General features: G+C 37.8%; 4 protein-coding genes across 5 annotated transcripts in view; 1 reads left to right on the top strand and 3 right to left on the bottom strand.

Moving 5' to 3' along the window:
- Nucleotides 1-4600: 4600 nt before the first annotated feature.
- On the top strand, nt 4601-14015 carry LOC140137991 (surfeit locus protein 1-like). The gene is made up of 9 exons (XM_072159820.1): nt 4601-4704; nt 7137-7246; nt 8077-8345; nt 9548-9745; nt 10106-10178; nt 10597-10644; nt 11142-11256; nt 12667-12748; nt 13664-14015. Exons 2-9 carry the CDS (start codon nt 7160-7162, stop codon nt 13758-13760), a joined length of 969 nt encoding a protein of 322 aa, XP_072015921.1. The 5' UTR covers nt 4601-4704; nt 7137-7159; the 3' UTR covers nt 13761-14015.
- A 9469-nt stretch (nt 14016-23484) lies between these two features.
- On the bottom strand, nt 23485-28697 carry LOC140137997 (uncharacterized). Its single transcript, XM_072159827.1, has 3 exons — nt 28448-28697; nt 25938-26085; nt 23485-25417 (listed from the first exon to the last, which is right to left on the bottom strand). Exons 1-3 carry the CDS (start codon nt 28568-28570, stop codon nt 25227-25229), a joined length of 462 nt encoding a protein of 153 aa, XP_072015928.1. The 5' UTR covers nt 28571-28697; the 3' UTR covers nt 23485-25226.
- A 3090-nt stretch (nt 28698-31787) lies between these two features.
- LOC140138473 (uncharacterized) lies at nt 31788-34373 on the bottom strand. The gene is made up of 2 exons (XM_072160358.1): nt 34121-34373; nt 31788-33627 (listed from the first exon to the last, which is right to left on the bottom strand). The coding sequence occupies exons 1-2, from the start codon at nt 34220-34222 to the stop codon at nt 33199-33201; spliced, it is 531 nt and encodes a 176-aa protein (XP_072016459.1). The 5' UTR covers nt 34223-34373; the 3' UTR covers nt 31788-33198.
- A 35661-nt stretch (nt 34374-70034) lies between these two features.
- The window catches only part of LOC140137992 (uncharacterized), an 18371-nt gene continuing 16316 nt past the window's right edge, over nt 70035-72089 (bottom strand). For both annotated transcript variants that reach the window (XM_072159821.1, XM_072159822.1), the window contains exon 15: nt 70035-70599. In XM_072159821.1, the coding sequence (XP_072015922.1) occupies nt 70586-70599 (14 nt within the window). In that variant the 3' untranslated portion in view covers nt 70035-70585. The remainder of the gene's footprint in view (nt 70600-72089) is intronic.

Here is a 72089-nt window from a genome sequence, read left to right on the forward strand (position 1 = left end):
CTTCTAATCACGTTTTGGCTGAAATAAAATTTCATTCATGAAGTTTTTTTTTAGTTTTTTTTTTATGGGAGGCTGTTCCTCTCAGAGTCGAGTTATTATGCTTACATAATAACAATTTCAAATGAAAACAATTTTATATACAGGGTCTACATGTCGAGTAGACAATCCGCTATAAAACATGTTTATATGATGATGATGATGTCGGCAAGGCCTATACCTGACTTCAACTTCATAAAACAGTAATCTTATATTTTAGCGGCAAGGAGTTATCAGTATGCAGTGTAAGACGTCGGTGAGCCCTTTTCCGGACTTCATACACCACAAGGATCAATGACTATTTTATACGGCAAGGGCTTTTCCGCATCTCATTATCCCATAAACACGATAACTTCCGTCTCCTTGAATCTTCCTCGTAAAGCTATTTACAAATTATATACAATCAGACATTATCACTGCCTGTGTGCATGATAACTGGCCACTCTTCCAGACTCATTCTGATGATGGCAAGTCTCCTGGTGCCAATGAGTTGGTGCATAGGCCTGATCGTGTGCCTATACCATCATGACCGTCATCAAGTAGCATAGCTGACTTCTTCCAAAGACTCATCTGAGATGACAACTTTCTCAGAGTGTCGGCGTATTGACCAGATGAATTCCATTCACCTACGCCTATACTGTCAACTAATACCGTCTGATTACCACTCGGGGTACCTGCTGGTTGGCAGTCTTCCCCATTTATCAAGGGAGTGTCCTGACCACCAGTTAACTGTCTCCTTACAGCTAATCGTCTCCTGGCTCGCCTTCTAGATGATGGAGACTTTCGTGTCTTTCTCCTTTCTTCTTGAAACTGCTTGAGCATGCCATTTGGCAGGGTAGATCATCACAGTCTTTCCCAATTAAGGGAGCATGCGGCCTGGTTAACTTTTTCTGGATCTTTAAGAAAGCTAACCTTCTCCTGGCTCGCATTTGTGATGAGGGAGACTTCCGGTTCTTTCTGGATGATCGCCCAGTCTTCTTTTCCACGTCTATAAATTGCCCTTCAGCAATTCCATCTGCACCATCTGCAGATACATCATATTGATGCTTTCTGTACTTCTCAGCTTTGTAAACAGCTTCTGTTTCCACTGCAAACTTGATTGCATCATCAAAAGTAGCAGGTTTTGCACGCAGGATGTTTATCCGCAACTCGCTTTCTCTGATAGCACTTATGAAGTATTTCTTTGCTATCTCCTGTGAGAAAGGACTTGGTATTGTTGGTAAAGCTAGCTTGACTAACTTCCTGATGTTGTGAGCTAGGTCAGGCAATGACTCTTTTGGGTGCCTTACTCTGTTATTGAGTTTCACCCAGAATAGCTCTTCCTGATTTTCGGTTCCAAACCTCAGGTTCAAACAGGCAACAAGTGAGTGGTAATCATGCCGTTCAGTCGAATCCAAATATCCCAGTACACTCTGAGCAACCCCTCTTAGACTAGTTGCTAAACAAATGGCTTTGGTATAATCATTCCATTTATTCCATTCAGCAACAATTTCGAATTGTATCAAATAGTCTGACCAGGAAGTGGTCCCATCGTAAGTTTGAGGCTTTATTTTTACTCCAGGCTGAGTGTCATTGCTAGAAAGTTTAGGCCTACTTCTCACTGACTCATCACTTTCATGAACATTAAATTCATCACCAGCTAATATTTCTGAGCTGGTATCGGTTGCAGAAGTATCAACACTATCTTCAGTCGCTGCCATAATAAATTGTGAGCCAAAATTTGTTAAAATTTTGATTTATCCTACCGCCAGACACCAGTTGTAACGGGACCGAGCTTGCCCCTAATACTTATGTAAACGACTGGTGGAGAAGACTAGCCTTCTAAACATACAAGTGGTAGCGTAGTATCAAAGACTAGAATTCTCCCCAAGATATGTGGAATCAGTGATGCAAGAAAGGAGTAGGCTAACAGGTAAAAATGAGACTTGACAATTCTGTTTTATATTTGCTTCTTTTGTTATATCTTGTATTGTTATTTTGCTTTCATATTTGTCTTATCACATATCACATTTCATAAATAGGGGCCTACAAGTAGGGCCCCTAAAACATTGGTAAATACACAATCTCTGTTGATGATCATGACGATATTTCCTTATTTCTCTCTTTTAACTCCAAATAAATTACCAATAAATGCTGCCGAACAGTACATACTATCTGTTTGAATAATCGAGAAACATAAAAATACAATTTAATCAAGAATCTCTCATCACATGATATAGTCATAGGCTAGGCCAAGGCCTAGTAGGCCGACTACAGAGTACAGTATCCATTTCTGTACACCTATACGAACTTGCCATGCAACAATGAATGCACACAAAATACAGTGCATAATTTTCCATTGGACTTGTGCATGTGTGCGGCAAGTCACTTGCACAATAGGCATAGGCGCTAGGCCAAAACACCGGAGTGCATAACCACCGGCCGGGTGTTGCCACTATTGTGGTAGCCAAGCTGCCCCTAGCTCAATCTGAGCTCCAGAGTAGGGCGTATTTGCTTTGGTTGGCAGTGCTTACCTTCAAACTGAGTGAAGGTTTGGGTGGACTATTGTCCACCAAGCAATCTGATTAAATTTGCGTCGTGCACGGGCTTTTATGCTCTCCTGAACGCGTTCATGGAACCTTTTGGCGGCTGCGTTCAAAGCGTAAGCTCCGTTACTATGGATATCGCGCAGTCACTCCGCGTCAGGCGCTCACTTTCGAAAAGATTTTGAACATGACGAAATTTAATAACTAGAACTGCTAGTGTTTTTAAATCAGGAATCAAACTGATGACCCCCTTTTTGACCATGTAAAACATTAAAATACTCAAAAACATCTTAAAATTCTACATCCTTAAACAATTACATCTTAAATAATCCAAAGTTTGATCAACAAAAGTCGTTTTGAAGAAATTTACAATTTTAGGAAAACTTGTTTACGTAAACCAGACGATGATGGCCGGGGAATTTCAAAATGACAAATCCAAAATTCTGTGAAACAACACATGAAAAACCTGAATTTTGTCCTCAATATTTACTCGTAGACGGTATGTAATACCTTATTTTGTTCCTGACAAAATTATTTACACAATATTATAAGATCTCTGTACAATACTAGCGGAAATAGTGAAATTTGAAGCCAATTTCGCACGTACGACATGACAAATTTTCTCTGCCGTATTTTCAACACTCGACATAAACTGACGATCGGCAGGTAAACAAATCCAAATATTTACAAAAATATACCTTGTGCAGAGCCATGCAATCATTTTTAAATGCATAATAACAATCAAAACATTGTAAACTTATTGTCCATTTTCCTATACTAGCCACACAGTGTGTCCGTAATTGACGCGTGACCTCTGCACACAGCTCTGTGTTGAAGGTATAGGACACTTTCTTTCTAACGTCGTGGTGGTGTTATTTTTAATTCAAAGTCTTAGCAATTCAGATCATCATTTGCAGAAATTTGTTGTGATTACTAATATCTTTTCAAAAAAAATAATAGAGCATGTTTTCAACGTAGTTGTAGGGTTTATATGACACGTTGTGCAGGAAAATGGCACCACAATCCGTGTACTAATTGAATGGAGATTCATGCCTTCCACTGCCTGAAATTTGGTCCAACTTTACAACAGCGCCACGAGCGAACCATAAATTCGTTTCCTTAGCAACGCACATGTCAATCATCCTCATTTTCTTCCCTATCATGAGTCCAAAAACCAATCCCATTGGACAATGAACTCAACGTAGTCGCCCCCTTTGTATGAGTGAGTTTTTCCTAGGTTATTGGACATCAACATCAATTTCTACCAAGTTAGCAGACCAGTGCATAACCAGTTATTGATTTTTTGACGTCATAATTGGCTAGTGCCTTTGTGATAGGCAAACTGTTATTGATTGGCCTGAGTCAGTGATAGGCTGAGTGTTTTTAACTGGGATTAGGGTGATAAAAGGTCGAATTTTATTTTTACACAGGGATAAGTTTATGATGAACTACCACGAACACGTGAGCATCGTGACTTTTCTCTAAATATGAATTTGACAAGAGCTAAATTTTCGTATTTCTGCAATGGACAAACACACAGGAGGTAAGCTTAAAACAGGCCAAAAATCTGAAATCGCATTTTGGCTCTCCGTTTCAATATACCCCCTGCCTAACGAAATTCAACAATATTCAATATCCAAAGCAATATCATCACTACAATATGCCCCAAAATTGAACTCCCCCACCCCACATAATCGCAAATTGACACGACAGCTTCTTGATTCAATTTATTTCATCCAAAACTGTCCTGTGATACACCTTCCCCAATCAAACACATTTCTCTTGCATTTGATCATCTTCTACTCTTCCCTAGAAAAAATCATTATGATACCAAATCCCCGGGACCAAATCTAAGCCATGGAATTCACCATATCACGTCCAAGCTCACATAATTTGGGCGCCCCATTCCTTTTTTAAAGGAATTTTTATTTGTTCACGCATGTGTACACCATTATAGCTGAGTGGCCCCCCGGGTAACCACCCACGTTTGATTTATGTCGAGCTGAGGCTATCTGGTAAAATTTTGAAGCGACTGTAAATTAGACTAGTCCACGACTAACTGGTGCGCCCTGTGAGTTTTGGTTTGTCGGCTGCTACGCGTGATAACTTGTGTAAACAGACCTATTTGCGGATTTTTAGTCAGGTATAAACTTGTAAATTAAGATGTAACGATCTTTGTAATATTTGCAATAAATAAGTGAGGGGGAGACCAGTTTGCTGTGCACACTAGCATGTTAAATAAACCCCGGTAGTGGTAACGTTCATGATGTTTAAGCTTACGTATGCCGGGCCTGTTGAGTGTTCAATGTGCAGGGATGATGTGGGTAAGCTTAACTTAATAATTACAGTGGACTAGTGTCAGCTAAGTGATTCATGGATTATGGTGATTGGCGACAGCGTACAGTAGAAGAGGTGAGGTCTCCTCCCCCTTCTACACGCCGACGACCAATGGGTCAAACCGTCTTGTTGTCAAGAGCATCGATTAGCCAATTCAATTGATCATTGATTGTGTGTGGTTGTTTATCTTCAAATTTGCCATCAAACTGCATCATTTTACATATCAAATTAAAGACATTGAGTAAAGAAAGTCAAAACTGAAAACATTTTTGTCATAGCACTTTCCGTAACAAAGTTACATCTTGTCAAAGATTGACTTTCATCAAAAAGATTCTGCTAGCAAAATTCCCCAACCAAAACAGCATTAGGGTAGTCCGAATAATCAGACCCAGAACAAAATATTAATTTCTGACATGATCGTGTTCTGGGTCTGAACTGTTTCCATATATGAAATCTTGATGGCAAATTGGACAATAGAAGCACATGGTTCTATGTGACAGCTTTTTAATCCCTCTTCAGGTTACGTGAATCACGCTATTGTGGACCATCCTTCTGATACCTGAGTGTTTGGACAAGCGGAACGGTTTTTTGTCTACCTCTCTGTTTGTAAACAATTCAGGAGGTCGAAATCGTCCTCCTCGCCGAATACGAAAGTCAGCGTAATAGTACGGCACTGCATTTAGGGGTGTTTCTAGATCTTAGTCTCATGGCGATAGCCCAGGGCGATAGCAGCTTTTTTTAATGGAACTGCTATCAAAATAAATTCCATGTGCGAGTGGCTCATCACCATAAAAATCATATATTTGGGTCAAGTGAAGTATAGAAAACATATTTATGTAGGTTTCCTTCACCGACCTGTTCTCGAAAAAAATTCAAATTTCTATGTAAATATGCATTGTGTTTGGGCCCCGGTCCAGGCGAATTTCGCTGACTAGCAAATGTGTTAACTAAGGTTTACCTGGGATACCTAATGTCTATAACTCCAATACAACAAAATAATGCACTTGTTCTGAGTCTGATGTTGATGCATCTAGTCAGTGCACTCCCCCATTCCGGGCTAGACCATTAGACGCATCAACATCTCAGTACATTTAATGTGCATTATTTTGTACAATTTCACTCCCATTATCCCATACACATTTATTAATTAAGGGACCGTTCACAAACACTTGTTAGGGGGGCCTGATGCAAAAAAGGGGGGCCTGAAAATTTTTGACCCTCCAAAGGGGGGCCCTGAAAAAATTGACCACAAATTTTCCTGGGAAAATTGAGTTTATATGCTTTTCTATGGGGTTGACCCATAATTTTCATGTCAAAAAGGGGGGCCCTGAAATTTTTGAGGTCTGCAGTAAAGGGGGGCCTGAAAAATGTTCACGATGAAATTTTTTTGCATCAGGTCCCCCCTTACAAGTGTTTGTGAATGGTCCCAAAGGTGGTACTACACCCCCTGATAAATTGTATGTCTAATTTTCCTGGGCTAATTTTACATTTTTCTCAAAAAATAACTACACACTGGTAAGTTAAAGAAAGTAAACATACTAATGAGACCATTTTTGGACCATAATGTACATAAGGACCAGTGATTACACTGACAAAATTTCATCAATATAGCTCTTTTCCTTTCGGGTGATGTCAAAAACTTTTGGATACCCCCTCGTATATTATATTTATAGGGGCAAAGAATCCAATTACTTCACTGAAATTTCAGTGATTCAAGACAAAGTGCTTCATTATAATGAGGTACATTCTAGCGTAGTAACTGGATTCCTTTTGTTATCAGTGTGTTATTAACTTATTATATTTTGAGAAAAATGCAAAAATAGTCGAAAATATAATCAAGGGGTGTACAGTAGTACCACTTTCCTATAATTAATGACACAGCTTTTTAAACACCTATTCCCTAAGGCCAAGTAAAATAAATTACATATCGTCTTTCGTCTGGACTTTCTCATATTAATTTGGTGACGGAGGCCCTATTATTTGTTACAAATTTCTTCATTTCTGTGTAAAATTGCAAAGTTCCATGACACAAAAATGTAGGCCTACACCATAAAAAGGCATTGACAATGTATGATCATGCTTGTTTTATAAAAACCATGACAGTAAATGGCTTGCAACCACAAGAAATGTTTCCTGTCAAGTGAGTGCAGCCATTTTCAAAAATGTTGTTCATCCTAGGAAACTTAATTTAAGTTAAAAAATAATTATAAATAAATTTGAATAAATTATCTGTTACAGAAAACATCAATTGAGACAGAAGAATGTTAGGTTTTAAGGGAAAGTCGGCAAGGATTGTCATCTCTGCACATTCACTGCTAAGGTGGACACTTCAGCAAAGCCAGAATGTGGTACGTAGACTGGATTAGTTTTTTTATACATATTATTCATACATAAATGATGTAACTTGAAATTCTCCCGAACATGGAACTATTAAAGAAAAAGCCTGTATATTATTAGTCCGAATAATCAGACCAGTGCTCGAATTTAGGAAAAATAAATGGTTGTCCCACGGACAACCAGATTACAATTTCTGTTTGTCCGTCTAAGTTTTTGGTTGTCCGTAGGCCTACAAATGTGACTTTTGGCTAGATTTATGGTTGTCCTGCGGACAACCGAATCAGTATTTTGGTTGTCCGGCGACTTTTTAGTTGTCCCAGGCAACCGGACAACCAAAATTTCGAACGCTGAATCAGACCCAGAATATATTAATTTCTGACATGATCCTGTTCTGGGTCTGAACTGTTTCCATATGAAATCTTGATGGCAAATTGGACAATAGAAGCACATGGTTCTACGTAACAGCTTTTTAATCCCTATTCATGTTACGTGAATCACGCTATTGTGGACCATCCTTCTGATACTTGAGTGTTTGGACAAGCGGAACGGTCTTTTGTCTACCTCTCTGTTTGTAAACAAACCAGGAGGTCGAAATCGTCCTCCTCGCCGAATAGGAAAGTCAGCGTAATAGTACGGCACTAGTATATTATACACATGTGCATTACGTCATGGAAGAAAGAAATAACTTTCTTCCATGATTACACATACCCCAGAATGAGCACATATCATACTAGAGATGTTAGGACAGACAAGACAAGGAATTCCCACTCTAGAGCTTTTTTTTTTAATGTCTGAACTAAGTATATTATTTCTTCTTCTTTAAATCTATCTTAATTTGCAGGTCCAACATCCGCATATCATCTGCATGTGCAAGCATAAACCACTCAGCTACAGAACTGTCTACACAAGTGCAATTAGATACAATGCATCAGGTGCTGCAACAGCTGATCCCAAAAAGAAGATTGGTGCCATGGGATATTTTCTACTCATTATTCCTGTTGCAGCTTTTGGTCTTGGAACTTGGCAAGTCCAAAGAAGAAAGTGGAAGCTTGGTTTGATCAAACAGTTAGAAGACAGAACAAATGCTGCACCCGTAGCCATGCCTATGAAGTAAGCATTTCACTTCATAACAGTACAATATTTGAAATGGTTGGATTCTGGAAGAAGAATTCAGTAAAATATTTCAGCTTAGCCTCTCCCTCTTATGTACTGTACATAGATTAAAAACAATGAGTAGTGGTGTTGGTAGGTGAAAGGGGCCTGTAGCCAAGGTGCAGTTTGGAGGGGAACTGAATCTCATCAATTTATTCAGTGACCCTCCAATACTTTTTATGAAATTTATGATAAAATTTATGATAAAATGGTCAATGATTATAGTCATTATGAGAGCCTGTTTAAGACCGAAATTCACCTTCATTACGAGTTTATAACCAAATTAGTAATATTTGTGTATGCTCTTATTTGCACAATTTTTCCAGGAAGAACCATTATGGGAGCATGTCAGGCATGCTTGCCCCCAGGTGCCACCAACTCTAGCTAGAGAGGGGCTGCACCAATTATAGCTACGTTCCTGACTATGATAGAATATTTAGATTTGGGAATGTTCATCATTGACATTCAAATGGCCCAGAATTAATTAGGATGATATTTGATGGATCCATGGTAATTGGTACTTTATACTGTGTACTATCATTACTGTGTAATTTTAAATAAAATTCATAACATGAAATTAAATGAATATGCCTATTCTAAAAAATATAATCCAATTAAATGGTCAAATTAATTTCAAACATTACCATTAATTACATCGTGTTATTGCTTTCATACAAGTCTGCTGAGTGTCTATAGATGAGTTGACTTCTGACGTCATTGCCTGGCAGTATGCGCACGAATCATCACAATTTACATTGTATTTTGCCTGGCATTATGCGCGCGCATCATATTTTGTTCAGGGCCGTGCTTTTAAAACTACTGCCACATCACATGAAGGCTATTGAGCAGTAGTGGTTGTATGCAGTTCGCTCAAGCATATCGATATGCTAATCCCTTGCCTTTGTTGATAAACATGGAGGTCAACTCATCTATAAATTGCTTCTTCAAATGCATAGTTCACTGATGGACAATTGCTAGAGCTCACACATAACAAATTGTGTGTATTAAGTATACATGTGAACTTGATATAGGATTACCAACATTGATCCGACTCTTTAAATGCATTGTGTGAATGCCACATATTACTTGCAATAATTTTTGAATTGAGAGTTTCATGATATTTAAAACCATATAGTCACTTGTTAAATTTATTATACTAGGCATGAGGAGCTGGAAGAGTTGGAATACATGAAGGTGAAAGTTCGCGGCACATTTGATCACAGCAAAGAACTATATGTAGGACCCAGACAACAAGTTATACCCGGCTCAGCAGGGGGAGGACATGGTGGCAGTATGATCTCTAGTAAAGCAAGATTTGGTTATCATGTTATTACTCCATTTCACTGCATTGATCAAGGGTAGGCACATTACTAAGTTTGTTCGACTTATAATAGGCGAAAAAAAATAAGATTCATAACATGCATGTATTGATATAGACTGGCGTGCACGCAGTTGGGCGCAGCATCTACACAAGTCACTGCATGACTGGCGCACGCTTATGTGAATTGCCAAAAGCTTGTTTTTTTGGATTTACATATGTCTAATTCAAGACTAGGTGTGAATATGCTACTTTGTCTAGACCCGGTCTAAATATAAACCTGTTTTTGAGCATATGCCCTTTTTAGCTTTTCTAACCTCCGTGTCTGCATTAAGCATGTGTAAACTCTTGTCCTTTCAGGAATCTACATATTCTGAGTTATTTGATTTTTTCTTTTCAGAGTAACCATTCTGGTCAACAGAGGTTGGATTCCAAGAAATCTATTGAACCCAGCAACAAGGACTGGTGGACAGGTACATGTCTTAATTCTTAGAAAAAATATGATCTTGAGGCTTTCAATAAGATGCTTATAGAGAAAAATTACTTAATCCCTTCCTGTAATTCAAACAAATTTGAAGTAAATTTATTATGTTCATTCATGCAAATCTGAAATTCTAAACTTAAATTTAGTTCTCTGAGTTTGCAGAAATTATGAAAATTTCAACTTTTTGCTGCAATTTTGCCCCAAAATTTGTTGATTTTTCCCCTGAAATTCACTTTGCCCCCCCACTGCCCCCCCCCCCCCCGAAAAAAATTGCTGGCGCCGCCACTGTGAGTTTGATCCCCTTGTCAGTGTATGTGTGGTTCCTCCAGGTGCTTCCATCCAAAGGAAGTGCCAAAGTTTGTTTACAGTTTGAATTTATACATACACCTGTTCTTTTATTTTTCTAGGTTGGAGGAGAAACTGAACTTGTAGGAGTTGTTAAAATGACAGAGAAAGTAAGTTGTTGCAAATGACACAAAATCAGGGACATTAAATAGACTAAGTAAAATTTAAAACCACCAAGCAGTGCAAGCCGACATTTGAATGCAGTTCCTTACCATTAAAGGTGTCCAACTGTATGTGAGTCTTTAGTGACAAAAGCACCTCAATGAACAGAGCCCATCGTAATCTTACAAATTATACTGCCTAATACTGCCTAACAAGTAACAACCCCTGTTTACTAAACAGGGGTTGTTACTATCTATTTTCCACATGGAAAAGGTATGTTTTACAGGGAACCTATGCAAAGTGGTAGGAGTGTCATTTGATAGCATAAGGTGGTGTAACATGTTGCAAAGGATTCTGGGAAGGGTAAGATATCTTCTCAGGGCCAAAAGATTCAATTGTGAGATATTTAGATACGGGCAAAAATAGGTGGGGAGCAAAATACAATAAACAACCATAATAAAGAAGAATAAAAGATTTTTTATCAATAATGTATATTTCTTGACAGAGAGCTCCATTTATGGCCAAGAATGACGTAGCACGTAACCAGTGGTTTTACTGTGATTTTGATGAGATGTCTCAAGTAACAGGTGCAGAACCAATCCTTATAGATGTTGCAGCAGGTATGTATATAATCAGAGAAGATGAGAAAAGAGGAGGTCGCTCGAACATTATAATCCGATTGCCCACAGTTAACCTCCATTCACTTTTCTTTGTTTGGAGTACTTCAAACACCACTTGAATATTCCTTTGTGGTAATCTGTTCATCCGCCACACGCTCGACTGATTCAGTAGTTCTCTTAGTGGAGAAAATATTCCACACACGGAAGTACATCGTTAAATTCCCAATTTGGCAGTCAAATCATGCTTTTTTTCTTTAAAAAAATAATACTAACTCTAGGGTGACCATGATTTTTAAACGAGTGAAAAAGCATTATATATATCACAACTCCCATTAAAAAATTCAAAAGTTTTGTTAAGTTATGGAAAGTCAAGCATAATTAATTTTCCAGTAAAATTAATATAAGGTCAAAGAAAAAGAAATTTAAATGATAACCATTTGAATATTTGCGGCTGTTTACGGAAACTTAAAACTAGTGTAATCAGTAATTCAAACTCGTGTCAGTTTCTCCATATACTCCCGTTCTGTGTCCAAACGTGTCCAAAAATGCAATTTGGATCAAAAGTGATGGTCTTTTCACAGGGAACTCGGGTCAAACTTAGCAGCCGGTCATGCCAAACAATACAGAAATTATATTTCGCGGTCAACTGACGTAACAAATTGATATCCGGGCATGCGCCGTTTAGAGCTAGACAGTCGTGACTCGCCAAGCCACTTATCGTATTAGTTGATCAATCGGATTAGATCATTGTTTCCATCAATAGGCGGATGCACACATTATTTATTTGATGTGGGCAGCGAGCGACCTCCTCTTTTATCATCTTCTCTGATATAATTTATCCTTTTCTTTGTAGATCTCTTCCAAAAGGGGTAGTAGGACTTGTTGGGGAAAAAATTTAAAAACACATCGCCATGCATTAAAGTGCATGGTAGGGTACCATTGTATTGGTCAACTAACTCCATTTGGACCTATTTTAGCATTAAAATTGCAAATGTTTGTGTGCTTCTCATGCATTTGTCCCACAAAAGTCATTCTGGTAGCCGGTCAGCGGGACAACTTGGAAATTTTGCCCTGTACGCCGCTGCTAAGTTTTTGGAAAGCAACAGCATTTCTATAAAATTCTGGGTCAACCCATATTTTTAACATGAAGTCCATGCAAATTTTACCACTATTCAACAAAATCAAGTGGTGATTTTTTTCAATTGCAAATTCCAGCTGCTTATAAAATTTACTTCAGATAAATTCCTGTTTCAGTCATGTTATCCATAGTGCTCTACTGTGCTACAGAATTGATGTGATGTGAAATAACCTAATTGCAACCCATGTTGATTTCAGGATGCTAAGACAAACTTTTCTTTTGTTTTGCCTAAAACGTCTTTGATTATTTTGGGTTTTTATTTAATTTTTCAGAAAGCACCACACCGGGTGGACCTGTAGGTGGACAGACCAGAGTGACCTTAAGAAATGAACATCTTCAATATATAATTACATGGTAAGATACAAAGAAATTCCTTCAAAGAAAATAATGAGTACCATTTATAACGGTAAATTTTAAATGCAGCTTTCTGCTCAGTAGGTTTTGTAAGAGATGTAAAATGACACCATGATATAATAAGTGAATTCTGAACAAAAACTTAATGTGAGAGTTAGCTTCATTAAAAATGCAAGTCGAACCTGGTTGCTCATGGGTTCAGTGCTCAGATTCATGATCCTGGTTGCTCATGGGTTCAGTGCTCAGATTCATGATCCTGGTGGCTCATGGGGTCAGAGCTCAGATTCATGATCCTGGTGGCTCATGGGTTCAGTAACATGCATGAATCTGATCACTGAACCCATTATCTTGGTGGCTCATGTGTTCAGTGATCAGATTCATGATCTTAATGTGGCAGGTTCGAACAAGGCACTTAATCCCATTTGCTTCACTTATGAGCCTCCATCTTATGCTAGGAAAGCCTAAGGGAGCGATCATTATTTATGGCAGGGGGGGGAATGGGTAAATTTAGGGGGGAACACAAAATTTTTTGTGGTCTTGAGGGGGAACCTGAAATTTTAGTTGAACCATGAGGGGGATTGTTAAATTTTAAATGGAGAAAATTGGGAAAACAAGGGGAACGCGAAAATTTTGAGCGGACGCGAGGGGGAACACGAAATTTTGTGTCAATATTTTTGCCAAAACACCCATTCCCCCCCCCTGCCGTAAATAACGATCGGTCCCTAAGGTACTCAAGTTTGGTGAGGGACATGCGTCAAACACCCATTTCCACACCCGAGGACTAGATTTTGTGCCAAATTGAAAGGTGGGGAGTTTACATTGCACAGTCCATTTACATGTGCCAGTGGTGAAGCGTGTGCAAAACACCAAATTATATACTGACCTTTGATAATTGTATTTTTATTTTCTATACAGGTATGGGTTATCAATAGCAACTGGGCTGCTTTGGTATACTGGCATTTTCAAGAAGAAATCAGGTGCTTCTACAAGACCTCCAGTACGGCACATCTAATGGAAACTAGTAGTGTGTGTGATGTGCATTTTCACATTTGTATGAATATATGTGTTAACTTAAGCAGAATGGTCATTTAACATATTATAACGTTATCAAGCTAATAAAATAATTATGTTTAGGTCAATAATTTCTCAATTTTATTTGCATGCGGGCCATGGAGGGTTAGACAAATGTCAAAAACCTGTGCTTGAGGGCCAAATACATAAATGTTTTGCTATGTTTACTACACATTTCACAGCAGCTCAGGTGCCAACCACCGGGCCAACCACCATTGGCCCATGGGCCGTATCTGGCCTGCGGGCCATCTATTGAGAATCCCTGGTGTACTGTATAATACTCCTATCATACTAGTATTACTAGTACTTGCAACATTAGAGACAAATTGCTGGTAATCAAATACTATACTTTGATCAACTCGTAATAGGTGAGACTCATAACATCATGGATTGAGATAGAATGGCATACACACAGTCGGGTGCAGCACCTATGCAGAGTGCGCTCTGCATAGTGTATGATAGAAGTGTGCTTTTGTGAATTTATGTGTCAAAAGTTGGGGACTTTATTGACAAGTGCAATAACAAAAAAAAAATTAATGCCTGTGCACAAGTTGAGCAATGTATAGTGTCAACGATTCAATCACTACTGGCAATTAATTTATAAGAAATATGACAGAGCAACTTAGGATTTACTTGTTTGAAGGGTGACGATTTAATGTTGAACGTGCTAGAGACTTTTCATATTGGTAAATTGCTTTATTAGAGCTATGTTGATGCCAAAAAAATCATCAAAAATACTGCACTAGTGTCTAATTGATGGCTTTGGTCCTGCCAGGGTACTGATGGTTAACTAGCTGTTGGGTTTGAAGCCATCCCTAAACCAGTCACTACCATCTGTGGGTTAAGTGGGTTATTTTGTGTGGGGAAATATCTGGTGTTCATTTCATTTCAGGGGACTCTATTTTACAAGTTCCTCCAATCCAAATTACTGCCATTATGGGATAAAATATAATTGCATGTTTATGTATTTTTGAATACCCTCTGAGTTGTAAAAAAAGTACAAAAATAAAGATAGAATAAAAATTGTAATTGCAACACAAAACAAAGCCCGAACTTAAATGTTGATGACACGTGTTGTTACTTGAAAACCAGAATATAATACAAGTACCGGTATATTCTATTTGATGGTCTTACAAACTGAATATGGGACTTCAATCATGTGAACTGTCGCATATTGCATGTGAGGGTACATCTTTTTTTCACAATTTTGATATAAAAATTGGATGGATTGAGCTATAAGTTTTAAAATATTGGACAAGACATAATCAGGACCGATATTTTAAATCTCATAGCAAGACCAATAAATATTGGGTGTATTTATCATCATTATGTTTGGCTCCAATATTTTTACACAATTGGATTCATAAAAACATAATAATGGAAAATAATGGATGGTATATTTTTATCATGTCATTAAAATTGTATGCAAATAAATAAATGATAATAAACAAACAACATTCTTGTATGGTAGCCTACATATTATATCATTTCATAAAATTGAATGAATTGTTGTATTGTTGTTGTAAAAAAAAAATAAAAAAATAAAAAGTATTGTAATTAATGGTTGTGAAAATAGGTGACTTATGACTGTATCGATCAATAACTTCTTGTATATTTTAAAATTTAAATTTACATTTTAGTTTGATGTGTATCAAATTGCCAGCTTTATGCATGTACCTTAAGCAATTGTTGCAACACCTTTTGGAAAAACAATACTATTACACGGTGTAGCACAATGGGCACCCAGTAGTAGGAAAAACAACATTCTAGTGTTACACATTTTAGGACACCAAGGAGCAGTGGCGTAGCCAGGATTTTGGAACCGAGGGGGCACAACTTGTAAATGTACCGACGGAAATATTTTTTACCGACGGAAGTTGTGATTTGTTGACCCAAAATTTTTTAGCATGGTTTGAAAAAGTGAAGAGCAAAAAAAAAAAAAAGAAAAAAAAAAAAGGATAATAGACGCTACTAACATAAAAACACGTACTTTTTATGTGCAATTGTCAATTTTTCATCATTTTCGTTACAATTCTCCTCATTTTTCTGTCACCCTGGGTGGAAAATAGTCTATTGTTAACCCAATTTTTTTTTTTTCAACAACGCCATCCTTCTACCGACGGCCTTACATGAACCGACGCCCATGACGAGCGGGGGGGCACCGGCCCCCCTGGCCCCCCCACTGGCTACGCCACTGCCAAGGAGTAGGAAGAACAACACTAGTCTTGACGTTGCACAATCTCAGGCACCCTGTAGTAGGTAAAACAGCATAAGTCTTTGGTATTTCACATTTTGTCCAACTGTGTAACATCAAAAGAAAGTGTCATTTTCCCTACGTCTGGGTGCCCCAAAATGTGTAACCTCACCTCACCTCACAGGCTGTGTCACCCACTGTCGGATGTAGCCCTCCTCAAGTAGCTTCCATTTGCTTCTGTTCTGTGCTTCTCTTGCCCAGGTTGTACCCAGATAGGATCACGCCATCTTCGTTTTTGTCTTCCCCTTCTTCTCTTTCCTGTTCTTAGCTGCCATTCCGTTAACCTCTTTGTCCATCTATTGTCGTCTCTACGAGCTATGTGTCCCGCCCATCTCCACTTTGCCTCCTTGATCCTTTCCATGATATCTTTGACATTTGTTTTGTCCCTGATTTCCACATTTTTACTTTGTCACGTATGGTGATATGTAGCATTTTCCTCTCCATAGCATGCTGTGCTACCTTGAGTTTTTGTTCTAAAAACTTAGTTGTTGTCCAGGTTTCACAACCATAGGTCATTGTAGGTAATACACACTGGTTGAAGACTCTCGTCCTCAGTGTCATTGGTAGTCTTTTGTCACATAGGATTTCTTTGTGTCTGCCAAAGCAACTCCAGCCAGCCTTTATTCTTAGCATGACTTCTTCTCTCGTGTTGTCTTCCATCTTTACTGTCTGGCCTAGATACTTATAACTTTCTACATGCTCTATCTGCTCATTCTCTACTTCAATGGACTTGTTTGTCTGGTAATTTGTCATGAAGTTGGTCTTCCCCTTGTGTATATTCAGTCCTATCATCTTACTCTCCTTGTTCAAGCTGTTTAGTTGCACCTCCATATCCTCAACTGATGCAGCTGTTAATGCAACATCGTCTGCAAATCTCAGGTCTGTTAGATAATCTCCGTCAATGTTGACTCCTCTCGGTTTTAGGTCTAAATTCTTGAACACTTCTTCCATGGCGGCTGTGAAGATCTTTGGAGAAATTGTATCACCCTGTCTTACACCTCTTGATGTGTATTGGTTTGGATACATCATTTTCAAGATGAATAACTGTTGTTGCGTCTGTGTATATGTCGTCCATGATTTGTACATATCCTTCATTTACTCCAATCTTTCTTAAAGCTGTGAATAGGTCTCTGTGCTCTACCGAGTCAAAGGCTTTTTTTCGTGTAACATCAAACCCTAATGTTGTTTTTCCTACTCCTGGGTGCCCCCGCCTTGACATGGAACTAACGGTATATAGTTTTTCCCACACCTGGGTGTCACATTGTTCAATATGATTATAACAACTTGGTATATTTTTTTTATCTTCATGTATTTTTATTAACAAAACAAAGAAATCACATAGAAATCACAAGAAATCACATGGAAAAAGCAAAAGAAATAAAGGGTAATGCATGATCCTTTACACGAAAATAATGTGTCCGAGGCAGTAAAAACGTAAATAATGGGTGAGGCGCAGCCGGACCCATTATTTAAACGTTTTTACTGCCGAGGACACATTATTTGCGTGTAAAGGATAATGCTGCACCCTTTATTTCTATTCTATTACCACAAAATAGTGTGATTTAAAGAGAAAATATCAAATTTTTTGCCCAAATATTTCAAGTTGTTTACCTCAAGGTGGAGCGCATAAGCGTAGCCAAAGCGTATGTACATTCCAATAACACAACCTAACATTCCATTCTCCCCATAAGCAGGTATGTACATACAATAACACACCCCTGACATTCCATTCTCCCTACATAAGCAGGTGTGCTGTGCGCTCTGCTGTGCGCTGTGATGATAGAAGAACATAAAGTTCGTTGCCCTTGACACTTTATCGCTAATTAATGGTCTGTCTCGTGACGCGTTTCAACAAATCACAGTGCGCGATTTTGAATAATGGGTCGTGGGGGTAATAGAATTGAATACCTGAGTGGAAGAAAGGCCCAACTCCATCAAAACTGTTTTTGAGATATTAAGAAAAAACTTAATATTTGGAAAAGTTTTATAGGCAGAATGTTTTCACCTTCAGTGGACCTTTAATGCATGAACATACAATATTATATACATTCAAAATTATATATGATGTTTCCATGGCAACGGTACAGGTCTTAATACGAGCTGGAGTTGGGCCCTTCTTCCACTAATATATTGCAAGGGCCAGTTCCGTAAGCAGATGTGTGAGCTACAAAAATTTGATAATTATCCATTAATTGCACAAGTAGGCCTAATATGTTAGCAAGAAAGTTTATTGTAGTGAAATGTAGATTTCATGGATGCACAAAACTCCTCTTTAACCCAATATTTGTGGAAGAAGGGCCCAACTCCATGAAAATCATGGGGGAAAAAATCCATATCCTCAATACGAAAGGTCAAAATTTTCAATTGATCGTCGGCTTTTCATCCCACCTACATACACTTTAAGTATAAATCATCAGATTTATAAAGTTTACTTCGAGTAGGCTACTGTTAAATATCAAAAATATCAATTTTTAATGCTTTGCCATAAAATGTGTATTACATTGCAGATTTCAAAAGATCAAAATTATTTGATATCAGAAGGACATTCTTCGTATTCAGAATGTCCCACAATAAATACTGCCCAAGCGTTCATACCCCCATCCCTTAAGCAATAAAATTGCTTGAGTATATGCTATGAGTTTGCTCAATGTTTTATATTATAAAAGATATTAGAAAATGTGTTTTCCAAGTAGAATGCAGAACCAGAAATTAGTCTTAGTAGGCCTCATGACATTAGTCTCTGATGTTACCCATTTGGGGCACCCAGGAATCGGAAAAAGAACATTAGTGTCTGATGTTGCACAATTTGGGGCACCCGGGAGTAGGAAAAACGACATTAGTCCCAGATGTTACCCATTTGGGGCACCCGGGAGTAGGAAAAATGACATTAGTCCCAGATGTTACCCATTTGGGGCACCCGGGAGTAGGAAAAAGAACATTAGTGTCTGATGTTGCACAATTTGGGGCACCCGGGAGTAGGAAAAACGACATTAGTCCCAGATGTTACCCATTTGGGGGCACCCAGGTGTAAGAAAAGAACATTAGTGCATGATGTTGCACAATTTGGGGGCACCCCGGAGTAGGAAAAATGACATTAGTGTATGATGGAGTACCATTTTGGAGTACCAGGAGTATAGTAGGAAAAACAACATTAGTCTTTGATGTTACATAATTGGGGCACCCGGGAGTAGGAAAAACAACATTAGTGTCTGATATTGCACAATTTGGGGCACCCGGGAGTAGGAAAACGACATTAGTCTCTGATGTTACCCATTTGGGGCACCCAGGTGTAGGAAAAAGAACATTAGTGCCTGATGTTGCACAATTTGGGGGCACCCGGAGTAGGAAAAACGACATTAGTCTCTGATGTAACCCATTAATGGAGTACCAGGAGTAGGAAAAACAACATTAGTCTCTGATGTTACATAATTGGGGCACCCGGAGTAGGAAAAACGACATTAGTCTCTGATGTAACCCATTAATGGAGTAGCAGGAGTAGGAAAAACAACATTAGTCTCTGATGTTGCACAATTGGGGGCACCCCCGGGTGTGGGAAAAACGACTTAAGTGTGTGATGTTGCACAATTTGGGACATCCAGGAGTAGGAAAAACGACATTAGTCTCTGTTGTTACCCATTTTGGAGTACCAGGAGTAGGAAAAACAACATTAGTCCCTGATGTTACCCATTTGGTGCATCCAAGAGTGGGGAAAAGAACATTAGTGTCTGATGTTGTACAATTGGGGGCACCCCGGGTGTGGGAAAAACGACATTAGTGTCTGATGTTGCACAATTTGGGACGTTCAGGAGTAGGAAAAACTACATTAGTCTCTGATGTTATCCATTTTTGGAGTACCAGGAGTAGGAAAAACAACAATAGTGTCTGATGTTACCCAATTGGAGGAAAAAGAACATTAATGTCTGATGTTGCACAATTTGGGGCACCCAGTACTAGGAAAAAAGACAGTAGTTTGTGATGTTACCCATTTGGGGGCACCCAGGAGTAGGAAAAAGAACATTCGTGCCTGATGTTGCACAATTTGGGGCACCCGGAGTAGGAAAAACGACATTAGTCTCTGATGTAACCCATTTTGGAGTACATGTACCAGGAGTAGGAAAAACAACATTAGTCTCTGATATTACATAATTCGGGCACCCGGGAGTAGGAAAAAAAACCCATTAGTGTCTGATGTTGCACAATTTGGGACATCCAGGAGTAGGAAAAAGGACATAGTCTCGGTTGTTACCCATTTTGGAGTACCAGGAGTAGGAAAAACAACATTAGTCTCTGAAGTTACATAATTCGGGCACCCGGGAGTAGGAAAAACAACATTCGTGTCTGATGTTGCACAACTTGGGGCACCCTGGAGTAGGAAAACGACAGTAGTCTGTGATGTTAGCCATTTGGGGGCACCCAGGAGTAGGAAAAAGAACATTCGTGCCTGATGTTGCACAATTTGGGGCACCCGGAGTAGGAAAGACGACATTAGTCTCTGATGTAACTCATTTTGGAGTACATGTACCAGGAGTAGGAAAAACAACATTAGTCTCTGATATTACATAATTCGGGCACCCGGGAGTAGGAAAAAAACCCATTAGTGTCTGATGTTGCACAATTTGGGATATCCAGGAGTAGGAAAAACGACATTAGTCTCTGATGTTACCCATTTGGTGCATCCAAGAGTGGGGAAAAGAACATTAGTGTCTGATGTTGTACAATTGGGGGCACCCCGGGTGTGGGAAAAAGAACATTAATGTCTGATGTTGCACAATTTGGGACGTTCAGGAGTAGGAAAAACTACATTAGTCTCTGATGTTATCCATTTTTGGAGTACCAGGAGTAGGAAAAACAACAATAGTGTCTGATGTTACCCAATTGGAAGAAAAAGAACATTAATGTCTGATGTTGCACAATTTGGGGCACCCAGTACTAGGAAAAAAGACAGTAGTTTGTGATGTTACCCATTTGGGGGCACCCAGGAGTAGGAAAAAGAACATTCGTGCCTGATGTTGCACAATTTGGGGCACCCGGAGTAGGAAAAACGACATTAGTCTCTGATGTAACCCATTTTGGAGTACATGTACCAGGAGTAGGAAAAACAACATTAGTCTCTGATATTACATAATTCGGGCACCCGGGAGTAGGAAAAAAAACATTAGTGTCTGATGTTGCACAATTTGGGACATCCAGGAGTAGGAAAAACGACATAGTCTCTGAAGTTACATAATTCGGGCACCCGGGAGTAGGAAAAACAACATTCGTGTCTGATGTTGCACAACTTGGGGCACCCTGGAGTAGGAAAAACGACAGTAGTCTGTGATGTTAGCCATTTGGGGGCACCCAGGAGTAGGAAAAAGAACATTCGTGCCTGATGTTGCACAATTTGGGGCACCCGGAGTAGGAAAAACGACATTAGTCTCTGATGTAACTCATTTTGGAGTACATGTACCAGGAGTAGGAAAAACAACATTAGTCTCTGATATTACATAATTCGGGCACCCGGGAGTAGGAAAAAACCCATTAGTGTCTGATGTTGCACAATTTGGGATATCCAGGAGTAGGAAAAACGACATAGTCTCGGATGTTACCCATTTTGGAGTACCAGGAGTAGGAAAAACAACATTAGTCCCTGATGTTACCCATTTGAGGGCACCCCAGAGTGGGACAAAGAACATTAGTGTTTGATGTTGCACAATTTGGGACATTCAGGAGTAGGAAAAACGACAGTCTCGAATGTTACCCATTTTGGAGTACCAGGAGTAGGAAAAACAACAATAGTGTATGATGTTACCCAATTGGGGGCACCCGAGAGTAGGAAAAGGAACATTAGTGTCTGATGTTGCACAATTTGGGGCACCCAGGAGTAGGAAAAACGACATTAGTCTCGGATGTTACATAATTGGGGCACACGGGAGTAGGAAAAACAACATTCGTGTATGATGTTGCACAATTTGGGGCACCCGGGAGCAGGAAAAACGACAGTAGTCTGTGATGTTACCCATATGGGGGCACCCAGGAGTACCAGGAGTAGGAAAAACAACAATAGTGTCTGATGTTATCCAATTGGGGGCCCCTGGGAGTAGGAAAAAGAACATAAGTGTCTGATGTTGCACAATTTGGGACATCCAGGGGTAGGTAAAACGATATGTCTCTGGTTACCCATTTTGATGTACCAGGTCCAGGAGTAGGAAAAACAACATTAGTCCCAGATGTTACCCATTTGGGGGCACCCGTGAGTAGGATAAAGAACATTAGTCATGATTAGTGTCTGATGTTGCACAATTTGGGACACCCAGGAGTAGGAAAAAAAAAACGACATTAGTCTCTGATGTTACATAATTAGGGCACCCGGGAGTAGGATAAAGAACGTTAGTGTCTGATGTTGCACAATTTGCACCACAGTATACGGTTGCGAATAATAAGGTGCCCATCAGGCGCAGGAGAAAACAAGTTAACTTAACTTTTATTAATTTGTAATATTGGGCAGTGGGCACTGCACTGGCAGATCGGAGGAGCTTTATACTTGAAATGTTCTTCATACATCTTTATATAGATGTTGTCTTAAAATTATTATACTCTGTACTTAAGGGGGTACTACACCCCTGTGCTAAATTCATGACTATTTTTGCATTTTTCTCAAAAAATAATAACACACTGGTAACAAAAGTTTAAGTATATTATTGGGACAAGGAATCCAATTACTACACTGACATTTCAGTGACTAAAGACAAGCGGTTCAGTTTATATGATAGAAAATGAGGTACATGTACATTCTAGCGGTACCTCTTCTTATCATCAGTCCAAGAGAACGCCAAATATGGATCAGGAGTATTACATAATAATACCCTGCTATGACAATAGCTGCACTAGGTTAATCGTATAATCTCCTTATGTGGTTAGCATGGCTGGGCCAGGAAATCCACAAGGCCAGCCAATGTATGTACATGTATTCGGTACATGTGCCATATCTTTACAATGGGTGATAAATTTCTGGTTTGTTTTATTTCAAAACGCAACAGTCGATATTCTAAAGCTTGGTCCAAATCCAAGAGAAGAACCAACTCTAGTAATTTATGTGGTTTCAAATTATATCGGCCGTTGCCTTTTTGATAGAAATGGTGTTTGTTGATGTGCACAGTTTCCCATTAGATCATAACATGCTGTTGTACATCCAAGGGCAAAGGTCTTTTAATCCATATTTGGCGTTGTTCTGGGACTGATCATAAATAACGAACCGCTTATCTTGTGTCACTGAAATTCCAGTGTAGTAATTGGATTCCTTGCCCCTATAATAATATACGTAACGTTTGTTACCACTGTGTTATTAGTTTTTGAGAAAAATGCAAAAATAGACATAAATGTATCGAGGGGTGTAATACCCCCTTAAAACGACGCAAATTTGCACAAAATGTCTGTTCTAACTAAGCCTCTAAACAGGTCTACTTTATTGAATCTTTGTAACAAGTTGATGGGATATTCGTAATTCTACACAACCATAAAACGTTATTTCGAGTTGGAAACTAAAATGAAATGGTAACAGATGTTACTACTTGAAAATATAAATTCTAAAAAACCACTCTTTGAGAAACCAAATTGTATGAATGACAATTATGGTGATATTCGTCTCTTTTCAAGTCAATTGCAATTGCTAAACAAAGCGTTTCATTACCAAAGTAACCTATTTCTTTTCTTAAAACTTGATATTATTCTCCCCCAAAGAGTAGTTTTCTCGGTTTTATACCCACTATGCCACTACACTGGAATTTTCTTCTAAATATTAAATAATATCTCTAATCGTTCCCAGAGAAAGACAAAATGAAGCATAAAATACACCTTTAGTTTATAAAATTATAGAAAAATACTTTTAAAAAGCTATGTATATAATGCCTGTACATGAAAAGTTGTTACTTTGTACAGTTATAGCAAAAGTCGCATGCATGCAAGTAATCACCAACAGGCCATCCATGATGTCGTAATTGGTGGTCTATTCTCATTTTTTCGGGTATAATACTTGCAATTGCTGTCTAGGAAACGCTGTAATATAGCTCGTGGAATTTGGTTTAAATGACCAATAAAACGTTTGGATCCTAAGCGCCTTTTGCATTAATTAGCCGCTAGATTGGCTGGTTGTTTTAACCGGAAAGCCTGTAAGGCCTTGTTAAAGAAGAAGCCCCGCCAGAGCAGTTCTTCTGGGTGAACCAAACCTGCCTTAATACATTAATGTATCTCTGAATTTGACAGTTGCTATATTGATGCAATAACATTAAACATCAATTAGCACCTGTCAAAATTCAGAGATGATCTTGTAACTGATTAAATTGATAACCAGGCAGGTTTGGTTCACCCCATAAGAACTGCTCTGGCAATACTTCCTCTTTAAAGCTAAGCTTAAGAAGTTTACATTTAAAAGAACAGATCATGACTATTTTTAAAAACTGATTAAATGATGCATTATGTACACTCTTAAAATGATCTAGTCGATTTGACTAGATTAGTACGGTAATAATCTCTCACATGATTTTCTAGTTAGATTCGAACAATAATCGTGTCAAATTTGACCCAAAGAGTCGAAGTGTCAAATTTGACCCAAATCAATAGTGTCAAATTTGACCCGGGTTAAGTAAATTTTGACACGATTGTCGTCCAACTTGACGAAATAGTGTGGGATATTTGAATCTAGTTAAATCGACCAGAAATGAAGAGTATGCTTATTGTATTGTGGCACAAATAAAGTGAACATTGTTATCTGAATATGCGTTACTTAATTCATACCTTTACAATTACATATCAAAACTAGAGGGTCACGCTAAGCTCTGGAATTATGTCCCGAATCTTATGACGGAATCCTGGCACGGCGTTTAATTAAGATGAAATAAGAAGTTAGTGATTCAAAAATGCGTACGATTTGCCACAGTGGCTAGACGGCTCAGCTCACGACCGAAAATATCAAAGTCGTGCAAACCAGAGTGCTTTCCGACGCGGTTATAAAAGTAGAGACGCCGAGCGTCATGGCTAATTGCTATCATAGAACTTCAAAACCTCTGCCTATAATTAAGTACTGTAAAGGCCTATAATTTAGATATGTAATGTAAGTCAATTACAATTAAAAATGCTGAAGTTTAAATATAAGATTATAATTGAATGTCAGATGATTTATGCGTCACGTCGTGATTTGATTGCCCTATTCTTCATGCCGGATACTTTCTTCATCTTCCTGGCTTCCTTGGTAGATCTCTTGTTACGTCCTTCATCCTTCCTTGCTGCTTCCTTGCGAGCGGATTCAACACCACTTCTTGCGCGCATTGCTGTCTGTTTCAATTCGCGAGCCCGTTGCTCGAACTCGTCTAAATAAGAGAAAAGACACAAGAAGGAATGATTATTGGTACGGTACTGTGACCATTTATCTCTATTATATATGCGTCATTAAAACTAATGCTTGATTTGTGCTGCATAAAATATATCATCATGTGTATTACTTATGTTGTTGCTTCAAACAAGGCACCCTTGAAATCAATACATCTTCATCAAGTTCACCTAAATCGAGATAGTTTTATTGGAGATTTTTTTTCTGAAAGTCGCCGTCTTGGAGCAATGCCGAAAATTAAAATTCATTGCAGCGCGGACATGAGGCGCAAATATTGTTTTAAGTTGCTTCAAATGCTATAAAGACATAACAAATGCGTGGTGTGTTTTTTTCTGTGTGTGGTTTTTTTTTGGGGGGGTGCGTGCTAAATTCAAATGTATAGTGAGACCATTTTAGTGGAAAGCATTCTTGGGTGTTTTTTTTTTTCCAAATATAGGGTCCCGAAGTTTTATCTACCACGAAGCTCGGGTCAGCTCTTGGCGGCTATTTGTATGACGCACCTTTTGTAATACGTTTAGAATCGAACAGTTCTCTCAGCTCGGTGTATTGCTCCACAAGTCTATCCTTTCCCCTCATTTCCTTGCCGCGTTTGGCTTCCTCTCCCATTGCGGGAAGGGTTTTCTTCATCTTCTCCATGTGCATCTTTTCCTGTGGTCAAGACAAGATAGGATAGAAACTGGTTAAAAACAAAATCCCCCTAAATTTGTCCATCTTCATAGAACAAACAATCCCTTGTGCATCTTCATTTTTTGCCCCAAAACACCTCGTTTTGGGCCAAAATAGAGTAAAATGGCGCATTCCGCCGCCATACACAAGTTCTTTTATGTTTTGTTCGGTATAGGTCTACATAATAGCATGTTTTATTTTATCTCGATGTATAAAGCGTGGTTTTTTCTAATCCCCTAGACCATTGGAATTATAACTTTGTTTAAACAACAAATTCATTTTAGACAAAAAACCTGCTGAAACTCTTTGAACATTGACATTTTCGAATAGAAAACACTTGAGTTATTTTGATTCCATGCTTGCTATGTTAAATTCAAATACCATATTGCGTTGGTTTGGCTTGAATTGAAATCCGTGGGAAGAAGCATTTGCTTCATTGATCAACCTCCAAAACTAGAGAACACAATACAGCAAGGCGCCTACATTACTCCATTCATTAACACTCATCACTCATTGTCAATTATTTCAGAAGTTTTCAATTCATATCAGTGTTCAATGGTCCAAAACCTCTCAAATTACATAAATTTGGCTGAATCAGTGTAAAAATTTATTTTGGCTTTTGAGGTTATATTTAAAGGCCTACCATCATTTTGTTAATTCTGGTTTTATTTTGTACTTTAATTGACCTTGTCACGGAAAAAAATAATTGTATTTAATCTATAGAAATTCTACCTGATTATTCCTTCAATCGTGACAATGACATCGACTGATGCATCATGCGCATACCATCGAATTATTGGACCAGAACAATTCACTATATAATTTAGGGTTGATTGCGGGGTTGGCTCGGCTACACTGCAAAACAGTGTTTAGCCATTGAACACATTCTTGCCTTGCAAAATAGTGTTTAGCCATTGAACACATTCTTGCCTTGCAAAACAGAGTTTAGCCATTGAAAACATTCTTGCCTTGCAAAACAGTGTTTAGCCATTGAACACATTCTTGCCTCACAAAAACAATGTTTAGCCATTGAACACATTCTTGCCTTGCAAAAACAGTGTTTAGCCATTGATCACATTCTTGCCTCGCAAAAACAGTGTTTAGCCATTGAACACATTCTTGCCTCGCAAAAACAGTGTTTAGCCATTGAACACATTCTTGCCTCGCAAAAACAGTGTTCAGAATTGGAAACTTGGTCAAAGCAAAAGCCTTGAAGCAATTTCGGGGGATCATTGGGTGTAAGCTGATGAAAGGGGGGGGGGGGGTCATTGGGTGACAGATTTGCAAAAAAAAGTCCACTTTACAGAGGGAATGTTAAAATGTAGCCACCAGAGTCGTGCAACTGTTCCGTATAGCCCGAAAAGGTTAAATGTTAGGGGGTGGATGAGCCCATGCACTTTAGTGGAACTTGAAAGTCCACATTTTGGAAATTCTGCGGCCCCCTGGCTATAATGTAGGCCTAGCTATTAACAACACGGAATCGCTTAAAATGTTTTGCTGCTACTTTTTAACATGTTGCTTACATGTTTTATACCATTATAACCCGAAATTGAAACGTTTTCTAGCAACCTCTTCTAATATTAATGTTTCATGTTTGTTTGGATAAAGTTAAAATCAACCATTTTGTCACGAGCTGTTTCAAAAGAAATCTGAGGGATTGAGTGAGAAACAACATTGTCACATGTCTGGATATTCACTTAAAGTTTAGCTTCTTTAATATGACAGGAGCTAACATAATATTTATGATTATCAAGCTAACATGATCATTACTATACTGGATGAATAATCTACAGATTCTACACTAAGACACCATGATTATCATCACCGTTGACCATGTTTACTAACCACTCCCGTTTACTAACCGCTCCCGTTTACTCAACTAGCGGGGACCCGCGCGAAGCGCGGGTCTCCCGCTAGTAATGAATATTTCAAGGTTATTTCCTTGTGCAAAAAAGTCATGAATTCCATTTTAAATACCAGCAAATTCATTTACAACGTAAATATCAACAAAAGATTCCATTTTAACCCAATATTGACCTTGAAAATTAAAAATCAACGGTGCATGAAAAGTCAGAATGGCCGATTATAGTGAAGCATATAATTAGCCATACATGTACATGCATCTTGAATTTTATTAAATCCTTTTTAAAGAATCAACCATTTAAAGAAGTTCAACCTTCACATAATGACAAACTGAACGCTTTTCATTATAGATCCGTTATAAACCCAACAAATAATTTTGTTTTCTTCGAATTGAATTGACTTTGGTGTTATCACATACGATCGTACATGTATATACAGTATATAGAAACAGAAGTGAACAAAATAATATTAAACTACATACCTTTTTGGCCATAATTTTTGCCTTCTTCATTCGCATCTTTTCCATCTTATCTTTAGCTGCTTCCCCTGCCATGGCAGCCACAACTAACCCCAAAAGGAGTAGGGCAATCACCGTCTTGTTCATCTTGATTGTATCTTTACTTTTTCACTTAAAAACACTAAATTTGCACCAAAAGTTACTCTCCGATCGTAAGCAACAAATACAAGACCGATGATTTGGGTGACACGGGTGTGTGGATCTCAAAAACGTCGATCGAAAACAATACAACTAGTCAATCGACTCGAAACAGGAACCTTATTGATTTAGCCGCCCAAAAGTTAGATTGTAAGCAATTTGCTGGAAATTTGTGACGTCAATAATGATGCTGTCAATACACATTCAATTGTTGAGTCTCGCTCTTTTCTCCCAATAGGGCGTAAAAACCTAAAATATTGTCGACACGTAACTGGAACTATTCAAGTGTATGACTCTCCGCCCATTACAATAGGTGAGAATTTGTATGACAAAAGAAAACTCAACAATCAGAACTGGTTTGGTTTTGTCGTTGTGGTGACCTGACCCTCCATGGGTCGATGATGAATAGAATTTCTACATGTAATTTGTTACACGTAGGCTTGTCAAAAAGTCAAATAACTTGACGCGAATTTTAGGACAGATCCTGTCAGTTAACAGTTTTTCAGTGAACTTTTTTACGTTACGTTTTTTTCCCGGGGTTTTTTGGTCATTCTTTTACAACCCGCTTTATCAGGCTTTTAATTGAAGGATTTCGTTCTTAGCCCAGGAGCAATTTTAGACATTACAACTGCATAAAAGTGCGTAAAGTTTGTAATAGGCCTACATCTTGATTAAACTTCTTGTAAAACGGACAAAACATGTACGGCCATGGAAAGTGACATTTTGACAAAACGGAAATTCAAACGTAGAACACCGGCGGAAAACATGGTTTAGTAAGCTATCTCTTGATATCTGTGTAGTTCATCATTCATATTTTACTTAACGCCGGGTTTAGGTCAAACTGCAGTGGCGGCACATCCGCCAAACACCTCAAAATAACACAATTTTCCACTTTTTGCGGCAATTTTGTGCAATATTTGCCGGGAATATTTGTTGCACAGATTCTTTGCAATTTTACCCGTGCACTCTCTAAACCTATTTTCTGACATATGTTAGCAACGTATATTTTGCCGCATTGGGTCATAGAGTGCCGGGGTCGAGTGATATCACGATAATAGATTTTTTTAAACATGATATCAGTATTTTCAAGCTTTTTCTTACTGTCACAATAGCTCACAATTCGACAATTGCAGTGATCAGTGACAGTGTATTTATCATATCAGCATCTCAAATGACGACCCCTGCCCTGGCGACGCTGAAACTCCCCATTACTGTTGACATTCATTTTGCAAAATTAATATAAATATTTGCAAAGTAACATATTGTGTGGCTTATTACACATGTCGGTATTTGCCCCTGGCCCCTGCCCTTTACACTAGGCCTATCTGTTTTTAAACTATTGAGAATTCTTATTCAATGGGCGCGTCTTGTAAAGAATTCCGTAATTTGATTGGTTTTCTGGTGTATAATATCTCACATTCTTAGTCAGTGGGAGTGGTCTAGTTCGTAGACACATTTTTGATTGGACAATCGCAAGATTTCGGGTGCCGTTTATCAGGCCGTAGACGACCCCACGTCATCAAGCGTCTTGATAATGCCTTACACGCTTGTAGAGGTGCGCGTATGTATTGCGCTGTAATGCGTAGACTAGTGCGGAATACGCGACGCGCTAGCAGTACGCGCAACAGAATACGTGAAGTTGTAAACAAGTTTCGTTCATTTTATAATGAGGGAGTTTTATGACGGTAACTTAGTTTTTGCTTTAAAAAAATTGTTTACAGTTATTAAAATAATATTTAACTGACTAAGAATGAGAATAAACGATAGAAATTTTTATTTTGCCTATCCTCTACCTATGACTAAGGTAGAGTTAAATAGTGTGATAGACGACAGGCAGGTCCAATATTTTGAGTAGTGGATGCCGGCGCAGCCGGTATCCACTACGATAAAAATGGATCCACTTCGATAAAATGGATGCCGGCGCAGCCGGTATCCACTACGATAAAAATATTGGACCTGCCTGTCGTCTATCATAGGTAGAGGATAGGCAAAATAAAAATTCCTATCGTTTATTCTCTAAATAGTTGATAGTGATATTAGTCAGGGCGCGAGCCGCCACGCAACGGCGGCACGCTTGTTGCTCCTCAATGATCGCGCGATAATGCGTTCGCGTAATACACGTGCGAGAACTAAAACGCGATTCGGCGGCTTAGATGTTCGTGATGGTTTCGTTCATTTAAAACAACGGGGATGTCCTCACAAAAGTAACTTTATTTTTTTCTGAAAAAAGGCAGTTTTTCTCGCAAAAATTACATTAAAACTGAATGAGAATAAAAGATAGATTTTGTCTTTTGCCTATCAATATCGTGTCATAATGGATGGGGTGGCCAATATTTTATCGTAGTGGATACCGGCTGCGCCGGCATCCACTACTCAAAATATTGGCCAGCCCATCCATTATGACACGATATTGATAGGCAAAAGACAAAATCCTATCATTTATTCTCTAATTAAACTTCCGTCCGATCGCTTTTTTAATATTTAAAAGTTATGATTTATAATGGTCTTATTTTTTTAATATTTAAAAGTTATGATTTATAATGGTCTTATTTAATCAACGAGCAACGTACCATGAACCAGCCTACATAATCAACACTGAATCAAGATAACTACAACCTCACCATAAATAAAGGACAAAGTTCATTATGATGATTTCTAATCAGTCTTAATTACATTGCAATAAAGTATAAACAAATACTTATGTAAAGAAACAGTAAAATAGGGAACACAGAAATATGTAAAAAAGATAATATTTAAAGATATAAAACCCATAGTTTGTTTTTATTATAATTAATTAGCAATAGCTGTTTGACTTTTTTCACCAACATATGATAACGCTTGTGCAGATGGATTTTGTCGAAGTTTGCCATCTTGCCCAATATGAATTGACAAAAAACGTTTTATTGTCGGGTTATATAAAGGAAATCAAACGTTTTAAAAATGTTCCAAAAACATTTTTGAAAATAGACGCAAAACATTTGAATATAATGTTATTAAAGAATCGAACCGAGAGTTAACCAAATATTTTACAAAAACGTTTGCCTAAAAATATTTGACAATATCATTTGGACATTTTTAAATGTTGTTTTATTTCTTTTTTCATGACCTTTATACACTAACCCGACATTTAAACGTTATAAAAACGTTTTGTATAAAATCAAACACGTTTATAACGTTTTAGGAATATTTTTGTGTTTGCTGGGACCTGTTCTCACCGATGGAGTGATTTAGATCAAACCTGTTTAAATGCCTGAGTGCGGCTTTAGGTTATTACCTTGTACAACAATGGCTACAATTTTGCTATAAACACGTTACAATCTGAATCACTATTCTAAAATAGTAGAAAATTAGTTTTTTTCACTTACAAATTATCCTTGACAAGTACAGTAAGCTTTATACAAATATCGTCGACCTGGATGACAAAGGTAGATCATTAAGCTATTATCGTTACCTTCCTTTAAGGAAGGACATTTTGAGCGAAAACTCTTTTATAAAAAGTACAAACAGTCATCATAGATTTGAAAGTGTTCCAACAGCATGCATAAATAGATAGTTCGTTAGATCATTAAATCTAGTAATAGAAAAGATAGTACAGTAGTAAATTTAACTTGAACAACAGTCACGGGACTTACTATTTGCAGAGCTGTGGTAAAGCTTTTATAGAAAAGAGTTTGAACTTTCAGTAAGATACTTTGAAGTTTGTAGAATTTCAACGCAGAGGTTTGTATGAAGTCTGAACTGCAGTCGTAAATACAAAGCCATAATCATGATAATAAATTTTGTCAGGAGTGAAGATAACTATATCGTGAAAATTAATAACTTTGAATGATCATAATTATTTTAAGGTTTGAAATTTTCGATGATTTCATTTATTTACATTTGATAAATGCAGTCTACAAGATAACATTTCCATTTCCTTCAGACGCTTACATTCTAAGATCATTGTATAATCCTTGAACATCGGATACGATCCTGTAACATATCACTGCTTCCGATCGGATTATTGATTGCATAGCTTTAATTGAGACCAAATCGAGCAAATTGTCGCTAATATACCTCCAAACCTCTTTGACTAATTGCCTTACGTTGTTATACCAATCCAATTATGTTATTGCAACTTGTTGCCACAATAGATCTCATTTGATGGGATTGAGATCAAATTGCCTACAACAAAAAACGTTCATTAGTCTCACCATTGTTGACAGGGTCGTACTATTGCCATGATTGCGGTAATTGCAACAAAACTCTTGTTTCGAGGATATATATTACCCCAAAACACAGAACGTGTTTAAAATAATGACTGTTAAATAAACATTCGATATGAATTTATAACTGATTATGAAACATTATTTTTCAATGACTTAATTAATTGTATATAGACAATTTTGCTTAGACAAACAAATCATCTAAATGTGCATTGTGGTAACAGGTAATCAAGGCCAACCGCCCCCCTCCCCAAAGAGTTGTGCTTTTTACCGTATTACTTTTAGTGTATCATTTTGCGATTTCTTGACACCGTCTTCTATTCACTAATCTGGTCACAATTTATTTGAATTGTTTTATCAGAAGTTAATAATTTAAAACATCGGGCGTTGTCCTTTCTTAAGTTGAGCTTGTTTCCACGCCATGCGATCTGTTTTGCTTGGATCAAGTCCCATGCGCTCCTTCAAATCAGAAACTTTAGCCATAAAATCTTGTTTCATTCCAATAATCTTGCGTTGTTTTTCCCGTAGACTCAATTCAGCACTACCCTTTACATCAGATAACTCCTTCTGAAACTGCTTCTTGGATGTCGCCAATTCAAGCTTGGCGTTTTCGCGATCTGCGGCAAACTTCTTCTTATGGGCAGCATCTTGTGCGTTGGATGGCTTCTTAGCAGGAGCAGCTTTCATTGGTGATTGATACTTCATCTTGCCTACGCGCTCTTTAATTTCTTCCGGCGAGAGATCCATCTGTTTTAGTTTGTGGATTTCTTCGAGTCGGTTTTCTGGTATCTTTCCTTTGGCCTGTAGATATAAAGTATAGGAGAAAGGGCTATAATTCTATTTTGGTTTACTTTTCTACATTGAAAATTAAATTATATGTCGATGTTGCCGAAAATTATTCTTTGATGCACCTGCAGTAAAGCGGGCGCAACGAAACAGGTGCTAAATGTAATGCAATGTGATTAGATGGAATGGCATTAAACAATCAGACGGATGTTAGTAAAATTTAACTTCAAATTTTACACATTATTTCTTTTTAATATTTTTTTATCACGAGAGTTTAGCAAAGCCATTTTGACCAGGTTCTAGCCTGATATACGGTAATCTACTCAATTAAAAGATATTACTAATATGATTTCGTCCACCGTGACGACCCTATAAGTTCATGATTCGATTGTATATTCTCAAATCATTTTATCATTATAACCAGCAACCCCCATGTGAAGGCTATGTGAGCAACATGGCGTCCACGACAATGCTTTATCTTATAAATGAATGGTTGTCTGCAACTTACCTTTTTAAAGGCCATTTTCTTTGCCAAAAGCTCATCTTTGTTAGCAGCAGTGGCAATTGCCACAACAGCAGCAAGCGACAACAAAATTAGTAACTTGTTCATCTTGACGCAACTCCCGCAATCCAAAAATCAAATGAATTAAATCCGACCGTATCTAGCTTAGTGAATCTTTACTTCCAAATCATTAACGAGATCATAAAAGGCTAGGTTTATTTGCCAAATGCGAATAAATTATAGGTGTGACTGGAACTTGAGCCCATAATGACAACAAAAGGTCTGATAAATGTAGGCCACCATTAATTTTTGTCGCGTTAAGAATTCAAATTCGAATCAAATATTTCTTTTCTATCTTAAAATCATATTGAGTATATAATACTAGAAATATTCAACATTCAATCGCTTCAGACTGGACATGACAATGTTGGAATTCTAAACCTGAATCCATCTGAAATATCATTGCGCTTTATAGAAATACTGCCGACTACTTTAGCCCAAGACACACCCTTTGAGCACATGATCATTCAGAGACGAAGCTAGCTCTATTCATGCGCGAGCCCTAGCCAGCTTACATTATAATAACCATCGCAGCCAGAATCAGCCCCCAGAGTTTCGTACGGGTATCCCGGGACATTGCCCATCATGCCCATGGGAATTTCAAGCGAACTCGTACCGTCAAGCACTCACGCATGCGTACCAAAGTATTATAGCTTGACTGCTTTTCCATGAATTGTGCGCACGCATACGCCAATTCACCATCGAAGTGGTTACGTAATTCTCTTGGTTACCGGATCACGCTATTTTGGTATGCCTTCGAGTGCCACATACTTTGTGTGGTGATTGTATCGATCGTGGTTCATTACTCAAGCGCGTGATCCCGTTGACATAGTAACTTCTATACCACACCACTCCACGCCATACATAAATTCTGCCAGTCACATTTCCCCAATATGAAATATTTTTAAAGTAAAATTTTAATTTTAATTTTTCTTCATTAAAGTTTGGCGGAGGCAGGGTTCGAACTCACGGCGGCGGACTGCTTTGGACACACTATGATTATGAACCCAGCGCCTTAGACCACTCGCCCACTTGTCTTGTTGGAATTCATTTGAAACTTATTTGAAGATATAATCGCAACTTCAACATAGGCCTACCACGTGACAAGCAAAGGCAGAAAACGTACCATATTTTGGAATTTTATTTCAAATAAAAACATTTATGTGTATTATTAGCGCTCAATTGCTGTTAACTGCGTGTTTTATACAAAAAATCCAACGATAAGCATGATAACTGGGCGTCTATATGGACAATACATTATATCGATTTTGACACGTGCTTGTGTCTCAGTACATTTCCATGGTCAGTAAAATACTATAGAGAAAAACCTACCATTTTCTTGTATACACGTTCGATGTTTTGATCAAGTATGTGAATATTCGACATTAGACCCAAAAAATTTTTTTCAGGAAATAAAAGATTAGATTACCATAAAAACGAAACAGTAATCTTTTGCCGGGTCTAATGTTATTTATACATAGAATTTTCAACGTTTTTTCTATCCTTATTCTTGCTCAATTAAAAAATATTTTGGCGTATATAAAATTGAAATAAAATTCTCTACCTCATAAACGATATCAAATGTGCCACAATTGGGTATCACGAATCGTTATATATGATGTGCAGTTAATATTCATATTTTCTTTTATACAGAGGATGCTTCAGTTTTGACAGGAAAAATATTTTCTTGAAAACCCTCTCACTCGGTTATTTTAAAAGGTAACCACGCTTCCCTAGAATGTGCAATAAATTAGCATTAAAATTTTTCTTATTCTAACAGCAAGCGTTTCTAGAATGTATTATGGCGAAATGTGGTGTACTTCTATACTGAATAGTCACTAGGAGACATTTTTCTGTGAAAAATTTGTGATCTGTTGAAAAATCCGTGAAAAATCTGTGTTGGATCACAGACTATGGTTACGAGAAACAAGATATTTTAGAACTATGGATCAGTAAACAATAATTTGGTTTTATGATACGTCATAATTTTAGATTATTAACCGATCCGTGAACTGTTCTGGGCTTTGGCTTTATAACGTCTAGTCTTATCAATCCATATCTAAAGCAATGTCTCAAAGTCCAGTGATCGGTAGCCAAATAGTAAACCAGAGAGATATCACCCTTGGATGGCGTGCTACATTATACATAGGTCGTATCCGGTGGAACTATACACTTTCCTGCAATCTAACATAAAACAATTTTGTGTGGATGCTGCGCCGTTATGTCCCTGGTTATGTCAATGTCATCTTGATCATCCGCGCATACATTTTCATGAAAATTGTCATTTAGTTTACTTGATCACATACTTCACATGAACCAATTAAGAGTTTTAAAAATACATATTTAAATAACTTTTCAAGATGTTCTTAACACGGTAATCCTTGTCCTACCACAGATACTTAAGTATCTGTGGTCCTACTAAGCCATTTTTGTAACACACACTACAAAGAGGGGGTTGTTGTCATAATTCTCTATTACTAATGTCACATACCATTATATTTGGTACTATTCTATCCAGTGATACTAGAATAAGTACAAACATTAGAAACAGATGGGCTCATCTCACTTTTGATGGTCGGTCATACCCCGGGTAAGATGCTGGGGTAAAATTTATCACTAAAATGAGCGCGCAGGATGGATCTACACTCATAGAAATTGTTCGTTGGCATTACTCAGGAAGCTGATGTAAGTCGTTGCGTCAACTTTCCGAGTAATGCCAACGCGTACAATTTTGAGTAACGCTGACTCGATATCATTATGTTGGTCGCACTCATTTGCACTTACTTTATTGAGTTGTTACAACTCAGAAAATGAAACTAGCCTAGGTTAGCATAATTTTGTAGAGGTGTGCTATAGTATACAAAATTTTGCACTGATTACAAAAATAAATATTTGAATGCTGCTAATTGTGCTCCAATGCTAATTGTGCTAAAAATGATCCAATTACGTGAATTAAGTAACAAAGTACCAAATTGGAATAACTCAAAACAATAAGTACCAGTAACTTAATATGAACGAGTTACATCAACTTACATGTTGAGTTACAATAACTCAACTAATTGGTTCTTTGAACCTTGTTTATTTTTCTAAGTTCCCTGAACTTGAATTCAGAAGTTGGCATTACTTAAAAAGTTGACGCAACGACTTACATCAACTTTTTAAGTAATGCCAACAAAGTTGATTAGTTGACGGAAATTTTTGAGCTTTTTCAGCATTTTTTAAGTTCGGATAACTAAAATGAATTTTGTTTTGGCAACTTTTACACTATTTTTGAGTTGTCCAAACTTACTCCTTTTGAATAAGCCAAATCGCTATTGTAACTTCCGGTTTTTTTAGGACACTTTGCCCTTTGACCTATCTGGAAAATTCGGGTTTTGTGCGTACAAAATATAATTTAAAACGTGTTACTAGAATAAAACAAACTTAAAAACATTATTATTAAATAAATTAATTATTTAAATATTTTTAATGATAACATTATGACAATAATAAATAAATTATTAATAATTACAGCAATTTTCCCGATAGGTCAAAGGACAAAGTGTCCTAAAACTGCAAAAACTGTCCCACAATGCATTGCAAACTTCCAATGCCGATTGGGCTTATTGCGCCAACAAGGCGAACAAGTTTCTATGAGTGTACGATTAGCTGAAGTCGTTTGGGCGTATGCCGGATGATAGACTTTAGGGTATACAAACTCCTTTGTAGTGATGGTTAACATAATATTGTCTAATTTTCAGATTGGTAAAATTTGCCAGGTGTATGGGGTGGGTGTGGTGTGGGAGTGGGTGGGGCGGAGGTTAGGGTGTGTACTAGGCATGGTATGTGTATGTGTTACCATCAACCACTAAAGGCTGGATTTGTTTGAACCTATAATATATAAACAAATCAAATAAAAACCATGGTACAAATATAATAGGATTTAATTGTAAAGTGTAAGCTAAATAAAAAGTCCGTCCGTAGCACTCCTTTAATTTGAGCTCAATATGTCATGAGATGTTTTACAGAGATGGGGTGGAAACATGTGTTTGACTGCTCTTCCACGAAACCACCTTACATGTAGAAGTCCAAGGTATCTTGGCTTATTGGTTGGTTTCCCAATTTGTTAATTACTGCAATAGCTGTTAATGTTCACCTTTAACTTAACATTCTAAATCTATCAGGTTCACATCCAAGATGTGACTATAGATCGTTAAATCACATAATCACTTGCTTAACATTCACTATTAGGGCTTCTCATCTCCTTCATCTGCTCCAAGAGTTTCAATTTTCAAAAGATGCAATAGCGTCGATACTTTCTGTATTAATAAAATAATATATTTGATTATGTAGGGTGTTCCAAATGATTATCACCAATCACTAATCCATGTGACAGTCATGACAGTATTTTGAAGTTTTACTTGGCCATGAGTGTGATTGTAATGACAGTGCCCGATGACGGTGTGTCTTTTCAAGTTCTCAGTTTTAATTTTTCTATCATGTCTTTGTTTAGAAACTAAATCAACTTAGTATTCACAATAGTTGAAACCGAGAGAAAGATACATACAGTCATGGACAAAAGTTTGGAATATTTTTATTTTTGTATCAAATGCAGTTTTTAATCATATTAGGAACATGTTTATTGTTCTGGAGTAGTGCTCAGTTGAATGTCCTTTGATAATTACATCACACAGTTGGTCAATTAAACAAAGAATTACCTGAGGAAGCGCTTTACAATGGAAGGATCACACATTCACAAAACTTTTTGGCGGTCTCTTTGTATCACAAAATGAGATTAAAGACACTTGCAAACTTTATTGTTTAAACAAAAACTTAAAAATCTCAATGTGACATGTTTAGATAAGTCTCTTGCTTGAGAAAATACAACTCAATATTTGATGTGTCTACCCTTACAAGCTCAAGGTCACGTACGCGACGTGGCATTCTCTCGCTCAGGTTTGCCAAGGTTACTTGTGGAATATCTCGCCAGCAAGCAATGAGGGCGTATCTGAGTTCCTGCAGGGTGATTGGTCGTTGTCCGTGTGATAGCCTGCGGGATACTTCTGCCCAAAAGTTCTCTTCAGGGTACATATCCGGGCACAAAGCCGACCAGTCCAGGTGTTGTACATTCTCATTTTCAAGGAATTTCTTCACGCGTAGGGCTCTCTGCGCCGTGGTGTTGTCATCTTGAATCACGAAATTGTTCCCGAAGTCTATTCTTGCAGACGGAAGCATAACGAACAAGAACATGCAGGTATTGCTTCTGGTTCATGTGTCCTTCTAGCATGTACAGGTGTGATTTTGACCCACTATAAAATGCTGCTCATACTGTGATTCCACCACCACTTGCAACCCTGGACTCCAATCAGGATACAATCCTCAAGCAGAGCTTGACCAACCTGTCTTCGGACTTTGAATCGGCCGTCTTGTCAGTTGTCAGTAGAGGAGGAACCGGGCCTCGTTATACTGAAGATCAATGTCCTACTGTCAAATCTGCGCCGGCATCCACTACTCAAAATATTGGACCTGCCTGTCGTCTATCACACGGTAGAGGATAGGCAAAATAAAAATTCCTATCGTTTATTCTCTAATAAGAAGGCATTGTGCTACATTACGTAATGTGTGATATGGGATGGTACCTAAGACCTTGTCAGACACCCGTGATCCATTTTGCATGGCTGACGGGTCATTGTTGATAAGAAATCTGCACTTTAAAACAGGGCTATGCAAAAAAAAAAAAAAAAAAAAAAATCAAACTGTTGTCCATGATGTAATCATGGTAATAATAATCAGATTCCAATCTAGAAGAGAAGAAGAGGATAAACGTGAACATACAACGAGTGGTCAATTGTGTACGCTTTTATGTTAATCACCAATCACCACTACTGACTATTTCGATGTATAAATTTTCTTACAGTAAATGGCGGAATTCTCTAAGCATGGCTAGTGGTACGGCTTCATATGCCATCAGGCCAGTTAATATATACAACTTATAAATTAATAAAGGTAAATCAATAAAATGGATCCACAATGACATAGGTTGGGCTTGCTTATGCTTAGAAAGCCCGACCACTGGCCAAGCTTCGAGAATTCGGACCTACGAGGTTTTGAACATGTTTTCCACACTCCGGGGGGCACTCCCACTTTGGAGGTGACGCTTATACAGCCTGTCTCAAAAAAAGTTGTGCAAGTGAAAAGCGCCCTCTTTGGCAATTAGAAAATACCGTTGTGACATTATGCTTACATCAACGTCACGGGCGTAGTCTTAGCTCTCAAATACCGCTTGTTCTGTTCACTTTGCTTGTTTTAATCTCGAGATATGCTTAGTTAACAACGAAAGGGTAAAATCACAATTGTGCCACTTTTACTAGGGAAGAGAGCTTTGCATGTAAATCAGCGATAGCATCAAGTTTATCAAGAGTTCCTTCGTGAAATCAAAAGAATGTATCAATTACACAATACAATGTTTTTTACTGTTTTTACTATTTTATCATGATGCAGGAATAATGATTCTCTTTTTCCACAGAAAAGATAAATAAATATTTCACATTCTGCTGTAAAATTAAATACAATCATGTGCACGTCAATGAATTTATCATGGTAAATACTGTTTTCTTAGTCACTCAAGACACACAAACAAATATTGCACACTAAGGTCCGTATGCACAAAAGAGTTAGAGAGGGTCTAAAGTTAGACCTGGTCTAACTGGAATTAAGTTCCACCGGGAATGGTCCTTTATTCTTATTTCCTTCCTAGAGTAGCTAGCAAATTCTAAAGATTTTAATGCAACGTTCAAAAATAATACAAAATAACTTTGTAGAGTTCTAGAGCAAATGTAAAGGAAAATGTCCTTTCTCATGGTACTAAATTCCACTTAGATCAGGTCTAAATTTAGACCCAGTCTTACTCTTTTGTGCATACGGACCTTATTTTATATTACTTGTTGGGAGAGAAATAGACAAAATAATACACGCGCGCTGATGTTGATGCGAATAATGCGTCTAATTCTCGAGCCCCGAAGGGAGAGTGCATTAGACGCATCAGCTATATCATTGATTTTACATATACAGCTCTCTTCCCTAGTAAAAGTGGCACAATTGTGATTTGACCCTTTCGTTGTTAAATAAACATATCTCGAGATTGCAACAAGCAAAGTGAACAGAACAAACGTCATTTGAGAGCTAAGACTGCGCCCTTGACGTTGATGTAAGCATAATGTCACAACAGTTTTTTCTAATTGCCAAAGAGGGCGCTTTTCACTTGCACAATTGTTTTTGAGACAGGCTGTATAGGGCTGTTAAGATCCCCCTTTTCAGCGTCGCAGTCACCCAAAGACCCCATATTTTATTACGAACACATGCTCTGTCACCGAGACCCCCATATTTTTCCATTTGATATGTCACCCAAAGACCCTTATTTTTTAATTTGAACAGGATGGAGATTGAGTGCAGCGCCTGTGTGGTCGCCCTCACTTGGTCTCTGCAAAGCTCTTGGTATTGTACCTGTTGTAGGATGGTTTACTCTACAAATTTCACTATGATGTCAGATAAACCAACATAGATCATCATGATGTCATCTATTTGTAGATTTATGTTGCTATTTTGCCATATTTTATCGTCTTTTGGTCTATCAAATCTGGACCAAAATTTATCTACACTGGACATACAGTACCATGCACAACACAGAGTTGAATGGACTTCTCATCAAATTGATTCAGAATTGATTATCCTCTTAAGAGGTGATCATCTTCTACATCAGTGTGATTATATCTATGAACAAGAACTGGTGAAGTGGAAATTAACAGGTATGGAGTGTGAACATCAATCTTATAATACCTCCTCTCGACCATTCCTGACCTTTGCATTGGGCCTACACTATTCTGCTATCTTTTTACATGGACTGAATACTCCAAGTAACTACACTCTTCCCACGTACAGTGGTGTGGTGGAATACCCTTCCAGCGAGCACCTTGTCATCACCATCTTATGAGGTGTTCAGGGGAGCAGTAGCTGCCGCCAACCCATAATTTCCCATGGTCTTTTTACTCGCACATATGTAATTTTCTGCACTGATGGCACCTTCACCGCACATGTACAACCTTATTCCTTGGCGGGAAATCCAAGCTGATGGACTATGCCAAGTATTGCAGTAGAAGTAGAAGCACTGACTGCCCATTAACTGTTGAGACGTGTACAAAGTTAAATTCTCTCAATCTTCTCCGCCACCCCTGTCCTGATCACCATCATGAGACAGAAGTTGTGTCACTACCAAAAAAGAGAAAACGTTGGCGCCACCGAGGTAGGCAAGGAGGAAGACGACTTGCCAAGAAAATCCCTGTTGAAACACCCTTTCGACCTGTACATCCTCATATCTTGAGCACAATGAACAATAACAATCTTACTGCTTCAACCCCCAATAATACGCATGATAATGATTCTGAGAAGTATTTAAATGTAAGACTCTGGAATGCCCAGTCGCTAAGAAACAGAACAACAACAATATCGGACTATCTCATTCAGGATAATGTAGACATTATGTTTGTAACTGAATCATGGTTAAACATTAATGATAGTGTTGTGATAGGCGAGTGCACACCACCCAGCTATGACTTCTTGAATTTTCCGCGAGGAACAAGTGATCATGCATGGTGGCATTGCCTTTATTCACAAACAGTCAATGAATGTTCAAATTGTAAATCTTGATTATGATTATACTACCTTTGAATATGCCAGTATTGCTGACCCAATAAATGGTGTCCCATACATAGTGATCTATAGACCGCCACCCTCAAAAGAGAATGGTTTCCTTCAGTCAACATTTCTCAATGAGTTTGAAAGTTTCATTAGTGAAGTTGCATTAATGCCCAGAAAGGTGGTTATCATTGGGGACTTTAACATCCATGTTGATATGCCATACAAACCTGAAGTCAAACGCTTTTTATCTAGTCTTGATACTAGTGGTTTCCATCAGCATGTTATTACCCCCACCCACTCCTATATCATATTTTGGATCTAGTAATTTCTAGACTTGATGACAACATTGTCAGATCCTGCTGGGTTCAAGACGATCATTTGTCTAACGCAACTATTTATCATTACACAGTTCATTGTCTCATGAACTGCAAGAAACCAATGTTGACAAAGAAAACTGTTACTGTTCGTAATCTTAAGGCCATTGATCATAATTTGTATAGCAATGATGTTGCTCAAGAACTTGAAAGTTTCAATCTTAGTATGTCTCTGGATACGCTCATAGATCAATTCAATAGTAAGATGTTATCTGTTTTAGATAGTCATGCTCCTGAAGAAAGTAAATCTCATACTATAAGGCCGAGATACCCCTGGTACAATAACTCCATAAATGATCAAAGGCGTTTGCGTAGAAAATATGAAAGAAGGTGGAGAAAGAGTCATTCTCCGGAAGACAAAAAGATGTATAGAAAACCCTTGTTAACCAACTTATAGATATGGCAAAAACAGAGTATTATAAGGTCAAGTTGAATGCTAGTAATATTAAGGGAGTTTTCCAGACTGTAAATACTCTATTGAACAAAAACATCAAACGTTTGCCTACTGGTTTCTCAACAGAAGTGCTGTGTGACAAGTTTGTCACCTTTTTCAGGAACAAGGTTCTCAAAATCCGTCAAAGTCTTGATGAGGAAACCCATAGTAGTGAAAATAGTGTGAGCAATGATAATGATGATATTAATATGTGTAGGAGTAGATTTGACCAATTCAGTCAAGTTTCTGAACAGGAAGTGTGTAAGTTGATAACTGGTTCACCGTCAAAACCTGTAAACTCGACTGTGTACCAACTTGGTTAGTGAAAGAGCATTTAAATGTATTCCTTCCGTTTATTACTCATGTCATTAATAGTTCCCTTTCATCCGCTATTTTTCCCAGATCCATGGGTTGTGCTCTAATCACTCCAATACTTAAAAAACTATCCCTGGACTCTAATGAATTTTCCAATTATCGGCCTGTGTCTAACATCAGCTTCATGTCCCAAATAATTGAGAAAGTTGCCAGCAATCAGCTCAAGGAATACTTGTATCAGAACAATCTTATTGAGTTGTATCAATCTGCTTATGTTTCCAATAGGAGCACCGAAACTGCTCTCCTCAAAGTGCAAAGTGATATCTTGAATGCTGTAGACATAGACGGTGTTTACTCTCATATGCATAAACTGGACACTGGGGTCCCTCAGGGCACTGTACTGGGCCCGTTGGGTTTTATTTTATACACATCTCCTGTTGGTAATATCATACGTAAGCATGGACTTAGTTTCCATGTTTATGCTGATGACACTCAATTGTATATTTCTTTCGACCCTAGAATACCAGAGGCATGTCATACTGCTCTTTCAAAACTTGAACTGTGTATCACCGAACTCAGCAATTGGATGACTGTGAATAAATTAAGACTCAATCACAGTAAAACTGAATTTTTCATTGCTGGAACCACCCAAGGACTGAACAAACTCTCACCTGTTGAACTCAAAGTTGTTAATGAACGGATTAAACCCAGCACTTCCGTGCGCAATCTGGGGATGATTTTCGACGATCATATTATGTCCATGACTAAGCACATCAACAGTCTTATTTCTTCTGTCAACTTTCACTTACGGAACATCCGTCGCATCGCTAAATATCTTGATCAGGACACAAAACATCATGTTGTTCGCTGTCTTATTCTCTCGCGCCTGGACTATGGCAATGCACTCCTGTATGGAGCCAAATCAAAGGACCTGGACCGTTACAATCTCTCCTAAACAAAGCCGCTGAACTTATTTTCTGTGCTGACAGACGTGATAGCCCATCACCTCTCCTGGACACTCTACACTGGCTGCCCATACGGGAGCGCATCAAATTCAAGATATGCATGTATGTTTTTAAATGTCTTCAGGGTAATGCACCAGTTTATCTCACAAACTTTCTCACTCATAAAGTCAAACCTGCTACAGGACCCATGACACGTTCATCTTTTGATACTACTCTTCTCACCGCTCATGTCGGAAAAAATCGCATTGGAGATAAATCGTTTTATGTTTCGGCACCCACACTCTGGAACAGCCTCCCAAGAACCATCAGGGAGGCATGCACACTGCCTAGTTTCAAGAAAGTTTTGAAGTCTCATTTTTATCCATCGTATTGACTCTGTTTTTGCTATTGCTTTGTCTTTACGGCGCTTTGATCAAGTTGGAAAGGCGCCCTATTAAATGTTGTTTATGTATGTATGTAACTTTCATTTATCATTGATTTTGTTACGTATTTTGAAAAAACAAAGAAATTTGAAGCCATTTTGATATATTTGTGTATATTCTCAGTCATCCAGGTAAATAAAATATCAAGTTGATTTAATTAAAATCTAGTCAACTGGACTTACTATTTATTGACTGGCGACGTTTCACATCCTATCCTGGATGCTTCCTCAAGCCGTCTGATTTTTCGGCGGCGATTGGTCAGTGACCCGTGACGGGGTCACAGAACTGAGACGCCAACCACACATTCGATAACAAGGACGTTGTCATATTGGACAGAGAATCGCGGTGGTTTGAAAGAGGTGTGAAAGAGGCTGTTTATGTGAAGCGGGAGGAGCCATCTCTGAACAGAGGAGGAGGTCTGCGCCACAACTTGGCAGGGGCCTACATCCCTCGACGTCTCAGTTCTGTGACCCCGTCACGGGTCACTGACCAATCGCCGCCGAAAAATCAGACGGCTTGAGGAAGCATCCAGGATAGGATGTGAAACGTCGCCAGTCAATAAATAGTAAGTCCAGTTGACTAGATGTTAATTAAATCAACTTGAAGCCATTTTGAATTAAAAATTCAATGTTCGAGGTTTCTGTGGCGCTGTTTCGGCTTTCACCCAAAGGTTCCATTTAAAAAAGTCATGTTCTCACCCAATGACCCCATATTATTTACATTTTGCTCTCACCGAATGCCCCTTACTGCGAAAGTGCCAGCCCTACACCTATATCTATTTCATATTGAAGTGTCCCCCAAAACCACACTATGCAGAGCTCTGGACCTGGACCAGGCTGTTCGCAAATATATCGCTGTAAAATTTAAAGATTTTTTTGCTGTGATCAGCAGACAATTACGTGTGAGAAAAGGAAACCGAGAACACTCTGTTCAAAGTTCGCTTTAGGCTATATCAAAGGGCAGAGATAAAGCTATTGACATCAACTTCCACCGAGAGCTTCCACTGATGAAACTAAAACCAAGAACTTGAAAAGACCAAGTGTCAGTATGTCAATGACCATCTTTGCTGAAAACGGAGTGCTGCTACAAATTCATATTGAAGTTGTATAATGTTATGTTGTAAAAAAGGTTGTGGGCTGGACAGAGACTAATCATTTTGCATGTTTTGAGACAACATGAAGGCACCATTAAATTGTCATTACTATTTGGAAAGGATTGTACGAAGACCCAGATAGGACATGGTAAAAAAATTATGCATATGCCCCGCGATGAAATCACTTAATGTCGCGATGTTGTGAGGTTGAGTTTGATAGGTGCCGTGCCCTGTGTGTTCATTATCCGCATTCAGATACTTCTGGTGGCGTACTTATTGTAAGCAATTGCCTAACTGCTGCACCTGATCAACTTCATAACTTAATGTTTATCGCTATCTCAGCGTCGACTGTTTGCGTTCATATCGAGTCGAGTCTGGCAAAATGACGAATATCGATTCGTCTTTGTTAAATTCATGCTAAGATCGAATTCCCTTGACTCATAGAACAGAGATCAGCCGGCGAGACACTGATCCGTTAACTCACCTTGTCGACGCCCTCTTTCGTTTACTTATCACGCTAAATCACCGTTAAGACTACATGCTCTTTTTGGTTGAAATTTTTTGGGGGAAATAATCCCGCACAAATATTAAAGTAATCTTTTCCCACAACTAATTGCTAAATATCATAGTCAGGAAATTAATGATGCATCTGGTAGCTTAGATCATAACTTTCATATACTTTAGTTGCAATTATCCCAGAAAATTCTTGATTTGTTTTTACAGAGTCTTGAATTGACGAGGTTTATGATCAAAAAACGTCACTCGGTGTATTTTGAAATTCGAGGCCAAAACTCTTCTCAAATTAGCCCCAAATCATAATTTATTATATACACGTGTAGCAAACACCAATGGGAATAATTGGACGTTGTTTGCGGAGCCTAAATTTGATTTGATTTTATTTCACAATATTTCTAGTGTGAGAATTTCGACCTGTCAATCCCTTTTCGGATTTCGCATCCGAATTCATTAAAATGTGATATTTTTAATTAATAATGAGTACGCTTACCTTTCTGCAACACTTCCCGGTACCATTGCGCATCTGGTGACAGCCAATATTTTGGCTGAAAACAGTCCCTTCCTATCATTTTTGAACAAAATATGCCTCGAAATTACGTACATGACACGTATATATTGGCACAGCAAGGAAATGAAGAGAGCCATTTACGGTGGGGTAGGCTATTGGAAGCTATTATGGTACCAGGCATGTCAAGCAGATGCATACATAAGGGCGGTATATTCAAATGTTATTGTCTGGATCATTGAGTATCGATCGCGCAAGTAGGCTTATACACGTAGAGGTGTGTTGTCGCTCCCCTGGTTTTGACATAAATTACAAGGACGTCTTGAATGACCCAGCGTTTTTATTATATTTATTAGAAAATTAATCGTCGTTTATTACGAGTTCTAAGAGTCATACCAGTTCAATTCATCAAAATTAATTTGTATTAAATGAAAAACAAACAGACAAGTAGAGTCCAATGTCTTACTATGACTGTATTACTACCAAAATCTGCTTTTCAATACACTAGAAACGTGTTGATATGTATATCTTTGAAAATCGTCAGACATTAACCACAGGTACCGCCGTGGCACAGTTCACTGTTCAGCATAGTATATCGGCAGTGGTTCGAACCCTGGTGTAAATTTTAGTATTTTTTATTCTTTTTACTAATACGCTGTGCCGTTTTTCAAACACGCCCCTGAATGAAATTCATGGGCAAGTACCCTTAAGGGGGTACTACACCCTTCGATAAATTTCTGACTATTTTTGCACTTTTCTCAAAAACTAATAACACACTGGTAACAAAAGTTATGTATATTTTAGGGGCAAGAAATCCAATTACTACACTGGAATTTCAGTGACCCAAGTCAAGCGGTTCGTTATTTATGATAAGAAATGAGGTACCGCTAGGATGTACCTCGTTTCCTATCATATATACTGAACCGCTTGTCTTGAGTCACTGAAATTTCAGTGTAGTAATTGGATTTCTTGCCCCAATAATATACATAACTTTTGTTACTAATGTGTTATTAGTTTTTGAGAAAAATACAAAATAGTCACAAATTTACTACAGGGGTGTAGTACCCCCTTAAATAATCGATTGGGCTGCCCTCTGCGTCGCTACCGTGTGATCCCGTTGTTCTATAATTCATTCGTAATGAAGTTATACAAAGAGACGACTTCCAACATGTCTATGTTCAATCATTCTTTATTTTCATTCAAAAATGCACCAATACAACAAAAACAATAAATACACATTTGAATGAGGAGAATATATGGAAAGGTTTATATAGAAAAACGATTCTCTTATAAACCATCATGCCCACAGTTTCCACCTTATATTGTCCATATACTAGAGTCACTAGAATGAGCAATGGTTAATTCTCTTTAAACTGCAAATCGTGTGCAAAAAGTTACTATTTTCGCCTGTTTTGTCATACGGTTGTAAATTCCGACTTTTAAAAAAGAGCGCTTACATATTGATATAAAGGCCTGAAACAAGCACCCCTTAACATAATGGCCTAATAAAAACAATTACATACACACCCCCACCCCCAACCCCACACACCACTATAAATATACACTCCTACACACATTCATAAGGAACTAAGAGGTAAAATTCAATGGGTACAGAACATATAACATAAGTGTAAGACACATTTTACATAATCCCGGTAAAACTACCACTGAAGGCTAATTTAACATAATATAACATAGGCCTTTATGATATACCCGAGTAACAATACCCAAAAACATTACTTCCTACTGAAAGATAATTAACTGTACATAAAATATAGCTAAATATATTAGGACCTGAGTAAAATCGGAGAGCAAATCATACCCATAGTCACTACTTCCCGGTAAACCTACCACTGAAATCTAATTAACTGTACATGATATATATTAGGACCTGCGTAAATCGGAGAGCAAACTACCCATAGCCACAACTTCCCAGTCAACCTACCACTCAAAGCTAATTAACTGTACATAATATATATTAGGACCTGCGTAAATCGGAGAGCAAACCATACCCATATAATATAGCCATTATTTCCCGGTAAACCTACCACTGAAACTAATTAACTGTACCTAATATATATTAATACCTACGTAAATCGGAGAGCATACCCATTTCATTTTATGTGAAAAGTTTAGCCCGCTGTTTTCAAATTTTCTTAACTTTCCCATTCACTACAGCAGAAATATTTCACTGCAATGTCAGAGGGTAGTTGAGGAATACACCATGGAATAGCAAAATTCTACACGAATTATAACGATTCAATTTATTATTTTTTCAAAATAATCAAGTATAAAAATCTGCGTGGCATTTTTCCACGTGTTTCTAATACTTTGTGAAGACTCTTCCGTAAGATTTTATAGAGTAGGGATAACCATCAAAATTTCATGTTGCCCCTATTGCTACAAAGGATTGTTTTCTGGATAGAACTCACCAATAGAAGTATTTTGGTGGTTAAATGGTCAAAATCGGTCAAAAACTTTTCGAATTATGAATTTTCAAAGTTTCCCATTCTGACCGGTCATTGGAACGAAATAAAATGACAAGGTCCAAAAATATCAATTGGGAGCAAAATTGGCATAAGCATATATTTACCTTTATATATTTCTTTATTTTAACATATATGCAAACATGAAACAAGCATATTGTGAAAGTATCAAAGGGTTTCTTATGAAATGGCACTTTACTAGTCAATGGCATAAATTATTTTTTCAAACCGAGGCATCGAAATCATGCATTTAGCGAACATTTGCCAAAAATCATCCAAGATGGCCGATATGGCACAAAATCAAAATTGCACTAAGTCCAGGTAAACTTTTTTTCACAACCCAAAATGTCAATGTTATTGGGTTTAATATGACCAATTAGTAGGTGTATGCAAATTAAATCTTAAGTGTCATTGAAGGTCATTGACTCATTCACAACAATAGAGGTTATCCACTTCACTCATCATGCTCATGTGTGACTTCTAACAAAAGGTGCTGGTTCCCGTAGTATTCCTCATTCAAAATAATTCAATACATGACCTCGGAGTTACCTGCATGACTTTCGCGGGCTATTTTGAAACAGTTACGGTTGCACATTCAGGTACTTCTTTTGAAAGTTCTAAACAAGGTATAGCCAGCAGCAAGTTGTAGATGTATAGGCCTAAATATAAGAAAACGTTTAGGGTTGAAATCAGGTGAAAAATACATCGAATGGGCACGAAACTTCAGAAAGGTGTCTTCTTAGCATGATTCGAAAGGAGTATGGAAATTCCAAAGGGAAGCTGGTGATTTAATTTGTAACTCGAGATCTACTTGTTCAATTTTTTAACCTTTTTACAGAGAGTATGATAGAGGTATTACTGGCAACTCTGCCAAATTACAGCTCAGTAGGCCACGTTTTTCACCTGAAATTATTGACATGAATATTTTGTGCCCTTCTTGAGCAGTGCTGAACTCAGCCACTGGCAATTAAGCGCACTGTGGCGATGGACCAATTTTGACTCGCACTTACAGGAAAATGAAATAAGTTATGTTGCTGTAATTTGCAAGATAGTTACAAAATATAATTGGCATTAACTTCCCCAATGTTTACAGAAAAATATTGAAAAATAAAAGAATGAGATCAATTTAGAAATGTCTGTGCAAGCAGTGCACAGTTGAGCTCCCTGCATGTCTATGGGAGTGTTCTAATCAAGTTGATGGTTCATTGGTCATCCCTAATAGAAGGGTTCGCATGCACACGGCGGCTACTCACAATAAATGGTCTAATTTCATGGCATAATGGACCTTTTCGGTAAATCCCATAAGCCTTTGCGGGTAGACCTGGTTGATGTTGTCACATTGTCACTGCGCACGTTAACGTCTACAACGGCCACGGAAACAATCACCGTTCGCTAATTTTACAGAAAATGTTTGTCAACACAATTAACAATTAGCTAATGATAATTATGTACAGAAACGTTTTGTTTCAAAACAATCGTGCATGAACTGATGATACCTCTGTGTACATTTTCTATGCATTATACATGTATGTGCGTGATAGCTGCTAATATAGTACATGAAGCCTGTCGTCATCATCAGTCTTCCGTAGACGGAATGGAGGAAGCATCAGAAGTATGCTGGGGCCCAAAGTCTTCTGTCTTTTATCTGTTGTTGAATCTCTGATGGTTGCAGGCCAATATCACTCTTGAAGGTGTCAGGGTATTAAAGTGACCTTCTGCCTCTATTGGGTTTCACATCAGGAGGGGTCCAGAAAATTAGTCGGGAGACAGGCTGGTCAATTGTGCGAATGCAGTGACCAGCAAAACATAAGCAACGTTGCCTGACTAGTGATGACACAGGGGATTTGGCCGTGCAACGCAGTGCTTGGAATGTGGTCTCGCTAGCTGACATTTAACACCCTACGTAATGGTTGTGTGTAGCATCCATTGAGTCGGTCCTCCATTTTCTTAGTAATGGTCCAAGTTTCTGACCCATACAACAAAATGCTTTTGACACAGGCCTTGATGAGCAATTTGTTACAAGCGTTCCATGCCTGGTCTTTCCTACATCTGAAGTCATTAAAAAAACTGGAACATTATGCCCCAGGTATTTGAATTCAGAGACATTTCCCGGTGCCACTCCACTGCTGGTCTTTACATTTGAGGTGTTGGCAAGTTCAGGAGGGGTGTCTTTGTTTTTCCCTCATTGAGGTTCAGGCCCAATGCCTTGGATGCTGTTTCTAAACTCTGCAATAGTGATTCGGCTTTGCTGATCGATGTAGCAAGGAGAGCGGTGTTATCGGCGAAATCGAGATCACGAGACAGGTCGCTGGATAGCGTCTGATTTTCCTATGCTCTATTAAAATCCCTGTTTCATCATGTATGTTTTGCAATGCATGGCACATAACATAGTCCAGAACTGTGATGAAGATGAATTGTGCCAAAGTGTCATCTTGAAGGACTCCTGCTGATATCTTAAATGGTTCAGTTTCTCCGTCCGTAGAGATGATAATTGGATGAGATGAAGAGTTGGCATAAATTACCTTTATAGCACTCACAATGATGTCAAAAATATCATATGTACGAAGGATGTCGAACATGCGTTCACGATGAACCGAGTCAAATGCCTTGGAGAAGTCTATGAAAACCATTGCCAGTTGAAGATTCCTTTTCCTCATTCCCCCAATTATTTTCCTCAAAGCAAGGATCTGGGCGATGGCTGAGCGTTTCTCTCTAAAGCCATTTTGATTCCAACGAAGAAGGGGGTTTACATGAGGGCCGCGTATATATTCTAATGAATAACATACGATTGTATATCTTTGCTCCTATGCAGGAGAGTATGCTCCCTCTGTAGTTAGCTGGTTGAGAGAGATCTCATTTCTTGGGGATAGGAATGGTGGTGCTGTATGACCAATGGATGGCTGGATCTTAAAAGATGGGTTAACAATAGACTATTAATTTTTGTCAAAGGGTGACAGGAAAAGGGGGAGAATTGTAAAGAAAATTATGAAAAATTGTGAATTACACATAAAAATTATGTGTTTTTATGTTAGTACCGCCTATTATCTTTCTTTCTTTCTTTTTTTTTTTTTGCTCTTCACTTTTTCAAACCATGCAAAAAAATTTTGGGTCAACAAATCACAACTTCCGTCGGAAAAAAATATTTCCGTCGGTACATTTACAAGTTGTGCCCCCTCGGTTCCAAAATCCTGGCTACGCCTCTGTCTCAGGGTAAATCAATACTTTGTTGCAGATATCCAGAAGATGGTTTTTATACTGACTTGACTTTCAAAGTTCGAGAGGGATGTTATCCAAACCCAAAGCTCCTCCTGGTTTCGCTTGATTGAGAGCTGATTAGATTTCTTTTAGTGTAAATTCACTGGTGTCAATCGGAAGGGTACCTTTATCACTGGAATGATGTCAAAGTCATTGACAGGGTTTGATGAATGGCATCTCCGTTGTCACTTGCAGTTTGGTGTTTATTTCTTGCTGCTTGTACGGTCTGGCTTTGGGATATGCTATTGACGTTCTTCTTGAGTTTTTTTGAGTAGTATATCTTTGCTTACATCGAGACAAGATGAAGCCTGTAGGCCTAAACATTTCAAATAGTTTCGTGATTTATTGATCAATAATTTACTCGTTAATTTTCCTCATGTCACGTGAATTTATCTGTCTTATCTATAGTCGCAGATAAAACAATATTTTAAGATACCTCTGCTCTTAAATACATGTATTATGCATTCTATGAATGCCTCCCTATGGTTACGCAATTAACAACATCTACCCATGACCATGACTGGGCCACCAAATTTCAACGTCGCGGCCAGTATGAAGTCATCCTGCTTCACTTTAGCAAAGCTTGTGATAAAGTGCCACATCTTCGTGTATCGATCAAACTAGACCATGCACTAGGTCATTATGGGTCAAATCCGGTCTTGGATTCGCATCGACTCATTCGCCAGAACACGGGCTGTATCTGAGAATAGAACATATTAATGGGGGAAAGTATCATCTGGAGTACCCCAGGGTTTAGTCCTAGGGCCAGCCTTGTTACTTTTATATATTAATGATATTCAACACGTATCCAGTCAAAAATTAGATTATTCTTTGACAACAGCATTGTCTACCGAGAAATGTTACGACCAGAAGATCACGCTGTTCTCCAAAAAGATCCTTAGACACTCGCAGACTTGTCAACCTAGCTGATGCACTTCAATATCAAATAAAATTCCCTTTAAAAGGGAAAGCCAGCCTCAATGTAGAAGAGGTCTTGTAATTAGTTTTGGTCAATGTGAAAGGCATTTTAAGATCACGCTTACATCTACATTACAGTCCACCAAACCATCAACGATGAGAACATGCACACTGAAACAGCAGAAAACATTAATTCCTAATCTCATGTCAACTCTTTTAATTCATTACTCCAAATTGTTCTGGTCTGTTTTTTGTTGTTGTTGTTGTTTTGTTTTTTGTCTTTTCAGCTTTTTACCCACGATATCTCAATTTCCAATTTTGTAATACCAGTACTTACGAACTCAATATCTTCGCTTAGGAATGTCCGATTTCACTGCTTTCGATATACCACTTAACAAATACACTGCCGGTTTGAGTTAACTTACATGTACATTTTATTTTAAAATAACTTAATTAATTCGCAATGTATAGTTTAAGCCTACTATATTATAATAGATAGTGGCCAGCACATTTATAAAGGACTGGTTACTCACTACAATCTTCACTCTTAAACTGTGTTTTTCTGAATGTGCTGATCATGTTGATTGCTAGTCGGAAACCCCTGCGAAGCTATGGACATGGCATCTTACATACTCCATTCTATAACAGTCTGCCTAGTGCCTTGTGTGTCTTCTCGCATGTTGAATGTAATTTTATGAATCAAATAGTTATGTGTCATTTTATTTATAATAAAGAAGTTATTAAATTAATAAAGTAAGACAATTTATTTATCTATAAGTGCATGTCAAATGGGGTACATTGTTCAATACTATAGGCCTACATGCATAAATTATGCCCATATTATAGCTAGGCCCTAAAACTTTATTTTGCATCGGATTTTTCCGTTGAAAAGACAAAACTGATGTTTATGATAGCAACCATTTCATCAATAACATTTTGAGTCATTTTTATCCATAAAACGACACAGGATATGATAGATAACTACTTTCACATCAATATGGTCCATATGATCACAGATTGTTGAGAATCTGTGATATGATCCGGGGATATGATGAAGATTTTGATTCTATAGATCTGTTATCAACATGATATCACGCTGTTCAGTGGTCAAGGAGTAAGGACCCCGGTCAAGGACACTGATATGACATCATAGGTGATGTCAGATTTTCTTCTGCTGACCATATGATGCTATATATTAACTATTATTGTTACATTTAGGCCTATACCTAGAACTTTTAAAGTCATAATTAGTTCAAACATAACTTTGGTAATACTCACTCGTTTTCGTTCGTTGAAACGGCAAAACATACTTACTTTTCCTTACAAATCGAATTAAAATATTTTTTAAAAAATTCAACCACAAAAAGTTTTAAACAAAAGTCATTCCAATACCAATAAAAATTAATCTCTTGAGCAAACTGACCCCATCCCAGAAATAGGTACCAGCCCGATGGGCTGGCGAAAAGGGCTATCCTATCAATAACTCGGAAGCGAAATTCCAGCCACTACCATACCGTATACCTGCTGAGTCTTACGAGTAGGTGGATCAACACAAATATCTTGGTGCAACCATTTTACATGATCTCATCAAATCGGACAGAAGGCTAATCACACCACGCGGCGTACAGTATATCCATGTAGAAACACAGGCCTGGTAAAACAGACGTGAAAGCAAAGGCATATCAAGCACTTGTCCCACCGCAGCTAGAGTATGTGTCACTGGAGTGGAGCCCGTACACTAAAGTCGGCATGGAACGCCTCGAGCGAGTTCAAAGAGCAGCAGCTCGTAGAACAACACCATGACACACTGGGCTGGGATTTGCCTACTCTCACAAGAAACACTATTTTAAGTCAACCACGTCGGACTCACAAGCGTGAGTCCTCCCCTGTCGGTACTCATATTAAACCCACAAACATTCTTTTGTTTATAATATTCTTCACCTGCACTTACGGCTCTGATGCCACACCTGCACCAGTCCCAGTTTACCTATCTTCTACTTCTATGTTGATATATTGGAACAGGACCTGTTGAAGGTATACTTGTGGAATGGTAGCATCACATGTGTTAGACTAACTCATGACCTGAAGTGACCTGCTCACTGTTACCGAGTTCAGAGAAATGCTGTATGTGTTGGTGTTTGTTCTAGGTAGACTGGGAGTATGTTCCAACCATCTGACCGCCCTAGGGAAGTAGGAAAACTGGTACACATAGTGCTACCCTGAATGTTGATATAGGACTGGCTGTGCTGACCATGTACTAGTCTGGTTGGTTCTTTGGATGTAGTCTGGGGTGTTAACACGTTAACAGCTGACTGCTTATTTTGGGTCTTGTTTTCTTATTTGTTGTAGGGTTGGTCTTTCTAATTTTTCAGGCATTGATGTGACGTTTGCTGTCCTGTCGTAATTCCCCATTACAAACCGCACTGCCTTTCTCTGGATCTTTTCCACCTGATCAATATGTTTCTGCTCGCAGGGGTCCCAAACAGTCTGAGCATATCCAAGACCTGGTGTTACGCGCGAGGGACAGGTATTAAAGCTTGGTGCTTTATCTTTGTTGTGCAATTGCTTAGGTTCCTCCTAACCATATTCAGATTGCTGTTAGTCTTCGTCACAACTTTCTGGATGTGTGATCCTCAGTTGAGAGCTTTAGTCAGCTCTTCACCAAGGTAGGTTTGCTGGTCAACGTGGGCAAGTTCTTCCCCACTCATGACCTATAGATGGACGTACAAAAAGCTCTTTTTCTGGGTGACTTTCAGCACAGAACACTTTTTGACATCTGTCATTTGTAAGACCATTCAACAACTTCATTTAGATATTTTTGAAGTTGATCTGAATCGTTCTTTCCCTGAACAAAACGCAGTCATCTGCAAAAAGCTTAATATCTGAGTCAACTCCTTCTCCGATGTTTAACAAAAACAGCAGTGGGCCAATCACAGTACCCTGCGAAAACCCGGAAGCCACATGGGCGGCATTTTACGACCCACCATCTACCACTACTGTTAGAGTACAAGATATTATCCAACTTGGTTGGTGTAGTACTGTGTCAAATGTCTTGGAGAAGTCTAACATAATGGCAATCAATCTGCTGCTTCTTGTTTAGCCCTCTGCTCTATGGTGTTAATAAGTTACGTTTCACAGCTATGTCCCTTTCTAAAGCAATGTTGGAAATTGGCAAGAATTTAGCTTCACTTTAGCTGTAAAGAGATCATCACACTAAAGACTGAAGCCCTTATCTCAACGTCATGCTTGTACGAAGGCTCAGAGCAAATAATTACATTGACTGGCGACTGCTATTGCTATTTTGTGGATGAGAGTGGCTTTTGTGTTAATTGATTTCATGGTTGGCTAAGTTTGAAAAGAATACTATCTCAGCTGGCATGACCTACTTGTCACTCTTCCCTACGCCATACATAAATTCTCCCAGCCACATTTCCCTAATATGAAATTTAAAAAAAGTAAAGTGAGTTCGGCAGAGCTGGGGCTCGAACCCACGCCGATATCATGGATACAGTACACTTCCAGCGCCTTAGACCGTTCGCCTACCTGACTTATTGGTAGCCATCTTGAAATTTGAACATATAATCTTCAACATACCACGTGACAAGCAAAGACATAAAGCATACCATATTTTGAAATTGTATCTGCTTAAAAACATTAATGTGAATTGTAGCTCTAAATTGTTGAGAATTGCGTTTTCTATACATATGTGGCCATTGGGCCTATATACATGCACAATGCATTCGCCGGACTATAGCTCAGTATATGGGGCCAACCATTCTTCTTGTATAGACGTTCTGGGTTTTGGCCATTTGTTTACTAAATTTAGGCCTACATAGAACCCCAAAGTTTATTTCAGGAAATAAAAGATTAGATTACCATAAAAATGAAACAGTAATCTTTGGCGGAGTTCTACGTAATTCTTACATAGAATTTTAACGATTTTTTCAGTCTTCATTTTCACTCAATTCAAATATTTTTTTATACATAGGATACTTCATTTTTTGCACAAAAATATTTCATTAGTAGGCCTATTTCCAGGTTTCCTTAGTATTACGTATTTTAAAAACACTTGGCCAATGGCGTATGCTGCTGCAGTGATTTGTATATCACAACCTTGCCCGATTGTCCCACCACAAGTATTCCCTCCGATGTTACAGACAAACACCTGTCATGCACAGACATTAATCCATCAATGATGCGACCGGAGTTGATATACACTGGCTTACCTACACCGTTCCATGTATATTTATACACACAACCCTTAACATCATCCTGATTACAGCCAGCATATATCTCCTTAGAATTACTTCTAATTGAAACACTCCCGAATTTACAATCATCTGGTGACTCTATCTCACACACATCTTGACTTACATCACCTGCAGCCATAACTGGTTTCAATACCATCTTATGTAAACCCATTACCAGCAAGTAATCGGAGCTGACTATGCCCAGATCACTTGGAATGAAATCTAGTTGTACGTGCGACTGATGTGTGAGATCTGGTAATCTACACACTACAAACCAAGTGCACCTAGACATTGCGATGACAGCAACATTAGCATTAGCTACCATTAAGTATGGGTTTTCAGGAATCGCGACTGCAGATGATGGTGACGATGCGTATTCAACATCACTTTGAAGTTTATAGCTGTTGATCTCTTTTGCTGACTCACGACATGAAGTCTGATACACGTAAGGTTTGCCACTACAAATCACCAGCATATTCTCCGGTAAAGATTCACTCACTGCTACACCTCTGATCCACTCCCCTTTCCATGCATCAGACGTCACCGTATATGCCAGAGGTGAGCTCCCTTCCGTCACCTGATAGACCTTCACACACCCCTGCATGCATATAGCCAGATGGTTACCGCTAATCATATGACATGCTTCAACGATGTCAGCCGGGTCTATAGTCTGCTTTTTTTGCCACTTCATACCTGTATTCGGAAACAAACATTGAGGTTTGTATTAAGCCATGAGTAAATTCTACCTTATTACCCAAAATTAATAAATTGTGATAGAATTGCATTTGTTTTCTCCGTTAACGCCCTTTTTGCTTTTTAGCGGAGAGGAAAGAAAGGAGATCGGAAGAAAGAAGATAGCGAGAAAAGTTGTTTCACCATAAATGAGACCGTAAAATCGCTCATTAGCGACGGAGTCACAAAAGATGCATCATCCTTTCTCCACAAACTGACAAAATACAAAATACTCGATTTCTTATCTTAGAAGTAAGTCACACACTTGAAACTTTCAGACAAGTAGAACGAAAGCACATTCTTTCATGTCGTATTGGTCAAAATTATATTAAAATTTTTAAAATATTACATACATACATTTAATAGTAAATTTTCGATTCTACAGCCGCGACTGAAAACTATTGCAGAGTATTTATACCGTAATATCAAACCTTATCAGTATGATAATTGTGTTTCAGACGATTCTGTGAGCCTACACGCGCTAAATCCCAATATCTTAGATCCTAATAGAAGAAAATAAAGCAATAATTGCTCTGTATATCTTCCTTTTTAGCGTGAAATACACCATGGGTGGGGTCAAAATAAAATAATATTGCAAATGTTGGCGCGAAAGTTCAACTCTCACTCACAATCACTTGGTCCTTACGGTTAGATTGGATTGGTAACAAATAGATGCTGTGTATGATTGACAGCTGCAGAGTCGCTGATAAGTTAATGTGTGTGTGTTGAGACAAAGTTCGTGAGCAAAAGTGCCTGCTCCAAATCAAATGTTCTCATCGATGTTTTAATCAGGGTTTCGTGGTCATGATACAAATAGATCCCAAAATCAGAATTGTACAATATTGTGAGCCTTCATTAAAATTATGCCCAGATATGTTCATTCGATGTTATATACTGTACTTTTAATTGTGACTAATATAAACTTTTTTAATGATTAGTTATTGTATATTCGTGATAAACAAGTTCTAGTGAATACGTTCATCAATGTTTGCCACCCTTAAAATTCCCCCCTTCTTCCACCCCCGAAAAAACCCTGGTACAGCCATTGATTACGTTTGTTACCTGAGCTTTTAACGTTCACATTTGAAGCATCAAAATACCCCTTGTTCGCGTCTTCTATTACTGTGAAGCACTGTTTGATTGTGTCAAGCAAATCAGGAATTGGTTCGTCACTTTCTTCAAAATACATATTCACATCTGCTATGACACTTCCACCCGATAATGACGTCACTTGAATGACAGGTGACCTCGGAAGTCCTCCATTCGTTGTAAATTGTTGTTCCAACTGGATTTTAGAAATCGTGAGATGAAATGAAAAATAGGATAAACATTATGATGCTTAAGAGCTCAGCTTTATAACTTTGCCATTTATGTTTGTTTTGGTCATTAAAGTGTATCGTTTTCAGACCAATCCGACCGAATTTCATGCTGAAATATCGTGTAAGATTCACCCCAAACGGTAGTTGAATTTTAAAGTAAATCAAGAAAATTAAAATTTGACAGGGTACTTTAGAAACTTGCTTCGCTCGCTTTCACAAAACTCCCGTCAGTCAAAATCCTGTATAACTATTCAAAAGGGTTCAGACCATATTTGGTATGCAGTGAATAAAGGCACCTTTTCCCATGTTCATTAAGAAGCAGTAATAAATCTTGCTATTGGCCCTATTTTTCAACTCAAAACCCAGAGAAACTATCTTACACTTCCCAGAATCCTTTGCAACATAATACATCCCTCATTTCAACAACTGACGCTCCCATTACTTTGTACAGGTTTCCTGGGTATCCTTTGTTTTCATTTTAAGAATAGACTGACTGAACATGGGTCGCTAGTCAAGAAATAAATATATTTTGCAAGATCTGGATGTGCTCTGTTCACTGAGGTATATTTCGTCACTATCGACCCATCGACAACATATAATTAAAGACAGAGATAAAAAGATTTTATCGCGTCTGACGTCATCTGTCAATCAAATTCGAGCACGGTTTGTTTACAAGTGTCGTGATGATGACTTGCTGAACGCGGCGCGCCGCGGCGGTACAACCGGGCGCCTTATTGTTAATGTTGCACCTTCAAACATGCAAACCATCTCAAAAGTTAGGTCTTGATAGGGTCTTGATAGTAGGAAACTTTCTTTGGCGAAGGCACCATGTCAAGAATGCCTGCTGCTTTTTGTCTTGTAAAAGTACATAATTTTTCGCCATTTGCTGCTATTCCTTTTCTCCGATCAGCACCAGATAGATCGGTCTTCCTTTTACGCGCTATTAACCTGTGTAAACCAATCAAGGATGGCATCAGACGCGATAAATTTTATCTCTTTTTATCTCTGTCTTTAATTATAGCAAATCAGTACAGACAATTGAAATGGAAGAAATGTGTTACGGGACGTGTAAGAAACGTTCTGTGCTCCCAAGCCACAACTATTCCTTGTTATGCAATAAGATATCTTATACGCTTAGTAGCTTTTTAACACAGAGGTTTCGGATCTTTTTGTTAAGTTCCTATATTCGTTTCCACGCAGGTGAACGCTAGATCGGCATGGAAAGTCTATCAGCGTTGTGCAATTAATTGGGGGATCACGCCACGCGAACAGAACGGGAGATAAAATTACTGCTTTGTGTCTATTACTTATGTATATTATGGAAAAATAATTCAAAGATATCTTTGTAATAACTTTTTTGTGAACGTAACCAGACCCAGTTAACAAGTGTAGTACAACCCCCTTCATGAGTTTGAATTTTTACTGGGTAGATTTTCCATGGCGATGGTAAAAAGTGCTTCTCTTTCACACACAAATACGTGTCGTCCTGTAATTTTCTGTGAATTTTTTGAAAACATATCTGAATCTAAATCTGGAAATTTGGAGGTTTATAATTAAATGAAAAGGTATTTTTGACCCTTGTTGTGGCACTGTTTCTGTGCCGAATTAAACAGGTTTGTGTACAGATATTATTCGCTTGGATATCTCAGCTGTCGTGTGGCCGATTCCGATGATTAAAAGTCGGGGTTCAAGTTTACGCTGTTGATAATCAAAATTTCAAGGAATTTTTATCATAATTTGATTGCTTTTTATCTTAATTAAGTCCCCAAAATGTGTTGTTTACAACACTGCTCAGCGTCAATGCAGTCACCGGAGCAGATCAGTTATGTAATGCAATTAAAATGTGCTTAACAACAGGGGATTAAGGCCTTCGTAACCAGCAGATTGAAATTCCCATACTTACAAACAATTCAATACGTCTCGCAGTTTCGCCAAATTCCTTTGAGTCTGGATTTGTTAAATCGGCGTTATATTCAAGCGATGGAAAACGAGCACCAGTCACTAAAATAATCACTGTAAATTACAAGTCAAGAATATCAATATTTTAAATTTTATGAAAGTTTAACATGCGTTTCAATGTATGGGTAGTCTTTCACCTCTGTTTCCGGCTATGGGCCCGTAAACAGCTCACTCATGTTTCTGACATGCTCTCAAGACTGCAAACCCATTTCTGCCCATTTTTTAATTCGCGGACCTGTTTTCTTGATCATTCTTAATAAAAAAATGCGACTTTTTTGGCGATTAAGATTCTCCGGGTCAAACCATGTACCAAAGAGCTGCCCAAAATACCTCAAAAAGTTTCTGTATTTTATCGGAACTCAATTAGAGTTACACAAATGGCGCATTGATTTAGTGGTGTGCTTTCACAATTATAATTTTAAATTTTCTTTTGAATTGTGTTTGCTTGTTTGTATTGAGTTGTTTACTCTTTCATAGTGCATGGCACTCGGTTTATTGGTTACAGAAACAACTACACCCGTTGTGTTTCAAGAAGATGGTGGCTTAGGATGGTATTGCGTGGGCGTTCCGAAATGTTTTTTGGGTTTTGTTTTTTAATCGGCTTCGATGTAAGAAATGGACTTTGTTCCTTTGATGGCCTTCTTTATCTCCTAACGAAAACGGACCTTTTGTGACTAAGACTTTCATATTTGTTTTAAGAAATACATAAGAGTAAAATTAGGGTTTTGAACTTAGTAATTTATCCAACACTAAATTCACCATGGGGAGAGCGGGAGTCGGAATTTGATATACAGATGTGGCCACTTAAATTCCGACTTTATTTTGCCACCAACGGGAATCCATCCTGGGACCTCGTGCACAGAAGCAATAATTCTAACCACTGGGTCACAATGTCCTTTATTCGCTGACATAGTGCACGTTAAAATATGACCGTTGGTAGGTCAACTGGCTCACGCTTTCTTTGTTACGAACCACTGATCGAAATGATTACAACACAAAGCCTATAGCATATCATAATTCGGAACAGGTGTATGAGCTCAGGCTTGAACCAGTAACCAATGGTTACTAATGTGCACTACGTCAGCGTCAGCTAATACAGTTTGGCGAAGCTGAACAAACTAAAATAGCGAATATATTGACTAAAAATCTTTTCAAAAGGCATCAATGACGTAGTTACCTTGGGGTCTAGACACTGAGGAGTCCTCTAGCTCTGCTAATACACCCAACATAATCGATTCGCTCAAAATCTTAAGTTCATAATCAAATCGTTCGTATGTTTCCTTTACCGTTCCTCTTTTCAACACTTTCTGGAAGACATTCATTTCCCTAAGACCTTCTATGAAGACTTTCACCTCTTGCACGAGACGTAGCGTATCTGATAACGTCCTGGTGAAGACCTTCATTTTTGCACTCTTTTCATCCACCAGTTTCTGTAATGGCGGTGTGAGATGCTCGATTCTGAACAGCAGCTGTCTTGCATATTCTCTAAATCTCTTGACTTCATCAAATATTTTCTTGATATGCAGACCAATCCCAATTATTTTCTCTATTGTGCCGATGGGGTCTGCCATGTTGATGATCTGGTACAGCAAAAGAACACAACGATTCTGGAACAGATGAAGTAAAAGTTAGAATAAATTCACTTGCACGTGTTGAAAGCAACAAAACCACACTATACATGATTTTTTTTTTTGCAAATCAGCGTACTCAACGTACTCTAACTAGAATTACTCTAATGGGTTTGGTCAACACTACTTAACTACTGCTAAATGTCAAAAATGTCAATTATTAATAATCTGACGTGCAGCGTCATCATCCCTTTATCTTCGTGTTCAATATTGCCATGATAGTAGGGCGAATCCACTAGTTCTTCAACAGCCATGCATAGTGATTTTGTTCCGCCGTATTAAATAGTTTCGAGATAAGGGCCGAGCGACTCAGGCCAAACACACCACCTGTACCTCAGCTAACAATTTTTCGTTGTTACAACGTCGTATAAAAGTTATAATGACTCATGTTTACAATCTGCGCAAGCTGATTGCGCATATTTAGCGTTATCAGGTTAAGAAAATTTTTGTCAGTGTTTGTTTTTAAAGCACAGACTGGAAGTTCAAAGCACAGACATGAGCTTACCATATTCTTTTAACGCATATATTCAACTGCAAATCTTAATAGGTTTTTACAAATACCAAAAATAACAGGAGATATTCAAGGATATGAGATGTAATCATACATTGAATATCAATAGTGAATTCACCAACACACTGTTACTCTTTTTTTCATTATAGCTAGGAATATATAAAAGAAATGATTTCAAATGGCGGTCACTCAATTCATCTCAATGCAACTATATCAGATATATGTACTTGAGGAATGTGCTCTTAATTTCAACGAGTTTTCAATTCTATACAGACAGTGAGACATTCATCCTTCAACAATAGGATTTGGCCTGGATATTGTGAAAGGCAACTCATATCTGAATTTATTACATCGCTGAGCTATAGCCATTGCTTTTTAGCCAATGAGATCACATATATTGGAATGAGATTAGACTGCTCCGTAGTCCACTTGTCAATTGTAATGATTGTGCATACTCTGGATATTGCACTCATTCATTCATTTATTCATTCATTTATTATTTTCACTCATCAAATTACAAAAAGCTAGAATACATACAAAATAATAATATAAGTGAGAGTGAAGGAATCACAGGAAAGGCCAAGGAAAGGCCTGAAAATCTGTGATCCCTTGATTGGTTAATTCATCATTTGACATGACAGCAGACTGTCACTTCAATGAAGTAACAGTACGCTGTCATATCTTGATATGAATTAACCTAAATACATGAAAATAACAGTTAACGATAGTAAATAAGAAAATGCACAACAAAATATAAATAATATCCAATTTGGTTATATAAACCAGATACAATAAGAGTTAATAGTAACTTTGCATAAGATGTTTCTTAAATACATGGCGGACTCCGATTTAATTAATTTGTGCACAATTGATAGATTTTCACAACTGATCATCTTTTCAGTCACCGTACTCCCTCTGTATGTTAGCTCCCAAGTGGACTACTGACTTTGGATTGCGGTTAACATTTTTAACAGGGACTCTATGGAGAGTTAGGCCAATTTCTGGCCTAACTAAAATTGGTCATGGTGTAATGCATCTTTAAATGAATCTGGCTTGTGATTGGTCGCCCAGATCTCGTTATTGTTTAAATCCTCCCGACACGTACCATTACCATTAACTATACATGGTACACATTCTATCTTTGGAATGCGGCGCTTTTGTGCTGGCGCGAAAGTTGGTGGATGAACGTACGCATCTAGCGCGTATTGTACCACCATGCTTAGTCTTGTGGTTAGATTTGATTGATAAACAAGTATGATTGACAGTGTGTTTTAGAGAACGAAATCCCTGGGTAAAGTTCTGCTTAAAAGTGAAAGTCCATAGTCGATTTTTAACTCGTAATAAACTGGCAGATTCTAAAATTAGAATTGTTCAGTATTGGAGTGCCATTATAGTTATGCCATTATTAATGGCATAACTATAATGTTATGATATGTTGCATTCAATAATATAAGCCTACGTATACTTTACTTTTACTGTCACAAATATAATTATATAAACTTTTTCATAACCATTTTATACTAGTATTTTGATGTAATAAATATCAGTATAATTTCGAGTTCAACTGAGTGCGTTTGATCATGATTAATAACGTATTTTTATTTATCAAAAATCGACTATGGCATAGTCTAGAATGAGATTGGCTCACCGCGCGCAGTGAGTATAAACTCAGCTTATGTTGTAACTCAGCAGCTACTCTGAGCAGCCGGCGGGGCATTTTATATACCCACGTGCTTTGCTGCAGGTCGTATTCCTATTGGTTCGTTTACTGCCTGTACAAAATGATTTACCTGGTGTGGACGATGTGTGTAGCTGGTGAACGAACTTATTTTTATCCTACTGCTCCTAGCCTATTATGTGTTACTTTTTAGAGTGAGGCTACTTTAATTTCACAGTAGAAGTATTTCAATACATAATTTTTTTAAAATACATCTGCAGTGAAAGTGTGACATACAATCATTTTAGTATCAAATATACGCTCTGAAACAGACAAATGAAAGACTATGCTTACCTAACTATTGTTTCCAATGTAGGTGTGGCAATCGAGGCTTGCAACCTGCATACGTGTAGGTATGTATGGCGATTTTACTCAATCCATTTACGGAAAACGTTTCTGGTTAAACCCGTACGATGCCTTTATGATTGTACCACGGGGGTTACTCACTAATTGTTATCCGCGTCCGAAAAAAAGTGTCGAAAAAGGTACCATTTTGATCATGCGGTGGCGTCTAAATGTTTAGAGTTGGGTATATTGATGGGTGACTTGGGAGTACACCATTCAGTGGTCTGTGTAAGGTGATTAGTGTGGTTTTCGTCTTCCCATAGTTGCCCTTATTCTTCTACATCAGACATTGAGAGTCTAAATTTAAATACCACTGATTGGGTAGCCGGGCAGTGTGTATGCAGTGCTTGAAACAATGGAGGGACTATTTTCTTGCATGGCATAATAAGGTGCTTAAAAAGCATAGAAATACTGTACTGCATATAGCCCAACATATGAAAATTGCAGAGTAACATGCAGAGATGACATGATTTCTTCAATTATTTTACAGTTTTGATGAAAAGTTCCCCCATGCATCATCCGCCCAGCTGATGTGCTCAAATCTAGTTCAAAAAAGGAGGACACACTATAAAATTGTGGGCTTTATACTTCAGTGGTTTAAAAAAAGTCTCAGGTTATCATATGTTGAAATTTTGGTCATTTAGAGAATTAGTGGTATTAAACTCTAAAAGTCAGTTACATACTATGGGCCTTCTCTTCTAGTGTGTCGCTTTTACAGTTCAAAATAACTCTTTTGAGCAACACGCATGCATCAGAATCGGACACGTTGCACTTGTGCGTGAGAGTGATCCCCCGGGATTGAACATTAATCGAGTGCATATCCTGCTTTCTTATGAAACAGGATCATTATCTGACAGAGATAACAAATATAATTTTGTTTCTGTTGCTAATTGTAATACTACATTGCGACATTCTCTTATATTCGTAACTAAAATGTCATATATCATTATTTAAGGCGAGACGGGGGTACATGGCCCAGGGGTGTTTTGGTACATTTTGTCAAGAATCTGAAAGAACTACAATGACAATATCATACAGACTTGACATTTAATATGGAATATTTTTGCAAAATCCCAAGACTGGTCTGGACGGAATCTGCATAGACCGCACTGGCTAATTATTAATTATGGTGTGTCGGGAGATGGTGTAAAATAATATTGTTTGATAGAACGTGTGCTTTCCATATGTTTATATTATTGTGTTCATAATGTAGCAACTTTGCCTAAAATGGCGGATTTAGGGAGGCTGAATTTGAGCTTTGTAGGGGACACAATATCGGACTTTATGCAACATGGTTATGTTGTTATCAAATTTATAGGGGTTTGAGGTGATATTTCTTGAACATCGTCAGCAACTGGCATTCATTACAGCTGAAATACACTTAGGGCCTACTATGTACCAAGTTTTTGAACAGGGAGGAGCTTAAAAATAGGGCTCTTAAAAGCTGTACGTACTCAGAAAGTTTGAATGGCCCACTGGGGTCAAATGTTATAAACTTACGGTACAAAAACAACTGTGCGGATTCCTGGTTGTCGAATGAACTCACACTGTTTCTTTGTGTACAGTAAGTTTATAACATTTGGCCCCAGGGGACCATTCAAATTTTCTGAGTGCGTACCACTTTTAGAGCCATATTTTTTAAAGCTCCTCCCACTTTAAAAACTGGTAGATCACAGGTGCATTTCAGTTCTGACGAACACTTATTGGTATTTCGGTTCAGTAAAATCGCCTCATACTCAATAAATTTGATAATATCAGAATAATTTTGCTAAAAATCAGATATTTTACCCCACAAAAATCAAATTCAGTCTCCTTAAATCCGCCATTTTAGGCTAATTCGATACATTATGAGCGCACTAATGTAAACTAATAGAAAGCACATTTTCTGTCAAACAATTATTTTACACCACATCCCGACACACCCCAATTAATATTTAGCCCGTGCCGTTTATGCAGACCTCTACCAGACCAGTCTTGGAATTTTGCGAAAAAGTATTCCATATTAAATGTCAAGTCTGTACTACGTTGTAGCTGAGATTATATTCTTCTTTATAACATGGGGGTCCACCCTTTACGAATACCCAATACTAGACGTAACTTTACGAAGGGTCCCTGTAGTAAATCTCTACGGAGGGTACCGTTCGTAAGTAAGTTTAGTGAAATGGAACTTACGACTCGTCGTAAGTTACGAACGATTTCGAGACTTACGATTACGAAGCATCGTAAAGTTTAGTGAAATGGATCCGGGGTTTGCTATAGTAATAACGTGACATAGTAGAATGATTGGAGAAATTACCCAAAACTTTCGTCGTGTTTTTAAAACCAAGCCACAAAATTTCATTTCTATAAGTGTTTGCTTTATGCATGGTTTACCATTGTTCCCTCTAATATTTCCTAATCTTGCGCAGATAAATTTTGTTATACAAATGTAATTGAAAGCAATAAAATGACATTTTTAACAACAGTTTTTACGGGCTAGGTTCAATTCGTAGGAAGCAAGAGGAAACCGAAAGAAAACCAATTCATAGGAGTCAAACACAGGAAAGTCAAAATGTTTGTCTTGTATATAATAATTCAGAAAATGAATAGTTTGCACTACCTACGATGTTTCGTTTCCATGATAACACAGCAAACATACTTACTGTCCGTTGAGTCCATTGATGTTGACGTGCGTATTTACTCGCGTTACCTTGGTAACAAAATTTCGTACATAGTGACAACTATTCATTCTCAGAATTATCAAGAAGACAAGCATTTTGAGATCATTTGATCAAAATCGGATAAAGTATTTGTGTTTGACAAATGTTGAGCACAAATTTCAACCTTTGACCTTTTCGCTTATAACACCAGACTGATCGGTCGAGGTAAGTCAAACTGTAGAGAGATTGCGATGTTATACGACGTTCAAAACGGCGTTAAACACTGCTTGTCAAAATACTGGTCTCTTTATTATGAAATCGATTTTTAGATTTCTATTCGCTCTTCGCCTTCTTTTCTAGTAAACTTTAGAAGAAAAATCTTATCTTATTCTGTTATGATATTTGATGGTGATATATTATGATCATTTCTTCATAGAATTTCCAATATAACAATGGTTATATATTCAAATAGTAGTTTCAAACCTGGCCCTGACCAAACTGATGATGAAGTACCTACCAACTGAAGATCAAATGTGACAATTAATGTTTAGAATATGCCTTAACTTTGGAACATATCCTTGGGTTTGCAGTTACAATAGGAAGAACGACATTTCAAATATCCCTGGTACATACACAAATTCAAAGTATAGACCTCTGGAAAAGGCAACCGTTACTACTAGTTTCACAGCATACCCTCACTTACGATCATTGGGTATACCGATCATCAGATATATATATTTATATTTATATATATATATATATATATATATTTATGTGGAGTAAATTTACACATTTTCTTCTTTTTATGTATATTTATATTTATATACATTTATAGCTATATGTAAGGTCACAAAAAAAACTTGTTCGAAGTGCCCTACCGACCAAGACTTCGATGGTGATTTTTTAGCTTAGCTGTATGGTATTAAAAGGAGAGGGTTTTGGCAGAAGTAGATTTTGACTTCAATTTTTCGGAGAAAAAATTTGACAACTTTTAAAATATGTTTTCTAATTGTTCGGTGAATTTTAGGGTTATTTAGCCTCTTTTGAAAAATAAAATAAAAGAGAAAATAAATCCCGACCGACCAATCCTACTTGACAGGTCCTTCCACTCGTAGAACATTATTTTTTTCATCGCCTTACACTCTTTAATTCCAAATTTCAATTATTATTTAACAAGCATATAAGCCTCAACCATAAAAATGTGCTAAAATTTAAATTTAAAAATGTTGAGAGAAAAAATAACTGTCACGGTTGAAGCGTTGCATAAGTAGCCAATCTGCAGGTGGTGTTACCATGGTTACTTGAATATCATTTCACCAGGTTGTTATAACACTTCTACCGGACGGATGTTGATATCTATGGCGAGTCACCTATGAATGAAACACAGCGAAATTAATTTATTAAGTAATAGGCCGATTAGCTTCTAAGCTAGTCAGTATACACTCACAGTGTGTATACTGCACTGTACTGTTAATGTAAATGAGTGAAAAATATCGATCGATTGATTATCATCAAAATCGGAGGACATTTTCTGTTTTTTGTATAGCCCAAACTTTGACCTCTGACCTGTTTGCTCATAACTCTAGATTAAATCGTAGATAGATAAAACTATATTTTCTCTGATTATAACCAGAGAAATATTTTGGAATTAATGTAAACAAAATTTGAGCAACGTCGACTTATGACCACTGTATAAACTTTGACCTCAGAATTCCGGGATTGCTCAATGGTTAACTTTGGCTCTGCCAGAGCAATGTTGCTTCATCACCTTGGGATCGATTAATTCACTAATCTGCTTTACTATATTAGGCCTAGGCCCTATCTATAATAAATTACTGAGTTTGATGAATTGTTAAGGCTAAAAACTTTTAGGGCTTACATTATTTCGGAAAACGAACTTTTGTGACGTGAAGAACAAGGTCGTACGCATTTCAATAAAACGTCGAATTTTGTTTTTGTTTACGTTAAGGGGGTTAAATTAAGTTAATTAGTTTCACAAGCACTGAAAAGGCCTTTCGGACTCAAATCAGGTTGTCAAATTTTTCACTCGCATGCTACTTTTTGTCTCCTACTCCGGTCACTGGTTGATTGTTCTGAGACTGCACTTCACTTCACTCGCATGCTACTTTTTTGTCTCCTACTCCGGTCACTGCATCAACTATTACATCACACAGGAGAAACTCAAGTAATTTTAATTAGTTGAATAAACAATACATATTGAAATATGTATTGTTTATTGTTTAATTTGTAAACATTAGCATGTGTATTCAGTGTTCAAAGGGTGACTGTTTTTATGGAGAACCTATTGTCAACAGTTGAGTGTTTGTTTATTGAATTATTTCAAGTGTTTGATGCTTTTGTTGTGAAGGACAAATTAATCAGGGTTGCCAAACCCGTGGTTTGGCAAATGGGACTGTGCAATAATTAATTATGAACCCTGCTCAGACCATGGGAGAGGGTTATAATTGGGTCACTAATGCAGGAGTAGGTAATCTGTGTTTGTGCAAAATATTTAGGCCCATGTTGAACGTAAGTGTCCCCGAAGTGTCCTCACAATTGTAAATTTATTTTGATTGTTCTAAGACTGCACTTCATTTCACTCGCACATGTGCTACTTTTTTGTCTCCTACTCCGGTCACTGCATCAACTATTACATCACACAGGAGAAACTCAAGTAATTTTAATTAGTTGAATAAACAATACATATTGAAATATGTATTGTTTATTGTTTAATTTATAAACATTAGCATGTGTATTCAGTGTTCAAAGGGTGACTGTTTTTATGGAGAACCTATTGTCAACAGTTGAGTGTTTGTTTATTGAATTATTTCAAGTGTTTGATGCTTTTGTTTTGAAGGAC

Source organism: Amphiura filiformis, chromosome 17, assembly GCF_039555335.1.
Source record: "Amphiura filiformis chromosome 17, Afil_fr2py, whole genome shotgun sequence".
Classification (NCBI taxonomy): domain Eukaryota; kingdom Metazoa; phylum Echinodermata; class Ophiuroidea; order Amphilepidida; family Amphiuridae; genus Amphiura; species Amphiura filiformis.

Coding starts and splice junctions, on each gene's coding strand:
- LOC140137991 (XM_072159820.1), top strand. CDS start 7,160: ATGTTAGGTTTTAAGGGAAAGTCGGCAAGGATTGTCATCTCTGCACAT. Junction 7,247..8,076: donor TTCAGCAAAGCCAGAATGTG/GTACGTAGACTG, acceptor CTTAATTTGCAG/GTCCAACATCCGCATATCAT. Junction 12,749..13,663: donor CTTCAATATATAATTACATG/GTAAGATACAAA, acceptor TTTTCTATACAG/GTATGGGTTATCAATAGCAA.
- LOC140137997 (XM_072159827.1), bottom strand. CDS start 28,570: ATGAACAAGACGGTGATTGCCCTACTCCTTTTGGGGTTAGTTGTGGCT. Junction 26,086..28,447: donor CAAAAATTATGGCCAAAAAG/GTATGTAGTTTA, acceptor TCTTGACCACAG/GAAAAGATGCACATGGAGAA. Junction 25,418..25,937: donor TTCTAAACGTATTACAAAAG/GTGCGTCATACA, acceptor TCTCTTATTTAG/ACGAGTTCGAGCAACGGGCT.
- LOC140138473 (XM_072160358.1), bottom strand. CDS start 34,222: ATGAACAAGTTACTAATTTTGTTGTCGCTTGCTGCTGTTGTGGCAATT. Junction 33,628..34,120: donor AGAAAATGGCCTTTAAAAAG/GTAAGTTGCAGA, acceptor TTATATCTACAG/GCCAAAGGAAAGATACCAGA.